Source organism: Talpa europaea, assembly GCF_964194135.1.
Source record: "Talpa europaea genome assembly, chromosome: 13".
NCBI lineage: Eukaryota > Metazoa > Chordata > Mammalia > Eulipotyphla > Talpidae > Talpa > Talpa europaea.
This window is the reverse complement of record NC_140080.1, coordinates 29,964,195-30,036,283: the sequence shown is the minus strand read 5'-3', so window position 1 is coordinate 30,036,283 and position 72,089 is coordinate 29,964,195. Positions and strand designations below refer to the sequence as shown.

General features: G+C 39.6%; 2 protein-coding genes across 2 annotated transcripts; one reads left to right on the top strand and one right to left on the bottom strand.

Moving 5' to 3' along the window:
* Positions 1-47,456: 47,456 nt before the first annotated feature.
* LECT2 (leukocyte cell derived chemotaxin 2) lies at positions 47,457-55,162 on the top strand (the record flags this gene model as incomplete). Its single annotated transcript, XM_084252875.1, has 4 exons — positions 47,457-47,502; positions 48,936-49,032; positions 50,465-50,610; positions 54,996-55,162. 4 exons carry the CDS (start codon positions 47,457-47,459, stop codon positions 55,160-55,162), a joined length of 456 nt encoding a protein of 151 aa, XP_084109001.1.
* Positions 55,163-60,645: 5,483 nt separating this feature from the next.
* Positions 60,646-67,399, bottom strand: LOC311183198 (F-box/LRR-repeat protein 21; the record flags this gene model as incomplete). Its single annotated transcript, XM_084252510.1, has 5 exons — positions 67,383-67,399; positions 65,949-66,315; positions 65,385-65,507; positions 61,954-62,125; positions 60,646-61,289 (listed from the first exon to the last, which is right to left on the bottom strand). Exons 2-5 carry the CDS (start codon positions 66,312-66,314, stop codon positions 60,646-60,648), a joined length of 1,305 nt encoding a protein of 434 aa, XP_084108636.1. The 5' UTR covers position 66,315; positions 67,383-67,399.
* Positions 67,400-72,089: the final 4,690 nt, after the last annotated feature.

Below are 72,089 nucleotides of genomic sequence, written 5' to 3'. Positions count from 1 at the left end.
TTTTATATTCCCCCATACAACTGCACATGCCCCATTCTGACCCCAATCCCTCCCCTCCCGGCCCCCACCCCCCAAAAAGTGTCTCTGGTTCATAGTTTTTTGTTGATTTTGATTTTCACTTTCTTATAGTTATTCTTTTTCCTGATCCCTTATTTAAGTTTTCTAGATTCCTGCTATGAGTGAGACCATCCGGTATTTTTCTTTTTCTTTTTGGCTTATTTCGCTGAGCATGATCCCTTCCAGCGCCATCCATGTTGCTGCAAATTGCATGTGTTTATCTTTTTTGAATGCTGAGTAATATTCCATGGTATATATGTACCACATCTTCTTGATCCAGTCATCTATTTTTGGGCATTTGGGCTGTTTCCAAAGCTTAGCTATTGTAAACAGTGCTGCTATAAACATAGGGGTGCAGGTGTTCTTTGGAATTGATGTTTCTGTGTCCTCTGGGTAAATACCTAGGAGTGGAATTGCTGGATCATATGGAAGCTCTATGTTTAGTAGGTCAAGAAATCTCCACACAGCTCTCCATAGTGGTTGGACCAGTTTGCACTCCCACCAACAGTGCAGGAGAGTTCCTTTTTCTCCACAACCTCGCCAACATTTGTTGTTGCTAGTTTTTTTAATATGTGCCATTCTCACTGGTGTAAGATGGTATCTCATGGTAGTTTTGATTTGCATTTCCCTGATTACAAGTGATGTTGAACATTTTTTCATATGTCTGTTGGCCATTTGCATTTCCTCTTCAGAGAAGTTTCTTTTTAGCTCTTCTGCCCATTTTTTGACTGGGTTATTTTCTTTGTTGTTGTTGAGTCTCATCAGCTCTTTGCAGATTTTTGTGATCAGTCCTTTATCATTAGTGTTGGGTGCAAAAATGTTCTCCCAGTCGGTGGGGTTTCTCTTTGCTTTTGCTATTGTCTCTTTTGCTGTGCAGAAGCTCTTTAATTTGATATAGTCTCAGCTGCTGATCTTTGCCTTCACTATCACTGCTTTGGGTGATGTGTCTGTAAAGATGTCTTTGATGTGCATATCACGTAGTGTTTCGCCTATATTTCCTTCTATGTATTTTATGGTTTCAGGTCTTATGTCTAGTTCTTTAATCCATTTTGAGTTGATTTTTGTGTATGGTGTGAGGTAGTGGTCAAGCTTCATTCTTTTGCATGTAGCAACCCAGTTTTCCCAGCACCATTTATTGAACAAACTTTCTTTGCTCCAATGCATAGTCTTTGCTCTAAAGGACATCTTTCTTGACCCCAATCATTCTCTAACATCCTATTTTAATTTCTTTAACAAACTGCTATATTTGATATGTTTTGTTGGCTGTCATTATCGTGTGGGTAGGAATCTTATTTGTCTTTTCCACTGTTTCATCTCCAGTATCTAGAAATATATTTGGTATACAGTAGGGACTCACAACATACTTGGTGATATAAACTGAATGTACACAGGCTGTTTGGTTGACAGATACAGGTTGTCTTCTGGGGATTGTCATCCTCTTCGCTCTTTGGCAAATTCTAGAGCTGATGTATTTACTTGGCTGAACAAATCATCACTGAACATGTCCTCTGCATAGGTTCTGGCTGAGGTGGTAACTGTATATGGTTTTTCCCTCCAAGAGTGCAGGCCATGAGAGAGGCAGCAGCATAGACCAATATAAGACAATGTGGAAGATGCTGTGATCAAGCTGGGGAAACAGAGGTGAGCATGATGTTTCTCTTGGGCACAAGATATTCAGGCAGTGAAGTCATGGGAAGGCACAGAGAAAGTTCCTTCAGGATGTGTACATTTTCTCCTCTTGTAACATCTAACAGGTATATATTATAAAAGCAATTCCTCCTTACTCTCGTCTCTCCTGAAAGCATGGGTATATGTGAAAGGCACATGTATGAGTATTTTGTCTTGAGAAAAGGGAGAGCTGGAACATGAAGTACTTGGACTCAGGATGATATATTCTGTTTGCATGTCAACAGCTAATTAGATTATTTATGTCCCTCAAGTGGATTTTGCATTAACCTGAATATCTGGTTTTGGCAGTGTCTTACAATCTGCTAAATAAGTTAACCGCCCCTCCCATCTTGGCTTGGGATAAGCAGATGTCACATGAGACAGAGCAGAGGGTAGCAGGGCCTCCTGCTATTCAGTGTTCAGGAGGCATCAGCCAGCAGCACAGGAAGGACAGAGCACAGAAGTCCCTGAGTCTTGGATCTCTAGCCCATTGGCCCTGTGGGTTTCACAGCTCATCAGACACAGCAGGGTACCACCCAGCTCTTCATCGCAGTGCTTACTCACCTTTGCCCCAGATACTCAGACAGAATATGGAATTCTGAATAAAGACAAAACCCACCTGGAGCACAGGAGGGTCCAGGCCAGGTCCATAGATCTTTGCACACCTTGATGTATCAGAAGTTACTCACTTGTGCTTTAAACTCCTTGTCTAAACTTGGTCCAACAAAAAGATCATGGCTCATCATCAGAATGAAGTAATGTCCAAATCCTTATGGCTAAATAATGAATCATACATGAAAGAGAGAACGGATTTCTCACTTTTACAAGGAAGCCTGAAATCCATTTTTTGCTACATGATACACAAATGCACATGAGCAAAACGATTCAAATAGGTGAGACCATTGTAAACTGCAAGCTCATATGATTTATAGGACTTTCGTCTACAGCAATCTAGCAGACAAAGAGATGAGTTGGAAAGGTTGGAGTCAGCATGAGAAACAGTGGCCCTTGGCATGACAGACAGTGGCCCTTGGCACGAGAGACAGCAGCCCTTGGCAGGACACAGGGCACTTCTTGGCACTGAGGTCAATACAAAGAAGTACCTACTTTTCTCTCTGTTCCCTGGAGGTGATGCACTAGCCTATTACCAGATGATCGCTCCTTTCTACAGTATTCCCACTGAAACACAGCAGCCAAAAATCATGATGAATGCCTGAGCTCACAGGAAATCTCTAAACCAATCTCCTCATTTGTAAACAAGGCAAGAGAGTTCCAGAAGGGAGTCCTGCCTTGTCCAAGGTCACACAGCAAGTCCATGCTAGAGCGGGGATGGGAAGCTCGAGTCCCTGAATCGCAGCCCAGAGCATTCCCAGCACACCCGTCATAATACTCTGGTGGTGTAAGTTATTTTCCACGTGTATCTGTCTTAGCTCCTTAATGAGACTCTAATCTCCGTTGGTTACTTACAGTGCTTTATTCTTTGCAATCCCCTAGAGTTGCTTAATTAGAAGGTGCCTTAAAAATAATGCTTGCTTAATAGCCCCCTACCGGGCTGCTCCCACCCTCTCATGAAAATACCTAAAACCACATTGAAAAAATTAAAAACCTCAGTCTGTGAACTAAGATCAATAATCAGCCAAATGCCAGACAAAACACTGGATGAAAAATGCCATTTAATAGACCACCCACTTGGTGGGCCGAGAAGCCTATTCCTGAAACCAGAAACGCAGAGGCTGAGCTGTCCTCAACAACAGGACACTCTCCCTTCTCCTCATGTGGACATGGAGGAACTGTACCCCACAGCAGCCTGGAAGGGGAGTTCCCACAGGCATGGCATGATAGCTAGCTTCAACCTACAAACTGCAGAGTCTGAAGGCAGGAATCCCAAGCACCATTCTATGTTCTCCATTTCTTTAATGCATCAGAAAGAGCAGGAGAAGGATTTCAGTTGAATGACTACCTGCTGGTCACAAGAAATAAGGCCAGAAAATGGCACCATGATCTGTTACTCAACCACTGAACGGGCATTGGGGAGACTTTCAGAATGACAGAGACAGCAACAAGCATAAGCCTCCACACTTCTCTACTGGAAAGCAATAGTTTTTGATAGCTCTCTCACTGTTTGAGGATGATAAGAGAAGAAAAAAATCAGCAATAAAATTATCATGGATCATCTGAAAGCAGCACTCAAGCTTGCAATTTAAATGTTTTTAATGCAATACAAGAAGAAAAAAACAACACTTATAGTAGGTCCATGGGAAACTGAGCTGATACCACAAAAGTGTGAATCAGTAACATGGATGGCATGGCAAGCATGAAAATCATGGAGACAGAAGAGAAGGGCAAAATGATGAAAATGATGAAAAAGAAAAGGAGAAGTTGCCAACCAAAATGAAGAGATGAGCTACCAGTTTCTACGGGATGCAGCAAAAGTGGTATTAAGAAGGAAGTTCACCTCATACCAGTGAGAATGGCACATGTTTAAAAACTGGCAAAAACAGATGTTGGCAAGGATGTGGAGAAAAAGGAGCTCTCCTTCTCTGCTGGTGGGAATGCAAACTGGTCCAGCCACTATGGAAAGCTGTGTGGAGGTTCCCCAATCTACTAAAAATGGAGCTACCATATAACCCAGCAATTCCACTCCTTGGAATCTACCCAAAGAACACAAAAACATTAATTCAAAAGGATACTTGCACCCCTATGCTTATTGCAGCACTATTTACAATAGGTAAGCTCTGGAAACAACCCAATGCCCCAAAACAAATGACTGGATCAAGAAGATGTAGCATAGATACACAATGAAATATCACTCGGCAATCAAAAAGTGATAAACTGATGCCATTCACAGCAACATGGTTAGAGCTGGAAGGGATTATGCTCAGTGAAATAAGTCAGAAGGAAAAAAAAAATCAGATGGTTTCACTTACAGGAGGAATACAGGGGAACCAAATAAGGGATCAGGAAAAAAATAAATAAAAAACAAAACTAGCAAGTAACTATAAATCAAAGACATTCTGCAGGGGAGTGGGCTAGGGAGAAGGGTCAAAACAGGGGACAGGGGAAGCACAAGCCACTATGATGATGGTTTACAGGTGAATTGGTAGTGGGAGTTTTACAAGGACCACACTAGAGAGGAGAAAGCAAATATTGTACAAAAATGAACAATGATGTAATTAATATATATTAAAAAAGAAGGAAATTCATAGCAATATAGGTCTATAACAAGAAACAAGAAAGATCTCAATCTAATCTCACATCTGAAGAAACTAGAAAAAGAATAAACAAAACCAAAGTCAGTATAAGGAAAGAGATAATAAAAATAAAAGCAGAAACCAGAACGATACAAAAGATCAAATAAACCAAGAGATATTTCTTTGAAAGGATAAACAAAACTGACTCTTTAACTAGATTATAATTTAGCTAGCCATGCTCCCTAGGAAAAAGAGAGAAAAAACCATAACAAAAAGAAGCAGAAATGAAAGAGATTGGCAATCTTATAACAGATAACGTAGAAATATAAAGGATCATTAAAATTTACTACGAGGACCTCCCCTGGTGATGCAGGAGGTTGAGCGCAGTGCTGTGAAGCTGTCCGCAGCGCCGGTTCGTTCCCAGCCGGCCTGCAAGGGTCCCACATGTGTCCTGTCTCACCTGCTGCTTCCTTCAGCAGTGTATTTCAGTCAGTCCACCTGTTCTGTTCCCTGCTCTGTCTCTGGTGAATCCTCTCACTCTTCCATGCATCTGGCCTATACCCCAGTTCTTGTATGCATGAATAAATAAATCTAAAAAAAAATCTTCAAAAAAAAATTACTACGAGCATCTACATGCCAGGAAATTGGAAAACTCAAAGGAAATGGGAAAATTCTAAGAGTCACACAACCTTCCAAAGCTGAACCAGGACACAATAGACAGCCTGAACAGACCAATTACAAGCACAGAAATTAAGAGTAACCAAAAAAACTCCCTAAGAACAAAAGCCCAGGGCCAGATGGCTCTGATAGTAAATTCTACCAAAGTTTCAATGACTATCTAATACCTATCCTTCTAAAATTGTTCAAAAATAGGGGGACTCCCCGATGGCACAGCGGTTGAGTGCTGGGTTGCGAAGCTGCCCTCTGCAGCGCCGGTTCAATCCCCGGTCGCCAGGTGAGGGTCCCACATGGCGCTCAGACCTCTCCTGCTGCGCCTGCTGCTAACCTCAGCATTGTATCGTCAGTCTGCCTGTTCTTTTTCCCGCTCTGTCTCTGGTGAATTCTCTCACCCTCCCGTGCTTCTGACTGTACCTAGTGCTTGTATAAATAAATAAATAAATAAATAAATAAATAAATCTTTAAAAAAAAATTGTTCAAAAATATTGAAGATGGGGGGACTGTTTCCAAACACATTTTATGAGGCCAATGTTACCGTGACCCACAAACCAGACAAGAACAGTACAAAAAGAGAAAACTATAGACCAATCTCTTTGATGAATACAGATGCAAAAATACTCAAAATCTTGGTAAATCAAATACAGTAATTAGTTAGAGACTCATCCATCATGACTATCATACCAAGTCAATCAATGCCATTCACCACATTAAAAAAAATAAAGATAACAATCATGTGATCACATCAACAGATGCTGAAAAGGCATATGATAAAATTCAACACCAATTTATGATCAAAATCTCTTAATAAATTGGAAATAAAGGATCATATCTCAATATAATAAAGGTCACACATGACAAGCCCATCATGCTCAATGGTGAAAAACTGAAATAATTTCCCCTAAAATCGGGAACAAGACAAGGAAGTCCACTCTCACCACTACTGCTCAACATATTACTGACAGTCTTAGCCAGAGAATTAGGCAAGAAAAAAGACATAAAAGGACTCCAAATTGGAAAAGAAGCAAAACTATCACCATTCACAAATAACACTATGATATACATAGTAAATCCAAAGGTTCCACAAAAGCTACTAGAAAAAATAAACCAGTACTGTGAGGTTGCAGCTTACCAAATAAATACACAAAAATTGGTTGCATTCCTATAAACAAACAACAAACCACAAAAGAAAGAAATTAAGAAAACAATCCCATTTAAAATTGCACCAAAACAGAGAAAATACCTGGACTTACTTAACAAAAGGAAGTGAAGAACCTGTACAACAAAAATTATAAAAGGACTCCAAATTGTCAAAAGAAACAAAAGAAGACATAAAAAATGGGAAAATATCCCATGTTCATGTATTATAACAATAAACATTGTAAAATGGCCCTATTACTTAAAGCAATTTACAGATTCAACGCAATATCTATATCAAAATTCCAGTGACATTTTTCCAGGAAACAGAACAAACAATTGTAAAATTTTGTGAGATTCCACAAAAGACCCTGAATAGCCAAGGCAATTTCTAGAGAAAAGAAGAAAAATAGAAGCATCACACTCCCTGATTTCAAACTACATACTACAAAGGTATAGTATCAAAATATGATGGTATTGGATGAGAAACAGAAACACAGATCCATGGAAAAGAATAGAGAATCCAAAATTATACACACACAAATATGGACAATTAATCTATGACACTGGAACCAAGACCACATAATGGAGAGAGGAAACACTCTTTGACAAATGGTGTTGGGAAACTTGGACAGCCACATAAAAAAAAAAAAAAAGAAACTAGATTATTATTATTTAATGATACACAAAAATTAATTCAAAATGGACTTGGATATAACAAGACCTTAGATATAACAAGTTCTATGTATAAAATACCCAGAAAAAAACAGACTGAATAGTCCTGGGCAACTTGAGAGATGTTTTTGGGAACTCAACTCCAATGTTAAAAGAGTCAAAGGGAAACAAAATCCAAAATAAACAAATGGACCACATTAAACTAAAATGCTTTTGTACAGCCAAAGAAAATTACCAGAAAACCCAAAAGGTGACCTATGAATGTGCAAAGATATTTGCACATCATACAATGACAAAGCATTAATTTCTAAATATATAAAGAATGTAAAGAACTAAATAGCAGAACAACCAACCAACCTAATCAGAAAATGGACCAAAAAAAATCTAACCGTACACTTCTCTAGATGACATACATAAGGCCCACGGGCACATGAAAAAATGCCCAATACCACATATTATAAGGAAAATGCAAGTCAAAACAACAATGAGTTACTACCTGACCCGTGTGAGAATGGCTTGTATCAAAGAATGGAAAGAACAAGTGTTGGCGAGGGTGTGGAGGAAAAGGAACACTTACTCATTGTTGGTGGGGAATATAAATCAGTGCAGCCTCTATGGGAAATGATGGTGCCTCCCCGCTGGTGCAGTGGGTTGAACGCAGCATTGTGAAGCTGTCCGAAGCTTCTGCAGTGCCAGTTTGATCCCAGACAGCTGGCGAGGGTCCCACATGGCGCGGTGGACCTCTCCTGCCTCACCCACTGCTACCCTCAGCAGTGTTTTTCAGTCAGTCTGCCTGTTCTGTTCCCCACTCTGTCTCTGGTGGATCCTTTCACCCCCCACACCTCTGGCCTGTACCCCAGTTCTTGTATGCATAAATAAATCTTTAAAAAGGGTGGGGGATAGAGAGAGAGAGAGTAGTATTTTCATTCTCTATCCTACCATATTCAAGAATTATATATATAAAAAAAACCCTGCCAATTAGAATAAAAGCAATACTGAAAGATATAATTAAAGACAACCTGATTTGGTATGCAATGGAAAGGGCTCACAGTAGCCAAAGTAAACATACATTTTAAGGGGACGTGCAGGAGAGTTTACAAAGGAGGCCTGGAGTTGCTGCCCTTAGAAAGGCTTGCTTGTTGGTATTTGGGAACTTGGCTAGTAAACAGTTCCCTACACTGATATAAAACTTTGCCTAAATGTTAAGAGTGAGCTCACTGTGCCTGAACTGTTTTTACAAACACTGTGGTTTATGTTGAATACCCGCTTTCCTTCTGGGAGTCTGGAATTTCAGTACATGCTAGGTAGAGTATGACAGATTCCAATCAAAAAACTTGAGCACTGAGTCTCTACTGAGCTTCTCTGGACAGACACATCACACATACATTGTTCCGTCTTTGTTGTGGGGTAGACAGAGCTCTGTGCGACCCCTAAGGGGATGGAGAACATGAGGAAGCCGGTAATTGTATTCCTCCAGACTCTGCTTTTCTCCCTGATAAACTGTTTGTATATCCTTATTAAGTTGCTGTGATAAATCTTAACCACAGAAGACTTTATGCAGAGTTCTGTGAGTCATTTGGTGAATTTACAAACATAGTGATGGCCTTGACTCAAGGGTTTCACTTAAAACATTCTAGCAAAGCATTTGAATTATAAGAATAACTTACAATTATAAACATCAAGGAGAAAAAAACCCAACTTATTTACAAAGAAAATAAAAATTGGTGGGCTTCAGACTTTCACTTTGTTATCCTACTGGGAGCAGCCTTTAGAGGGTTTTGAAGGGAGAAAGTTGGGAACCAATAGTTTTATAGCTTTCAGAGTAAAGGCAACAGGCAGACATTCTTATATATGCAAAGACTCAAGATAGACTTACACTAGCTGCTGAGATCAAAAACTTTAAGAAACTGAAAATAGTGATTTTTGGATATGCAGTTCTTATTTTACGAAGATGCCAAGTTCAAAAGTCCAAAAGTTTGATTGCTTTATTAAAGAATTTTGTAACTTTAGGCTTAATCCTTTGCCATTCCCCTTAGCTGTTTTTCTGCTTCTGCAGTTTTATGGAGACCAACAAACAAACTTCTCGTGCCATTTTTTCCACCCCACAATTTAGGAGGAGCCTTCTACCATGGTTGACGTCCACTTAAACTAAGCAGCTTAGTTCTATTCTTCATGATCCCTAAGCATTAAGGATACCAACAGGTTTCAATTTGTAAAAGTTGATATACTGAGGAATGTGGTTTTGAATAGAACTGTGAGCCACATCTGAGCTTCACAGGAAAGAATGCAGGAATCAGTGAGTGATGCTTGGTTGGGAAAAATGAACAGCACATGGTTGTGCATGTTACTCATTTGCGATCCTGATCAATACTGAAGATAACATGTTGAAAATAAATAAACAAGGCCTCCCTGGTGGCGTGAGGGGTTAAGCACAGTACTGTGTAGCACGACTTCAATCCCCAGCTGGCCAGGGAGCTACCCACATGACGCAGCAGACCTCTCCTGTCTTGCCCGCTGCTCCCCTCAGCACTGCATTTCAGTCAGTCTGCCTGTTCTGTTCCCCACTCTGTCACTGGTGAATCCCCTCACCCCCCGCAACTCTGGCCTGTACCCCAGTTCTTATATGCATAAATAAATAAATCTTTAAAAAAAAGAAAAAGAAAATGAATAAACAACAACAAAAAAAAAACCCACTTAATTTTGTCCACAAAAGAATAGTCGCTCAATGCAATTTTAAAAAAAGACCATTTACATTTCAAGAAGTTTCAGTAATAGTTTTAAAAAATTAACAATAGGGGAAAATTACCCTCATTGAGTGACTTGGGTCATTTTAAGGAGAGAGTGTGTGTGATTTTGAGTGTTAATGTACTGGGAAAGTTAATAAACCAAACGGGATTTCTATCTGTCATCAAGCCCTTCATTAAACAGTTCTTTATTTGGGTCCCTGGCAGATTCTTGGTGACTGTGTTTTAAAAAGCAATTATGCAGTAAGAGCTCAACTGTGTAAAAGAGACACACATAAAAAAGTCACTGAGGAAGTTCCCCAAATTGCTAATCAAAGTTAATTCTGGTTGGTGGATTTTTGAGGGCTTTTCAATTTTCTTTTATCCTGGCTAGTCTCGGCTTGTACCCCTGCTTTCAGTCAGATGCATCATCTGCTTTTCTTTACTTTCACCCTAAATCTATAACCTCTACTGGCCAAATCTCCCAAGTTTTCTTGCCCTCTTGTTGGGTTTGGCCCATGGGGGGACAGGGGGGTTCTCTGGAAGAGAGCAGAGGGAGGCAGGAGAGAGAGGCCAGGGAAACGTAACACTTGGAGAACAGTGGAGCTGGGCTCAGCAGTGTGGCAGCCACTCCTGCACACATGTTGCTACTTCTTACTGATGTTGGATCTCCTTCTCCATGTGCGTAAGTAAGCTACATTATCTCTAAAGGTGATCTCTAAAGGTAAATTAGAATCTACCCCGAACTGGCCACCGGTAGGATTTCTATGTCCTCCCCCCAACATTGAGAAGGCAGGAAGGGGTCCAAGACTAAGCATTGGAGGTGAGGTAAGGATGACACCCCTTGATTCTGAATTCTGTGGCAGAACACAGATCACATCTTTGAACACATAGAAGCAAGGCACAGATCTATGCTGTCAATGTTTAAAGTGATAAAATGTCAGTTTTATAATTCTAAAGAAAATTAAGCAACACTTTCTGATATTAAATATATATATATATAAAGTCAAAATGAATTAAACAGTGAAATCTTCCTTACAAACTTGAAAAAAATCAGACCAAAAAATGAACATAAATAAATTTCTTTCTCTTATACTCTTATACTCGTGCTATACTCTCTTATACTCGTGTCAATCGAATCTTGATTTCACAGTTGCTGAGCTTCTCAGTTTTGTTTTCCTGGGCAATCAACTGATATGATTCTTTCCATTCATTCTTTTTAGTCCTTGAGTTACCCGTGTCTACATTTTGGTTCTTTAGTCCATTATTGTGACAAGCTCAATTTTAAGTCTAGGATAAAACTCTAGGTTCCATACTAATGTTTCTATGACATTGTAGAGAATATTGAAAGTTTTTAAAAAATAAAACAGTAAAGGAAGAAGGGACAAAGAAAAGGATTGATAGGTCAATTACATAAAGATTCAAACATATCTGACCAAAATACAAATACATCATCGGTAAGAAAAAAGGGCAAATGATAGATTGAGATATGTATTTGCAACACAGGCATCTAAGGATAAATATCCCTAATGGAGTAAGTATTTGTGACTCAACATAAAATGAATTACACAATAGGAAGCTGTGTAAAGAATATGAGTAACTTTACAAAAGAATTAAAATTGACAATGAATGAATAAGTTCACCGATCACTTAAAAAATGAGTTAAAAGTTTGAAAAGTCATTCATATATTAAAAAAATTCCTTGCCAATTTGACAGGTGAAAGATTGTGATGCCCACAAGTATAACTTCTCTTAAAGGCAGCTTGCCTTTGAATATATACGCCAATTCACACAGGAATTCTACTACTACCAGATCATGGGAGACAGACTTAAATACAGGTATCTGTATTGAGTGGTCTTCTCAGGATTATAATGGGAAAATGTGAAATCAGGATTGGCTAAATAAGGTTAAGTCTGTGTGATGGGGTATATGCCCTGTCAACACACAGAGCACCCAGATTGAACAGCCTATTGATTAGAGAAAAAGAGGACACAAACTGGCTGGCAAAAGATGTGTATTGTGGGGTGGTTTTGAGTTGTAGGGTCTGGTGTACTCAGCCTGGAATCCTGATCTCCCCTCCTCCCCAAGGACTCCTGGGTTGGTTTCCTATCCCCCCTAAACTGCAAAGACTTCATTTGAACAAACGGTGTTAATGCAAGCATTTACCATATAGGTGTACCTACGTGGCCAGAAATCATCCAGGTCAAGTTCACATTATACTATCTAACTCAGAAGAGCCTGTTAGGTCACTAGTGCTTTTAACAATAATGCTAAAAAATATACGCACAGAAAAATATTTAAGGGCAGAATACATTCTAAAATGCTTGGTGGTGAGGCGGTCACTGGTTTTTGCTGCTTTTCACTCGTCTAGGTTTTCTGTAGCTAAGTAAACTATATTGATCATGTTAATGCAGCACACAACATATGCTGCTTCACACACATGATAAACACTCCTTTACAGGAAGGTTACCAATAGTCTTGGGGAAACAGCTGAAACCTATCTTTCTAGGAAGAAAACAAAGAAGAAATGGCCAAATGAGGGGGAACCACCCCCACACTCTAGGAAACAAGTTCCCAGCCTCTGGGCTATGAGGTGGAGGAAGGCCGCTCCCCAGCTGCCAGGCAGCAAGCCCGGGGTCACCATGCGGCTGCTCGGGTGTAGGCTGCACACTGCCCCATTGTCTGACCACAGCTCTCCTGGCTCTGCCGGTCAATGAGAAGCAGATGGCCACGACGCCCTTCGCACACTAAGCTTCCCTCACACACCTCACAGACAGAGCTGTGCCTCGAAGGCGAGGCAATCTGCTTTTCATTTTATAGGCAGAGAAAAGCTGCATAGGAAGAAGGCAACAAGGCCGTAGTCTTCAGGGTGTTGGGGGAGCTGATGTAAGAATAATTCAATTCTCCCCTACTCTGAAAGGCAGGGCAGTTCAAGCCCTCAGTTTGCCTGCAGCGCAGGGTCTCATCTCAAGCTCACCCCACACTACGTCAGGTCCGGTGGAGGCAAGCCAGGCCTGGAAACTGTGACCAGGACCCTAAGGCTCCAGGCTCTTGGGAGCAGCAGGGAAGAACATTCAAACTAGAGCTTCTTCAGTTTTCATCATGTGGACCAGGTAGGAAGGCCCACGATGGGGCTAGGGAGCAGCAGACCTCACAATCTTGCTGCCATCACAGTAGGAAACAGGTCCTGGCTAGGTAGGCTGGGAAGGGCGTAGGCTGGGGGCCTCGTCCCAAGGGAATCATCATAAACAAGGGGAGAGGGATCTAGCATGGTGTGGGGGTCCTCCATCCCATTGCCTTGAGGTGCAATCGTTTCCTGGGTAGGACCATGGGCTTTAGACTGACTGTCCAGTCCAGGATCTAATCTGCTCTCAGCTCACTGGCTGCGTTACCTTAGTTGAGCTACTTGAACTCTCTGAGCCTCTGTTTCCTCGTCAGACAGATGGGCATGAGACTCCTGTTACCTCATCAGAAATAGGCCAACTACAGGAGACAACCCACAGGAAGTGTCCAAACAGTGCTTGGCACAGAGTAGGTGCCCACTAGCTGTTGGCAACTATCATTCTTCAAATTGCCAGATTCTCTCTGGTTCTCAGTTCCCGCTTCACACTGTGACACACTCTTGAACAGTTTCTTCTGGCAGCAGCAACGGTTTTCAGTCTTTGCTCAAGGGTGGCCTCTGCCTGTGCCCCAGATGGGCGCCCCACCTGCACTCACCGATGACTCCTGTTGGCTTTGGGATGAGTCCAGATGGCTGAAGGTGACCCCTGTGTGGTGGCCCAACAGTCTCGAGAGGCTGAGAATGGCTCGTACACACTCCGAGTGGAGAAGGGCCACCCCGAAGCCCTAAGGTAGGAGAAAGAAAACAGAGCCCGGAGGGTTGCAGAGTAAGGCCTATGGGGAAAGTGTGGAAGGGCCCCCAGAGGAAGGGGAGCAAACGGCGAGCAGCTGAACAGAAGACATCAAAGAAGAAAGGAGTTTCCAGGTGCTCAGGAGGGAGAAATGGTCCTGTGGCCTTTCGGAGGGGGTGGTAGAAAAGAAAGACCCAGAGAGAAAGATCTCATCACCATGAAACATGGAACAACAAGAACAAGTCCATCATGACTGCATGATGGACAAACAAATTATAGGTGTAGAGGGAGAAAAAAAAAAAGTAGGATTCTGTGCAGGCTGCATGGTAATGAGATTTTCAGAAAGAGACAAGTAAACTGCATCAAGGCATGTCCACATCAGGTGAGGATGTGTTTGACTGGCAGCTTTCCCTGAATGTGCTAATTACACTTGTTTGTTCTCAAACAAAAATAGCTTGTTTGTCATGAGGGCTGTGGGCCTAAGGTGTGAGAGAGCGTCTTCTATCTGTGAGCAGGTGGGTAGTTCTGTTTGCATGAGAGAATACATGATTGTATTCTCTTTTGCAATCCTTTTTCGCAGAGATTTCTGGGTTGGGTCCTGCAGCTATGTCTCACAAAAATAACTGAGTAGGGGCCTGGTTTAGATGAAAGTTCCCAGAGGAAGAGAGAGAGATATGTAGATTGACAGGGAAACTATCTTTGGTACCAGCCAGGATAAGATGGGTTTTGCTGCAGTAACAAACAATCGAAAATCTTGGGGTGGGGGCTGGGCTTTAAAAAGGTTTCTTCCTCACTTATGCCACAAGTCCACTGTGGGGTTGTCAGGGGTCTTCTCTGCATCCCCCTCACTCAGAGACCCAGGATGATGGAGGAGCCAGCATTTCAAATCCTGCCAGTCAATGTAGCAGAGGAAAACAGCAATGAAACACACATACACTGGCTCTTACAACTTCTGATATGTATCATACCAGCTCACATTTTATGGGCCAAAGCAAGTCACACGGTCACAAAGGGCACAAGGAGGTGCACTTCCTCCACATGCCACTCAGAGGAAACAGAATGTGTGAACAACCCTAAGCCAACACCAGCCATCCTTTCTAAATGTGCCCACCTGCTGTCACTTGACATCTCTGCCCACATGGTCACCACGATCTTCATCACATTTTGGGTGACATGACCCATAACAGAGCTTTCAACTTGACACCGCTGTTATAAAATAAGGGAAAACACAGCAGAAGCTGAGGGGATCTTTCCCAAAGCCCCTCTCTTGACAAGTGGAGCGCCAAAGGAGAAAGCACATGGAGTAGGGACAATATTAAGATAGTCCCCGAGATTCCTGCCCCTGGTGTACACTGGTGTGCATGATCTCCCTGCGAGGTGGGGCCTGGAAATACAATGGCTATCACTCCAATGACTATATTACTTATATGGCAAAGGGATTTTATAGATGTGAGTAGGGTTCCTTTGAGCTAACCATAAGGGCTTGGGGTGAACCTGACTTAATCAGGTGAGCCTTTAAAGACGAGCAGCAGCAGGCACACCCCTGCTGGCCTGGAAGGAAGCAAACTCTTCACTTGGGATTGGGAACTGTCTGTGGAGGGGACCGTTTGGCTAGGAGCTGGGGGCAGACGCTGGATCAGCAAGGAAAAAGGGATCTCAGCTCTCTAACTGCAAGAACTGGATTCTGCCAACAAATCTAATGAGCTCGATTTCATCCTGGTGAGACTCGAAGCTGAGAAGCCAGCCACCCTATGCCAGTTCCCGACCCATAGAAACTGAGATTAAGAAAGAATGTGCTAGCCCCAGGCTTCTCTGCTAAACTCCATCCTAGGGCATGTCTTTGCGCTCAGGGAGGCCAACCAGACTATATCCGTGAAACCAGCAGGAAATCAAGCCCAAAGGAACACCCGCCATTTTCTCTTTTCTTGCATTCTTTGCTCTGTTCAAACAACCTTACACAACAACCAGAGGGGACACTTTCAGACACAATGCCTTCCCCCGTGTCCTCCCCCGGCTCAGAAACCTGCAGCAACTCCATTCTCCTTCCTGGGACATCAGGTCTGGGCTTCTAATCCCAGAATCCAACCTTTCCAATCCTTTCTCTCCCCTACTGAACACAGACTCCCTATTCTGGGTCTGATGGGATTGGTGTGGCCCTCCCACCTGCCAGGAGGCGCTCTCCCAGTCTGCTCCCAGGAGACTGGCCCCTGCTCCCTGGTCCCCAAGGCTTTAACATGTACCTCCCTCCCCCAGAACACAAAATCCCCAGCAGTGATTCCAGCCCACTGTACTCTCTCATTCTGACTGTTCCACCGCACCTGGCACCACTACTGAGCATTCCTGCAGCTGATTAGATCCAATAATAAACTTCTATGAGTCCCACATCATTTAAGTCTTCTCTTCCTGCCAAGATCTCAGGCTCTCTAAGGACAACAACCATGGTTACTCCAGGTGCTACATCTAGAACCAGAAAAGGCATATGGAGTCATAATACCCCAAACTGGAAACCACCCAAATGTCTATCATCAGGAGAAAAGGTAAACAAACTGTGTTTTTCCCATACAATGGGATAGAGTGCAGCTAAAAAAAGGGACTAAATAACATATTACTAATGGATGAATTTCAAAGACATATGCTGAGCATGAGACACAAAAGTGTACATATTGGATGATTCCTTTACATAAAAACCTAGAAAAAGCAAAAGAAATCTACACTAGCAGAAAGCAGATATTGTTGTCTGGGACTGGAGTGAGGGGGATAATGGCAAAGGGATACAAGGGAAATTTTTGGGGGGTGATGGAAATGCTCTGTATCTTGACTGTGGCGGTGGCTACACAGATGTACACATTTGTCAAACTATATACTTAAAATGGATGCATTTTATTATATATAAATTATGCCATAATAGAATTGACTTAAAATGAAAACCAGTCTCTGTATACTCTGAGTCAACCAAAAAGTTGGAACTATCAAGGACACACCTTTCTGAAATGGAGAAACGCATGTATTTGTAAGGGGTGAGCCCAGGAAAGCAACTACAGACTGATATTCGGGCAGCTAGGCCCTAGGAAGCCCGCAGAGCCATCTCCCCCAGACAGATGAGCTCCCAGACTGGAAGCAAAGATGTGGTTTAAGGATGAGTTGACTGACTTAAAGAGGAAAAGGGGAGACAGGACAAAATAGGGCCATGTGTTCAGGAAGATTTAGAGGTTCAAAGATGGTGGGGCCAGCTATGGGCTCTCCCCAGGCTGTGCAGTGGGGTGCTTCCAGAAGCAGCCACACCACCACCTTTCTCTGAACCCACCCCACAGTAACAGTCTGTTCGTAGTCTGACTTCCAAAGAAGCTGGTCTTGGGAATGGGGGAGGGGGAGAGGATGAAGTTTCTCACCAAAGAAAGGTGGTTAAGTGTCATGCTGCCTCATGTGGCCTTTGGGTAGTCAGCCACGACCCCCTGTCCCTGCTGTCACTAGGACCCTGCCTGAAGTCCAGCAAAGGCGGCAGCTAGAACAGGAGGAGAAAGCAGGAGGGCTCCAGACAGGGAGAATCAGATCAAAAAAATCCCCTTCTTTGGTGGAAAGGAGGTCTGGCTTGAGCAATTAGTACACCTTTCTGTAAAGAAGGTAAACCAAGTTCTGAGACAGGAAAAGAGAGTGTGCCCACCAGCTACCGCTTTGTAGAAAGCAGAGAGGCTTGGGAGCGAATGAGAAAAGAGGCAGGAAGAGGCAGGAAGCTCAGCTCTGGCCAAGGGCAGCAGCAGAGGCTGAAAGAGGAAGAGAGGAGGTAAACAGGAAGGGCCAGTGGGGAACAACTCTCTGGCCTGGTGGGGACACTGGGCCTCTACATACAAAAGGCTGCCACGCAGCCCCTCCAGGTGACCAAATCCCAAATGATCCTCTTTGCAAATGAATTTCTAAAGATAATCAACAGAACTCTTCGGCTCACACTAGGCACCACCTGACCTACTGGCTGTAAGGCCCACAGTTTGGACATACCCACTGTCCAGGGGAGATGGCGGAATTCACCTCTTGCCCCCAACTTGCATCGACACTCAGACAAGGAGAAAGGAACCAACACGTAGTAGGTGCTCATGACCCTAGACATTCTAAGTACAATTCGCACAATCACACTAGTGGGGAGGTAATACCATCTCCATTTTGCTGACAAGGAACTTGGGACTCAGAGGATTTGGTTCCTTTGCCAAAATACAAATAACTGGCAAGGAGCTAGCCAGCATTCAAACCCCCTTCCATCTCCTTTCTCCTGAATCCAGGTAGACCTTAACGACATGGCCATTTAATTAATTTCCCTCATGAAATGCTTCTGTGACTCCCACCGCTCACAGCAGTGTTTTTCAGTAGTTTTTGTGGTTCTTAGAGACATTTTCTCCAAAAAATATTTACACGGAAGCCTAACCTAACAACAGAGAAGACTCAGTGTGAAGGGGGGTGAGGCCCAGCTGTCTGCATGCTTTCTTAGATGATAATCACCATTTGAGGTTCACTAACAAGTGAGTTTACTTAACTACTAAATTCTTGATATGACTCCTGCTCTCTTGCTGAATTTTTTTACCTTCATGAATGAAGACCATCCGCTCAGGAACTTGGGAGTCATCTTCCTTACCATCTTCTCCCTCATCTTCCATAAGCCATGCATCAACAAGAACATTTGTTTGCTTTTTCCATCTTGCTTAGACATCTTCTAGACTCCCTCTTAGTCTGGCGTTCTGCTCTTCATTTGCGTTGTCTATATCCAAGCACTCAAGTCCAAGCTATTATACTCTCTTAACTGGCATGATGACACAGCCTTCCACTTCCACCCTTGCACTCACCAGCAGATCCTACTCACGGCTGCCAGAACGAGCTACACAAAATCCCAAGTCCAGGAAGAGACCAATTCTGTGGGAAATTCCCCACATTTAAGGGACATCATCGCTCCCCTCTGCCCTCAATCAGATGTGACCATAATGTCCTTTTTGATTTTTTTAACAACAAAAAAAATCTTTCATAACCTTGAGATGAGACCATCAACCAAAAAATAAGTTGAAAGCCAAAAGAATGGGGTACTAGTTACTTAATCTGTTGTGTGATCACTGAGCTTCCCAAGACATGGAACAGAGTTCAGAGAATCTGTTCTTCCTGTCTTGCAAAAAGTTGTTATGGGACTAACTTAAGTGAAATATTCAGAATTAATTATAAGGAACATATATATCTAAAGCAGCCTGTGTTCCACTGACATGAGATAATAAATGTGGACATCTGGACATCTGGTTGGCAATATGATGTTCTAAGATCTAAAACAAATTTGATGATGTAATTAAATACCTATCTTTCCACTTCTACTTATATTTAGAATAAGATCCCTCTCAGGATCAATCTATATTTATACATGAAGTTGGCGATGTGGTCATATAAATCATGTGCAAATCTGCAGCAGATGTTATTGGGTAGCTGGAATTCTGTTAGAACGGTAATTTAATGGAAAGACGACATAAAGCCGACTTCCTAAATGCTTCACCGATAGAGTAATATAGCTACTTGAAAGGAATATTTATATTCTAGATAGGTTGATCTTTAATCAAGAAACGTGACTGCTTATTGTCTGGCCTTGGATGAGTCAGATGTAGGAGTGTGTAGGCATTTCCTGGAGGGAGGGGAGTAGGCCACTGGGGAAAAGACTTTACAGTACCTTCTCTGTCCATGCGGTCTTTCTCTCCTCTTGCTGGCCAATGGAGGCCTTTTCACAGTAGCCTCCTGTGGGCCTGCAGCCTCAGAAACTATTCAAGAGGGAAATGGTAAACGTGTGCTAACCCTAAAGCCTCACCAATTATAGAAAACAACTTGGGCCGTGTACATTTCAAAGCTTTTAGAAATCCTCTTTTTTTGCTGGCGTATACTCCTTTGAATCTGTTTCATCTGAAATCTTTGTTTTGAACTTTGTTTAGAATAACTTTGCAGACATGGTTTTCTAGGGAGGCAGAATGTCCATGTAAAGACAAACACTTGTGCTTCTGAGATAAAGGAGGTGATGTTCGGTGTCATGGGGCCGCTGGCTCCCCAGCTCTCATCCCTCCCTCTCAAGTTACTGAGGGAAGCATCACAGAGCCCTCATGCAGATTTTCCTCCTTTTTTTTTTTTTTTTTGGTAACTCGGAGAATGAAGAAGTAAAGCTAAAACATTCAACGTGGGAGGTCTGGTGAATAAACGGATTGGAAAATAACTGAAACCAAACAATGACTCAATTAGATTTTCTGACATGGAACAAGGATGTTTAACTCTGCTGGGGTTCTGAATAATTGAAAATACCACCTTCTGTTGGGTGACTGTGATTTTAGAGAAATGATGAAGTGAGAGGGCAGAAGAGGAACTATATTGAATGCCCCTGAGTGCACGTTGGTATTGATGATGGGGGGATGCTGGGTCCACTTCTCTCCCTGTGCTGAGCATCTGGGTGCAGAAGCCCCCACTATTGATTTTCTTCTGCAGGAAATACCTGGGGTTGGAACAGCAGCCACAGGCCCAGCACTTGGCTCATACCAGATCAGTGTAGCCTGGGTTTAGTCTGGCAGATTGAGTGATACACAAAGAAGTATGATAAGGATATCATAAATCTGAAAATCACTCTTAGGATTGAGGTTACCACAAGGATCACTGAATACAGAACAGATGTTATCTCTTTTATAAAGAGAGACACATGCATGACTACTAAGATTCAAAGCTAGAGCTAGAGCCTGCTACTCTTGTTATTTATTGCTTCAAATAAATATTTGAGCACTTACTATGTATGAGGCACCATGCTTAGTTCAGTGACAGCATGACATGCCAATAAGCAATTCTCCATGTTGTTCTCTTCAGCATCAAGTATTATACATAATATGCTGCTAGATGGGAAAAAAGAAACTTGAATCACAAGAAAAGACTGGCCTGCAAGAACACAACACAAAATATTAGCTATGAATATTAGCTATGGCTGTCTGGGTCACTGGATTATGGGCCATTTTTATGTTTATACAATATATATACGCAACGACCCAGGATATGTCTGACTCAGGCTACTAAGAAAAAGCCCTCCCAACAATGAATCATCTACAATTAGCAAAGGCAGCGTGTTATTTGCTGCTGTAACTGCACAAATCTTCACTGACTGGTCATTTATCTGCAGTTGCCGGCTTGGGGACTGTTAGAACATGATTTCTGTTTCTTAGGAAGCCCCCAGACTTAGATTCTCCTAGATTTCTTCATAGCTTTGCATTGCACACTTCCTAGGCTGACAAGTTTGGTTCAAGTCCCAGGGAGCCCATACGTCAATGCCTTATTTGTTTTGACATTTCACATGTAAGGAAATGGAATTTATGTCCATTTCAAAGCCAACACAAAAACCAGTACTTGCATTTTCACCCAGAAGACAACACCATACTGTTGTTATTAATCCTTTTTCTTGGGCCATGTTTAGACAAGAGACATAAATTCCAGTGATCCTGAGGTAGGCAGAGATACCTGCTGCCGGACTCCAAGCAGCACAGGGGACGCACCGCCAGGGAGCGATGGCCAAGGACGGACATAACTTCTTATAAATACCGACTGCGTTGAGTTCACATTTTTGGAATTCATGTAAATGTTCCTATTTTAACACATTTATAGGCTTTTTTTTAACACATTTAAGGCGGGAGGCCTTACAGTTTAAAGTTATACTTGGCCACAAAGATAATTATTTTAAAGAGCCCTAACTGTTATCAATTCACAAGAAGCAATTCCAGAGGATGTCAGCTTAGAACCTGTCTAACAGACAAGCACATTGGAAGAGCAGATATATCTGTCCAGGACTGGCTACAGTGAATATGGTAGACTTCATTTATTTACTCACAAAGCACTGGGGGATGAGGGGTGAGTCAGGAAAAACAACAATAAAAATGAAACACTTGGCAAAGGAGGGATGATCAAAGGTCATCTTACTGCAGGGGAAAGGTGTATGGACTTGTCCTAAATGAAATTCGAGGTTGCTGTGAGTCATGGATACACCCCAAAGTCACATGGCACTTTGATAATCATCCAGTCTGAGAAAATCTGCCTGACTACTGCTATAAAGTTCAAGGCACAAAGTGTATATTATTTTTGCTTTGCAGTCAACCAGTGGAAAATACCAGTTTTGAATTTGGACCTGCCAAAGTGTACCTCTAAGTTTTGCTTTGATTATTTCAGCATAAATTTTCTTAATATGTTTTCTAAACAGGGTAGCATTGCCATGGATACTTTCCACTGCCCTATAACTTCCTTTACACATTCTGGCACTTTCTTTCAAAGCTACCACGTATGACACCAATTGAACACAATTGCATGTCATTTGTTCTTAGCATGGATAGGAAATCCAAAGAAAAACTGCACAAAAAATATGACAGAGAGAGAGGAAACATAAAATAGAGGAGGAAGAGAGGGGTGGAGACCCACAACCTGACTTAGAACATGTACTGAGGAGTTTAACCCTTTCCAACCTCATGCAGCTTCCATGTTTAGACTAATCAAAGTCACTTCCTGTGTGATGGGATGGAACAGCTGAAGTAATCTATTTAGTTGAGCTAGCTGATGACAGGGGGAAGACAGTGAGGATGGAGGAGGGCTAGAGCACACAGAGAAGTGGGAAGTGCTTTCTCACACAGTGAAGTGGGAGCTAAGCACCAGCAACTCCCTGGACCTCTAAGGGACAACATGCAAGGGGACCTGTGCTCAGATTTCAGCTTCTTCACACCCCTGAGCTGTTTTGATTGGAAATGTCTTCCTTGCAGATGCTTTGGAAGACCTGTCTGGGAACGACTCATTCTGAACTGTATGTTGGGCTAATTGTAGAGGCTGTCAGGACTACAGACATCCATCCATATACCTTCTGCTGAGCTGTGACAAAGAGATTGCAAGTAAGGACAGCATGGTAAAGGTAAGGACTACTGTGATTTTTTTTGCCAGTATTCCCTCCTAAATATCTGCAATCTGTCTATTTCTTTCCACCTCCATTGCCAGGTAAGGTCCGGCCACTACTATTGTGGTGTGATATTTACTGTCCTCCTGGGTCCTCGTTTGCCATTTCTCCTCACTGAAACCACAATCCTCTTCTCAAAGCACAAAATACAATCATGGCTTTACTCTGCCAAAACACCATCAGTGATTTCCCATTTTATTCTAATACAGAATCCAAAGTCTCTTGGTGGGCTTTCTGCTTCTCCCTACTGCCCCCCCAACTTCCGAGTGACTAGCCGCACACCACATTGCTCACTTTCTCCTCAGGACACACTGGTTGTCTTCATGCCAGCACTTCTGCCCCAGGCCCAGTCCCCTGCCCTGCCCTTCTTTCAGCTCTTGGCTCAGGCACTACTTTTCCAGTGAAAATTTCCCTGCCCCTTAGTCAAGCCCAGGCTCCCTTGTTAGTCACTATGGTAGAACCATGTTCTTTCCTTCATGGCACTAACTTACATTTTGAATGAGACATTAAGCAAATAATCACAGTGCTGGGAGATGACTTTTCCTCTGGACTAGAAGCTCCATAAGAGCAGGAACTGCTTGAAAGTCACTACTTCATCCTTAGCTACTAGGTCAGGGCCTAGCACTCAGGAAGTGCTAGCTATTTGTATGACCTCAACTTAAGCCCACTCACGCAGCCACCCATCAACCTTTCAACCATCAACTCCATGGCCAGCAGTGAGGAGCAGAGAGGTATCCTCTCCCTTCTCCTTTGACGTTTCACCTCCAAAGAGCCCACAAAGTCAACAACTAAGATAAGTGGCTTTTTTTTTTTTTTTAAAGATTTGTCTCTCTTCAAGGAGAACTCATGTTTAGAAGAAGAAACACAAAGAAGCAATGTGGTTTTACTTATCTCTACTTGCCATCTTGAATTGACATCAATTTCTGGCTGCTCTGATGGACAGGTTGAGATCTTGTAACAGATAATAGGTGAGAAATCACAACCAGTCAACTGAGCAACCTCTTCCAAGAAAGCCACCACTCTCTGCATGGACTGAATCCACTCTCTGCATGGACAGTTAGAGGTGTTCACAGAACTGCAAACCATGTATAACCAAACAGACCCTCAGACATTCCCTTCTCAGGAACCATGGTGGTGGGGCAATGCAGATGCTATTAATAATTGCGGGAGGCCTTACAGTTTAAAGTTATACTTGGCCACAAAGATAATTATTTTAAAGAGCCCTAACTGTTATCAATTCACAAGAAGCAATTCCAGAGGATGTCAGCTTAGAACCTGTCTAACAGACAAGCACATTGAAAGAGCAGATATATCTGTCCAGGACTGGCTACAGTGAATATGGTAGACTTCATTTATTTACTCACAAAGCACTGGGGGATGAGGGGTGAGTCAGGAACCCATCTCTTGATTGATTAATTGCAAAGTCAGAGACCCACAGTGAATCTCTAAGTTCTCAGCCCAAGCCAGAGGCAGAAACAAGTTAAAGGACTTGCTCTGATTACAGCCAGCTCAGGGTTCCTTTGTTTGGGTCACAATTCAAAAGGGCTTTAGAAGGTGTGGTCCAGGCACAACTATAACTCTAACTAAAAACCTAGGCTGGGATCTACACATATCCCTGGTCACATACTCCCCACAGATTCTGATAGCCGCTGACATTTGAGAATCACATGGCTGGCCTTAAATTTCTGCCTGGAAAGCTCAAAATTTTTCCACTTTTATTTTTCAAGCTGCATTTGTACCTTTTTAGGACAGGGAGGCAGAAGGATATAAGATAAAGCCTGTGGTCTTCAAATCTCCCATTTGAAGTCGCTGAGTAAACTGAGTAAACTTTGAACTTCTACATTATCAGGACTTGGGAGAAGGAATACATGGTTAAAATTAGAGGAATCATTTTGAATGAGGGATGGGCATTTTTCTCAGTGGCCTCTGGTAAACAGTCCAAACCATTACTTAGATTTGGAGTATGAACAGACTTTTAACAGCTTAGGCAATCGAGCAGTGGAATCTGGGGCCTGGCAAATAGAAGATAAAAGTGATTCCTCTTACTTTGGGATACTAAGAGTTGCAGCCAGGATTAAGAGGACAGAGAAATATGTAGGCCTTAGTAGGATCTATAGTTCATCTCAGTCTTGAAAGTTCTTTTGAGCTCACCTGGCTTGTTGGGATATTTAGGGATTTGGCAAATGTAAACCATAAATTCATTCTGGAATTATAACTGCATCTAATTAGTCCTACAAAAAATATAAATACAATGTCCAGATCAAAATTAAAAATAACCAAAACCTCTTGAAGAAAACATGAAAAAAAAAAAGAAAAATAATAATGAGAAGAAACACACCCATAAGGGTTTCAGATGTTAGAGTTACCACATAGACTTGAAAGTAATTTTACTATTTATAGTCAAATAGCTGAAGGAAAAGTTTCTTTTTTTTTTTTAAAGAGGCATGTATTATTTATTTTTATTTATTTATTTATACAAGCACTGGGTACAGTCAGAAGCGCGGGAGGGTGAGAGAATTCACCAGAGCCAGAGCGGGGAGCAGAGCAGGCAGAAGGACCGAAGTACACTGCTGAGGGGAGCAGCGGGCGGCAGGAGAGGTCTGTGCGCCATGTGGGACCCTCCTCCGGTGGCCGGGGAGCAGCCAGGGATCCAACCGGCGCCTCAGAGACCGCGGGCAGTTTCACAACCCAGCGCTCAACGGCTGCGCCACAGGGGAGGCCCTGAAGGAAAAGTTTTGAGAACTAAAAACTGTAACAAAAGATTACTGAATGCAAGTTTTAGAAATTTGAAATAACCCAATGAATGGATTTAATAGTAGATTAGATTTAACTGAACAGAAAATTGGTATCTTGGATGATAGGATTGATTTAAATTGTGATTTGAAGACCAGCAGCTTTTAAAACTACATATAATTTTAATTTTAGAATAGCTTTAGGTTTACAGAAAAGTTGAGAAGATAGTACAGAGTTCTTATGTAACCCACACCCAACTTCCCCTACTGGTAGCATCTAACATTAATATAGTCATCTGTTATAATTAGTGAGCTGATACTGATAGATATATTAGTAACTAAAGCCTATTATTTATTTGCAATTCCTTATATCACACACTTGTGTGTGTGTGTATTTGTTTATTTATTAACTTATTTCATGATTTCATATCTGAGAGCTATTTATTTATTTATTTATTTATTTATTTATTTATTTATTTATTTATATAAGCACTGGGTACAGTCAGAAGCACAGGAGGGTGAGAGAATTCACCAGAGCCAGAGCGGGGAACAGAACAGGCAGACTGACAAAATACACTGCTGAGGGGAGCAGTGGGAGAGACAGGAGACATCTGCCGCGCCATGTGGGACCCTCACCGGCAGCCAGGGATCGAACCGGCGCTGCAGAGGCTGCGGGCAGCTTTGCAACCCAGTGCTCCACCGCTGACCCACCAGGGGAGGCCCTCATGTCTGAGAGCTTTTTGCAAATGCAGAAACATAGGCCCCACTACCAATGGAGTGAACCAGAATTTGTGTTTTGATAAGCTTTGCAGGTGATGTTAAAGATATTACAATGTATTGAATAGACAAAGGAAATTTTTCAGAATGAGGAACAAGGAGAAACAATAATGAAAAAAGAGAAGAGAATATAAGAGGCGGAGCACAATTAGATGCAGGTCTTACACATACATAATTGCAGTCCCCAAGAGATTAGAGAATGGATTAGAAACTATATTTTAAGACACGTTGGTTGAGATGTTTTCAAAATGATAAAAGACATCAAGTCACAGATTCTAGAAGCTCTAGAACCCTATGCAGCAATAAGACTATCCACACCTATCTATATCATAGTAAACCTGTTGAACCCCAAAGATAAAAACAAACAAAAATTATAGGAACAGTTAAAAAAAAAACAAATCCAAACAACTAAAACTAGATCACCTCCAAAAGAGTAACTATTGTACTTAAAACTGACTTCTAAACTGAAATAATGGGAGCCAACGACACTGGAATATGGTCCAAAGACTGAAAAAATAAACTGCCAACCTAGAATTCTATATTCACAAAAACCACATTATAAATTACATGCTCAAAGAAATGGCAACATGATAACATTCAGGCAAGTAAAAAAATAAGAGAATTTTTCTCCAGCAGGTTTTCACCAAGGGAAATATTAAGAAGTATCTTTTGGGTAGAAGGAAAATAATCCCAGATGCAAGTTTGTAGATACAGGAAAAAAAAAAAAAAAAAAAAAGAAAAATATGTGGGTAAATCTAAATGACTCTCAACTGTGTTAAATGATAATATATTATGGCTTTAAGAGATATAAACATTCAAATACAAATAATGTGGCAGAGAGTTAAAGTATTAAATAAAATCATTGCCTTGTCCAGAAAGGAGCAGAAATAGCAATTAAATTTTGGTAAGTAAGCCATTTCTGGCCTGCTTGGGAAACAGTATATTTTTCTTTTATTCACATCACTGTTTTGGTACTCTTTTCCATAATAATCTGGAGGTTCTCTGTCTAGAATTAAGTTCTTCTACAGACTTAAAGAGCCAGGCTCTCTCACTGTTCCACTGTATATTTGTTCCATTTTAAAGGTTATCCCAGGTCTACAATGGCTGCTGTAACTCCAGCCATAGTCTCCACATTTCAAACAGAACAGAGAAAAGAAGAGGGATTTTACAAACTCCTTTAAATGGCACTTTCTAGAATTTGCAAGTACTATTTTTTGCTTATATTCCATTGGCTAGAACTTAGTTACTTTCACATCCAATTCCATTGAAAATTGGGAACAGTCTTTATTTTGGTTGGCCATGCACTTAGCAAAAAAAGAAAAAAAGAAAAAAAATTGAGGGTTTCATTGCTCCACTGGGAAAATTAAAATGATAGCCAGATATGGAAATTACAAGGGAGAAAGAAAAAGATCCACATTTTGATCTTTAATGACATTTTCTCTAGCCCTAGCCTATCACTACCCACAATAAAAAAAAAAAAAAACAAACAACCCAAAAACTTTGCTCCCTAGCAAAGGAATCCTCTTTGGCTGTATGGCTTTGGTAGAGTATAAGGTGAGATTGGATAGACCAGGGAGGAACAGGCAGACAAGCAATTATTAAATCAAATGAGCTTTGCATCCATACACTAAACACAGTAGGTTTAATGACAAGGCTGTGGAGGTCCTGCTTTTCACGTTAAAATGAGCAAACTGCACGGAAACTGAAGTCATTAATAAATACAGCCTCTATTTCATGAAGGATGTCCAAGTCTAAATGAAATGCAACTGTTAAAAGGCCAGATGTTATTCCCATTGCTACATTTCAGTGTTTTCCTGGAAGTGATCTCACCCTGATGGTAATGCCGTTGTCCAACTGTGTATACTATTTATATCTAGAACGCTAGCTTTCCTATTAAAATGCACCCAAATGCAAACAACTATTGCCTTGAATGCTGAGACCGTCACAGGGAATTCAGGCAGAAACCCAGGTTGACTCTGATGGCTAACAAGAAGGCAAGGGCTTATGTAACTTGTAAACATGTGGGTATTTTGTCACCGAGCCTAATGTACTGTTCAGAGGAACCTCTCTACATTAACCAGTGTGGGGAATCAAGATCTTCACTGTCCCCTTCTGTGAAGAAAAATGAACCACAAATAATTATCTCCTACAGATTAAGTAGTGTAAAGAATTCAAAGCCGAAAGGCACATTTGGCCTAAGCCATAAACAGAGTGCCAATCCTTAAAAGAAAAGAAAAACGACTTTCAGGAAGAAGTGTGATGCTGCCTTTTATCTGGAATATTTTGCTTTGATCTTTTTAAAGTTGAGGGTAGCGAAGCATCAGGAGAAAATAAACTATTTATGAAGACTAACATAGAAATTTTTTATAATTATATCATTTCAGTTTATGAGCATCTCACAAAAACATTATTGTATAATTTATGATGCAAGAACAATAGTGATTAACACACTGAGAGCTATAATACACTTTTTTTTTTTAAAGACAGGATTTTTTTTTTTTTTAAATAGAGGCTTTTTTTAAAAATTTATTTTTATTTGTTTGTTTGTTTTTGTTTATACATGCACTGGGTACAGTCAGAAACGCGGGAGGGTGAGAGAATTCACCAGAGCCAGAGTAGGGAGCAGAGCAGGCAGAAGGACCGAAGCACACTGCTGAGGGGAGCAGCGGGTGGCAGGAGAGGTCTGCGCGCCATGTGGGACCCTCCTCCTGTGGCCGGGAAGCAGCCAGGGATCGAACCGGTGCTGCGGAGGCTGCGGGCAGCTTCGCAAGCCAGCGCTCAACCGCTGCGCCACCGGGGAGGCCCTATAATACACTTTTAATAGTTCATTCACATTGTAATTGTGAAAATAGAACATTTAGATGGTTCTTACGCTGAATAACAGTATGAAGACAACTAACGACTAAGACTGACAAAAAACAATAGCTAACATTTCTGGGGTGCTTCCCATGGGCCAGCTCCTGAGCTAAGTGGCTTGTATACTTTACTCATTGAATGAAAAAGGTTCTGTTATTGTTCCCGGTTTAGCAGAGGAAAGTGAGGAAGAGAGAGGGTATATCACTTGTCCCCTCCCAGGTGGTTCTTGAAAAATGGAGCTGGGACTTAAGTCCAGGGTGCTGGCCCAGACTCCACTCCTGGAAGCCTGAATTGCAGGCTTGGAATGACATGAGACGCAATGTGTTATGGGGGTTAGCTCAGCACTTGACCATAATGAGCAGCCAATAAAGGCAAAATGAAGGATGCTGACACAAAAAGAGACTAAAGCAAGCTGCAACTCACATGCCTTCCACATTGCCTATGGCGTCAGAGGAAAGTGAAAGGAATGAAAGGCACTGGAACCCACTTTGCTGAGGGTTCCTTTTTAGTTCTACCTCTGCCTCACAATTACTCTGGGGGTCTGGCCCTACTTCCTGAGGGGCCGAGTGGCTTTGGGCCAATCACTTTTCCTCTATGCACCTGTTTCTGTAAAAACAAGATAATTTGACTAGAATGATTCCTAAGCTTTCCCTCTGCTCTAGACATTTGCACTTTAAGCCATCTCTAAGATCTGCCTGTGAAAATGATTCCAGGAGCCAAGGCAGGCTCATAGATAGATTAACTGCCCTATTGAAAAAGAGAGCAATGTAGGGGCCTCCCTGGTGGCGCAGTGGATTGAGCGCAGCGCTGTGCAGCCTCTGCAGCGCGGGTTTGATCCTGGCCGGCCAGGGAGATACGCACGTGGCAAGGCAGATTTCTTGTCTCGCCAGCCGCTCCCCTCAGCAGTGCTTTTGGTTCGTTTGCCTGTTCTGCTCCCCGCACTGTCTCTGGTGAATCCTCTCACCCTCCTGCACCTCTGGGCCTGTACCCCAGCTCTTGTATAAATAAAAAAATAAAATAAAAAAAGAGAGCAATGTATTTAAAGGTCAGCATCTTCCACAAAAGATGAATTCTGTTTGGATAGCAACGGGCTGTGATGGCAAGGCTTCAAGCTTCTAGTACAGGCATGATTCAAAACCAGAGGGTCAGGAAAGACCTTTAGAACAGCTGTTGGAACCATGATACCACCAACTTTCACAATTCTTTACCAATTCAGACTGAAATATATCAGTCTGGATGAGGAATGCATCCTGGCTTCTCTGGAGGGCAGAGCAGAGGTGCTGAAAGCTGCTCAATGGTGCCCACTAGTGGAAAGCCACAAACACAGTCATGCAGATGTGCTGATCACAGGGGTTCCAACAGCTCCCTGGTGCTTAACCCCAAAGTTCACCACTGTGTCTAGTGGCTGGGGAACTAGGCAGAAAGAGCAAGTGCTTTGCCCAAGGCCACCAGCTAGACAGAGGCAGGCCTGATATTTTGGTGGTCACTTTGGTCCATGCAGAGGAGTTATCTTCTCTCTGTACAATCTGCTAATTGTCCCCCATTGTAAGCTATTGTGCAATATTTACTTGTTGCAAGGTGCTAGTTACCACATTAAAAGGGAGTACAAACTTGCTCTATCCTTGGTCCAAGAAAATAGAAAATGTCTGGAAAGATTCTTACTTCTTTTTATTTTGTCATAACTTAGTAACTGTGCAAATCAATGCTTGGCATCGCCTCTCCCATGAATATTTTATTAGAATCAAACAGTTCATAGAGACAAACACTACTGGAAATAAGAATTATTTGACAGATATTTTGAGCTTTTCATGACTGGCTAGGACACCATATTGCCAATTCTCAAATATAAAACTATCTGACACAATGTGCCAAAATAAGGGTATCACAGTAATGCTGCTTATTTACTAGATATTCAAACTATACTTTAAAAATTAAACATATTTTTGTTCCACTAGTGCTTTGCTATGTTAGGGAAATAAAAGCAGGATATGATTTTATCCTTCTCACCCTCTGAGAAGCTGCCCATTCTCCCAAGGAATTGAGATATGTACCATTTACAAGTATAATTCTGAAATCATTTAAGTGCCCCAGATAAAAGTTCCAAGAATGTTTGGAGAAGGGTCACTGGAAAATCTAGAAACAGCTAGAATTTCACGGAGCATGAAGAGTATGAGCTGAAGCTTAAAGGACGGCAAAGACGGGGCCTCCCTAGTGGCACAAGGGGTTAAGACACAGTACTATGAAACTATCCACAGCCAGCCACTGCAGCACGAGTTGGATCCCCAGAGTTGGATCCCCAGCTGGCCAGGGAGCTACCCACATGGCACAGCAGACCTCTCCTGACTCGCCCACTGCTCCCTCAGCAGTGTATTTCAGTAGATCAGCCTGCTCTGCTCCCCACTCTTGTCTCTGGTGATTCCTCTCACCCCCCGCACCTCTGGGCTGTACCCCAGTTCTTGGATGCATAAATATATAAATCTTTTTTAAAAATAAAAAGGATGGCAAAGATGAGCAAAAGGAAAGGAAGACGTGAACAGTGTTAGGGAAAGTCAAAACCAAGGTGCTTGGTGGTGTGGCAGCAAGGCTCTCCGTGGGGAGAAGTCTCGTCACAGCTCATTTATCATCCTGATTGTAGCTCCTCAGCCCCCTCCCACATTCCTTGCGGGCTTCTTTCTTGCCTCTCCTGTGTCGGGTTTTGGACTCAATCAGCCCTTCCATCAAGTCTGTTGGCGCAGGATTTAGTTACCTTGCCGCCCCCTCACTTGTCATGTCCTTGGCTCCCTCTCCTGGACAGCTGGAGAGTCACAGGGGTTGACTTCCAACCTCTTTACTTAATTTCCTCTTTCATTTCTTTTCTTTATTTTTTAAATGAAGTAGTTTTTTTCTTACATCATTGTTAATTTTTGGACAATATTTGATTTCTCCCCTCAGGTGTAGTCCCTGTAGTTCTCTTACCACCACAGCCCCCATGATCTACATAGTCCCTTGTGCTCCTCCCTCCCCTGTTTTGATCCCTCTGTATACCTCTCCACCCCCTGCAAAGTTTGTCTTTTCCTGACCCTTTGTTTGGTTTCTCTATATTCCACATATACGTGAAACCACCTGATATTTATCTTTTTCCTTCTGACCTATGTCACTGAGCATAATCCCTTTCAGCTTCATCCATGTTGCTGCAAATGGAATGAGTTTATCATTTTTGATTGCTGAATAGTAGTCCATTTTGGTTATTGTAAATAGTGCTATAGTGAACTTATTATTTTCCTTTCTAATTAGTGTTTTGTGTTCTTTTTTAGATACATTTCTAGGCCTGCAGTTGCCAGTCTCAGCCATGCTGAATCTCAAGTTCATGGTGATTTTCTCATCACCTTCACATTTTCTATTTATCCCATCTCAGGAGATTGAGACTATACACCAAAAACTCACCAACATACCCTGCCACACTTGAAAATGTTTCTTTAGTGTAACTTGTTCTCCATCCATGTTCCAGATCACCTCTCATTTCACATATCACCCCCTCAGGCAACATGACAATTAGTGCCTCTTACTGGCACTTTGTCTCTCACAGAAGCATTATCTTTGCCTTGGGCATTCTGTGCTTTAGGTGAATGTGAAAATCTCTATGCTACATATACAGACCTGGAGCTCTGAGGGTCTTGATGGTGGACGCAGGAGGTCACATGGAGGGGAGAGCCCCCCAGGAGTCAAGGTCAGACAGTTATCATTAAACTGTGTGAGCTTCAGTTTTGGCACCAACAAGGAGTAGGAACAAATGAGGAAGTAAGTGCAAAAACAAAAAGGTGCTTTGTTCTCTTGAAAAGAACTACACCAAAGAATGAAGTCCCCTGAATTGTGAAACAGAGACTGATGTGTAATCCTTCTAATTTTGGCAAAGCAATGTTCTCAAGTTTTTGTTTTTTGGTTTTTTGTTTTTTTTTTTACAACAAGGTTTTAGGAAAGGACAAACTGTAACTTTTGAGAAAGAGAGATATTTCAAAATATTTGGTACTGATCAAGGAAAATACTAAGTCATTTAATAGGTGACTTTTTGTTTCAAAAGCCATGGGTACGAAATCCCTCTTACAGTTAATATTGCTCTTAAATGACACGTTGGCACAGCCTCTACCATTTACTATGGAAAATGTGGGAGTCCCTGGGCTGAGCCGAATGCATATTCCCCAGTGGGATTTGCTCTGCTTGCTTAGTAAACCACCACTCTTTGCTCTTCTCTGATAGCCCTGCTGTTTCTGTATGGCTGGCACTGGTAAAATACAGAATACTCACGAAGATGCAGCATTCTAATGAAATGTAGAACTAGGGATGGTTCCCTGGTTCGACCATTTTCATTTTGTCTTAGTTCTCTCCTCTAACTCCTCATCAAGTTTTAATTTGAACAGACCATAAGGATTTCAATCAGATTGTAATTAGATGTACAAGGTTTCCATAAATTAACCAACAAAATGAAATCTCCTTCACTCCCCTGAAGGTCCCCACAGCCTGCCATGCTTTGCTCCTGTCTTACTTCAACCCTTGATGTCAAAGCACATAGCTACCTTTTATTTCTGAAGCGCAGATGCTTAATTTTACGTATCAACGTGGTGAGGCATGGTTAGGTTATCCATATTATTTTGTCAAAAAAAATGTCTCTGTGAAGGTATTTTTATATCAACATTTAAATCAGTAGACTTTACCCTTTATAATGCAGGTAGGCCTCACTCAATCAATTGAAGTTCTTAAGAGAAAGTAACAGAAGTTTCCTGAGGAAGAGTGAAGCCTCCTGTAGACCCCAAGCTCTAACATCAATTCTCCCCTGGGTCTCCATCCCGTTTGCCCTGAAGATTCTAGACGTGTCAGTTTCCACAACTGCATGCACCAATTCTTTAAAATGACCTCTCTCTCCCCCCACCCTCAATGGTATGTAAAAGATTGCTTTATGTACATATATTTTACAGATAGAAAATATATTGCTATTTTGCGCACACACACAGAGTCGACTGGTTCTGTTTCTCTGGAGAATGTTGTCTAATACAGATGGGTATTATTTTGTTCACTGCAGAGAAAAATATCTCCAGCACAAAGAAGTTACCTAAATTTGGAATTATGAAAAATACTTCCAAGGCTAAGGTGGCTACATTTTCCCTGAAAACTTCTGTTTACCCTGTTGTCTGGCTAAGCTTCAGTTTAGGTGGGGTGCTCCAAGATGAAGGTCACATTCCCTCTGTCTTTTACATCCAACAGGTCTCACTAAGTTCCTTTTCTTGCTATTTAGTAATAACAGAAAAGGTGTTTTATATCTAATATATACTTTCTCATGAAACTATTTGAAAGTAAACTTTGAAAAGGGGTAAGAACACAAATGTATCTAGTGCCTGCACAAATGTATTTAAATAATTACTTTTCTATCCTCTCTCAAAGCATCCAACACAAATTTTCCTGGGGCAGTTCCAGATCTCCCCAGAGTCAAATGAAATTCAAAAATTCCATCTTTATTGTTGGAAACAAGCAAACGTGGGATTAGGCTTGATCTACAAGACCCTCTGGAATACTTCATGGACACAGTCAGCTACAAGACAACTAGCCTCCTCCACCTGTCTCATTCCTCCTGGACCCACACTCACCCTCACTCTCAGGTCTGGGGTTGATCCCTCCCAGGTTTTCAGTATTTCCTGGCTTGCTTGTCTCCCTGATTATCTTCACATTCTCACAGCACTTAGTTCAGCGCCTGGCCACACAATGCCCATCGAATGTGTGAAGGCCAATGCCGTTGAGCAGTGAAGTGGTATTTTAACTCTGAAAGTTACCCATGTGGACAGTTTCTTTTTTAAGAGGTATCGGTAGCTAAAGAGACAATTTAATCCCTGAACAGGAGAGCACCACTTCTTCCATTGTCACTATTCATTTATCACTCAGTTTAAGATGTTCAGCTGCTCTGAGTCAATTCGAACAATGGTGCCAAGAATGTGGGTGTTGTAACCTCTGGCAATGCTCTGAACATGTCTGTGTGTGGTGTGATTTCAGGGTTCAACGCTCAGTGGGCCAATACATCTGTTTACCACAGTTTGGGGTAAGCTCAGTCTGTGTTTCCCTAGGTGGCTCTGGGCTGTTTGCTTTCCGTTGGTTTGCTTTCTGTTTGCTTTCTGATGGTCAAAGTACTAGCAGATGGTGAAACTAGGTGAGGAAGCATGCCCAATGTGAATGTATTACTGTTTGATAGAGTGAGAGTTGTCTACTAACTAGGGCTTAGTACATTCTGGAATCTTATAACCAAATCTCAGACAAAATTCTCAGGCAGGATTTCAAAATCAAGACTCACATCTGAAGAATGGACTTATATAAGGAATAGGTGTAGAGTCTTCATTGATTGAATATTTTCACACAATGGGACGAAGAAAACCTTTACTGGGAAATGTTCGTGTCTAATTTAAATTTCATTGGATAACAGGATCTTGTTTCATTTTGTGAGAAGGCCACGATTGTCTTTTAGCAACAACGGTTTGCCAGAGACCAAGAGTTGATTGGTTTATAAGTGTTCTCAAGAGCACCTTAGATATAATATTAGTGGTTGTAAGTTGTGAAAGTAGACACTATAATTTAATGAGTTATGAGGAGTAGCTTCCCATTTTTGATCCTCAGTCCTTTGCACACAGTAGACAGAAAGAGAGGAGGCATTTACATTTATATTTCTCTGGGCCCATGACTCTGATATCCAATACAGTCATACAACTTCATGTAAGGACTGAGGACAGAGGCCAATCCAGAGATGCTATAAGTAGGAAAACCAAATGCTGCATATATTAGACAAAGCCTATATATCAGCTACTTTATATAAGTCCAAACAACCAAAGGAAATCATGTGAAAACTACAGGAAATTTTGAGAATGTCTCATCAGAAAGATTTATCCAGTCTGAGGAACAGAAATAAAAATAAATGTATAAAAATAAACAGAGGCTCAGAGACCTGTGGGGTATCCTCAATAACACCAATATATACATAATGGGAGTTCTAGAAGGACAGGGGAGAAAGAAAGGGATAGAAAGAAAAAAGGAATGATAGCTAACAAATACTCACATTTGATGTAAAACATTAATTCATATAACCAAAGCACTCAACAAAAACCAGGTAAAAGTCCAGTTGAAATGAAAGGACCCAGGACAGTAATTTGAATCAACATGAAAAAGAAAAGGGCAACTATAAGGCTAAAATACATAGATAAGTAAAGCAATAATTACAAATTTGTATGTTGATGAGCACACACTGTATAAAGGTGTAATTTGTATGACAAGATACAAAAGAGGAATGAATGGAGTTATATAGGGACAAAGTTTTTCTATTATTGCAACTAAATTGCTATTAACTTAAATTAGATTGTTATTAAATTACAATCTTTGGAGTAACCACTGAGAAAATAACTGAAAATTAATAAAGTAAGCTACAAGGAAATGAAGAGATAGACTAGCAAATATTTATTGAACACAAAAAAGGCAGTATTAGAGGAAGGAAAGAATAAAAATGTGAATTGGCAGATGACATTACCTTGTATATAAAAATTCTAAACAATTCATCAAATAAAAATAACCACAGGACTAATAAACTGATTTCACAAGACTGCTGAATGCAAGATACATATAGATATATATACACAAAAAAGTAGTTGTATTTTTATACATTAGGAATGAACAATTTGAAAATGAAATTATGGAAACAATCCATTAATTATCATTGCACCAAAAAATAGTAATACATTTAACAAATTAGGTGCAATCCTTGTACCATAAAAATGATAAAACTATTTTGAAAGAAATTAAAGAGGCTCTAATAAATGGAAAGATAGCAATAGGACTGGAAGAGTTAATATAGGTAAGATGGCAATAACTCTCAAATTGATCTACAAATGCTACCTAATCTAATAGCCACCTTTTAGTTTATTTTCCAGAAACTGACAAGCTGATTCTAATATTCATGAAGAAATGCAAGGGACCCAGAAAAAGAAAAAAGAAAGTTGGAAATACATTTCTTTTTATTAAATGTTACCATCTGTACAGCAATCAATTCTGTGCAGTATTGGCACAGCATGGACATCTAGATCAATGGGACAGAATGAGAGTCAAATTCTAGACATAGCGCCAAGAAAATTAAATGTGGGAAATAACAGTCTTAAACAAATGATGCTGGGAGAGCTGCAAAAAAAATGAATTTGAACTCTACTTCACATTATAAAAAATTAACTCAAAATGAATCAAAGAATAAATGCAAGAGATAAAGTTATAGCACACTAGCAATAAACACAGGCATAAATTGATGATCTTGGTTTAGATAAAAGTATGTTTAGATGATACCTAAAGCACAAGCATAGGGTAAAAACAATAAGCCTTATTAAAATTAATAACCTCTATGCTTTAAAAGACAATGTCAAGAAAGTAAAAAGACAAACTATTTAGTGGCACAAAAATTGTAAACCATATATCTGACAAAGATCTGTACCTAGCAAATGTAAAGAACTCTTACAACAAAATAATAAGAAGTTAATAATTATAATCTGAAGAATCTGGACATTTCTCCAAAGGAGATAGCAAATGTGCAGTAAGTAAATAAAAAAGATGTTCAACCTCATTACTTAGGAGAAAATTCAAATCAAAACCATGATGAGGTACCACTTCAGCCACACTAGGATAGTTATAATTAAAAAGACAAATAATAACAAGTTTTGGTGAGGATGTGGAGAAACTGGAATTCTCATATATTGCTGGTGGAATATAAATTGATGCAGCTACTTTGGAAAAACGAACAGTTCTTCAACCATATGGCCCAGCAATTCCACTTGCTGGGATATATCCAAAAGAACTGAAAATGCAAGTCCACACAAAAACTTGTAGGTGAATGTTCATAGGAAAATTATTCTTAATAGCACAAAGTGGAGACAAACCAAATGTCCATCAACAGATGGATGGGTAAACAATGGGGTATTTATTCAATGGTATAAGGAATGGAATATCCAACCACTCATAAGAGGAATAAAGTACTGCTGCATGTTACAACGTGGATGGACTATGAAAATATTCTGCTAAGTGAAAGGAGTCACCACAAAAGGCTGCATGGTGTATTACTTCATTTACATGAAATGACCTGAACAGACAAATTCATAGAAAAGTGATTAGTGGTTGCCAGCAGTTGGGGTTAGCAGGAAATGGGGAGTGACTGCTAATGCATGGTTTTTCTTTTTCTTTTTAATATTTTATTTTATATAATTCTTACATCATTTTTCATCTTTGCACAATGTATGCATTTTTATTATGGTTATATTCCCCATACAATTGCACCCCCCCTTATTTTGACTCTAGTCCTTCCTTTCCCCTCCCCTCTCCCTCCCTCCCCCCCACAGTGTGTCTCTGGTTTATAGTTGCTTGTTGATTTTGATTTTTGCTTTGTATCGATTAGTCTTTTTCCTGGTCTCTTATTTAGGTTCTCTAAATTCCTGCTATGAGTGAGACCATCCGGTATTCTTCTTTTTCTTTCTGGCTGATTTCGCTGAGCATGATCCCTTCTAGCTCCATCCATGTTGCTGCAAACTGCATGTGTTTATCTTTTTTGATTGCTGAGTAATATTCCATTGTGTATATGTACCACATCTTCTTGAGCCAGTCATCTATTTTTGGGCATTTGGCTTGTTTCCATAGTTTAGCTATTGTAAATAGTGCTGCTATAAATATAGGGGTGCAGGTGCCCTTTGGAATTAATGTTTCTGTGTCATTTGGGTAAATACCTAGGAGTGGAATTGCTGGATCATATGGAAGCTCTATGTTTAGTAGGTCAAGAAATCTCCAATTGTGTGATTTTTCAATGGGGGAGGTGAAAGTGCTCTGAATAGTGGTAATGGCTGCATGATTTTGTGAACATACTAAAAATCACAGAGCCATATTCCTTAAAAGAGTAAACTTATGGTAGATGAGTTAAATTGCAAAAACATATAATATGTTAGCAGGTATTAAAAAAATAAACAAACATATACTTTATATAGTGGTTATTTCTCTTCCCTTTGCCTCATTCCAAAATCCTAAAGGAACACTGACTCCCAGTGTCACCATATTTATCCTGCAGCTTCTTGTGTTACTGGCCCACATCTAGCTACTCCCAGTTGAAAAACGTGGACCTGGGGACCCAGAAAGGGAACCAAGGAGCCAAAATCATGGCCCCATTTGGTGTCACCCAAGGGAGAAAAAATTTTACCATGGGAAAGGAAAGTGACTTCAGACCAAGCTATACAATAGGTTGAAGTCCTCAATATCCATTGTCTCTTTTCATATACATCAAACCACTTTTCCAAGAGTTCTAACACCAAAAAGATAGCATATCTCCTAGGAGAGAGGAATCACATCTACTGAAAATCTTCTCTATACATCTCCCCTCTACCCATTCCCACCCCTTCCCCCCCAACCCTTCTTTTCATCCCCTTCAATTATTTTGCTTACAGTAACTTGATAAACTTTAATGACTCTCTCTGCCTCTGGAACACAGAAAAAAATAAAGGCCAGATTTTGGATTAAGGTAGATTCTCCTCAATCATGGATGACAAGTAGAATTTAATCTGTATGCTAACGTCAAAATATTAATAGTTGGGAAAGATTCTGTGATGAGCAAGATCATGAGGACATGTCCGAGTGCAGTTTGACAGAATATCATGCTTGATTAGTTGTGTCTGCACTGAAACAGGCGGGAAGTAATCATGTATGTACTACACAGTTGCCACCTGACTTAGAAAACACTACGTCAGAGGTCTCTAGCCAGAAACCCCCTACCCCTCTACCCTTGAAGTACTACATTTAAAATAAACACAATGCAAAATTTTATGTTGTGCCTGCATTTCATAAAATGAGTTTTTCACCCTTAGTAGTTTACAACTCAATTTAAAGGAAACTGATCCTATACTCCATCACAAGGGTCACAGTCTGTCCCATTCATTTTCCCATCAGTGAAAAAAAAATGGTTTATTAGAAAATGGTTCTTTAGTTTCCTGTCTTCTAGGATGCCAACCACCCACAGACTAGAAAACTTAGAAACAATTCTCCATATTAAAACTTAGGTTTGGAATCAAATTCTATTATTTGCTTATTTTGTCTCCCAAAGCATCGTTAACTAATATCTCATACTTATCATTATTGCCATTCTCTGTGAGCACAGAGGAGCTGTGTGTGTGTGTGTATGAGTGAGTGAGTGTAAGGACAAAAGGGGCTGGGGCAGGTAGAATGGATGATGTAAATGTTTACTTAGCTTTTTCAAATCAGAGATGGAAGATATCAGATAGGACTCATCATTAACCTAAGGCTACCACTGGCCAAAACGTATGTAAAACATTCTTCACGTTAATCATGATAAGGCAGCCTTTAGTAGAGAAGCTCTGGACATATTTCAGGTTTCTGAATATACTTAGTTAATAAATCAGTATCTTGGGCCTCCTTGGTGGTGCAAAGGGTTAAGCACTGCACTATGAAACAATCCACAGCCTCTGCAGTGCGAGTTTGATCCCCAGCCAGCTGGGGAGCAATCCACATGGCGCAGCAGACCTCTCCTGTCTTGCCCGCCGCTCCCCTCAGCAGTGTATTTCAGTCAGTCTGCCTGTTCTGTTCCCCACTCTGTCTCTGGTGAATCCTCTCACCCCCCCACATCTCTGGTCTGTACCCCAGCTCTTATATGCATAAATAAATAAATTTTTAAAAAAATTAATAAAGGGCCTCCCTGGTGATGCAGGCGGTTGAGCGCAGAGCTGTGCAGCTGTCTGCAGCCTCTGCAGTGCTGGTTCGATACCCACCGGCCTCGGAACAACCCACATGGCGAGCAGACCTCTCTGTCCCTCCTGCTGCTCCCCTCAGCAGTGTATTTCATTGGTCTGCCTGTTCTGTTCCCCAGTCTGTCTCTGGTGAATCCTCTCACCCTCCCACGCATTTGACCTGTACCCCAGCTCCTGTACATAAATTAAAATTTTTTTTTAAATTTAAAAAAATCAGTATCTTAAGACAGATTGATGTTTCTGGGCAGGTTTGTTCCAGTGATACAGAATGAGAGAAGGAGAGAGCCAGGATGTATAATCAGGCCACCCAGGCCAACAGCCCTTCACAAAGCACATCGGCCCCATCCCTTTCACAAAGATCAAATGAAAAATCAAAGGTACTAAAGAAATGATTGCCACGTCCTCTCACCCAATATTCCCACAGCTAAGTAAAACCAAAATGGGTTTATGTAAATTTTATACAAATGGAAGAAGTCGGACATACCTGACACTTTAACTCTTCTGTTATTTACTGTTCTATTAAAATTCTTAGTCTTTGCTTGCATTTAACTTTCAATGCTATGCTGAGTTGAAGATGATACAGATCTAATAAGACACTGATTATTTCCCTGACTGGAGAGGCTAGATAAGAAAGAGAAACACATACACCTAAAATGTTAGTAGGGAACTCGTTTTATATTTCTTTGAAAATTTTGGGTAATTTTTGCAATAAGAATGTACTACTTATATAATCAGAATAGTAAAATACAGCTACTTCTTTTAAAAACAAAAAAGAAATTACCAACAAAAGGATACAATTAGCTTGAAGAGAAGAAAATCAAGAGTTTTCTTTGATTAATGGTTCATCAGACAGAAGACAATAAAAGAGGCAATTGGCAAGGAAAAATGCCTGCCTTCCAATACCACATAACCATCTTCAACGTTTATTATCAACAACAGAGTAAGGGTCTTGGAATCATAACATGGACCTCAGAGACCTTTTGAAGTACAATCCCACAAACAAGCATGCTATATAAACTACCAGAATTTGCCAAAGAATAATAAGGTCATCTTATTATACTATCATCTCAGAGCTTTGCTTAACTTCCAGTCACAGGACATTGGAAACAATCTGAGATACACAACCAATTCCACTTGCAAGCAGACTGAAAGGTAAAAATATCAGTCATTAGTAAGGACACATGTTCTGATTCCTTCATGTGTTCGAGTTCATCCCCTCTGTGGACAATCCCAAGTCATCTGTGAGATGCTGACCAGGGTGAATGCCTGGGATCCTGGGACAAGAAGGATTGAACCACACAGAGATCACCTTTATGACAATGGCCTCATCAGCCCAGTGCCTCACCAAAAAAAAAAAAAAAAAAAAAAAAAGGTCCAAGAAAACAAACAATAGCTTTGATTTTAACTGGAGAAACACTGCAAATGACTGACTTTCAGGAAGGGTTTCTCCATGTTGTGCTTATAGATAGTAGCAACTAAAATTACCAGAAGTCTCCGGGAATCCCCTAGTCCTTTTCATTGCAATACATGCTAAGTATTTGGAATTGATCAATTGCTATTAAAGTAGAAGGCAAAATGGTTATTTCTACATGACGGGAATATGGTACGGTTCAAATGAATTCCATGAACATTTACCGAGGCTTTATATTAGGGGTTGGCAGCAAAAACTTTCCCATGGTCCTTGTATTGAGGCTGATTTAAAAAGAAAAATCCTAACTCCCTTACACCTAGGACATTTGCTTACACTTACAACACATAAGTGGAAGTAATTTGGTTTTTTTTTTTTTTAAAGATTTATTTATTTATGTGTACAAGAGCTGGGGTACAGGCCAGAGATGCAGGGGATGAGAGGATTCACCAGAGACAGAGTGGGGAGCAGAACAGGAAGACTGACTGAAATACACTGCTGATGGGAGCAGTGGGCGAGACAGAAGAGGTCTGCTGCGCCATGTGGGTTGCTCCCTGGCTGGCCGAGGATCGAACTCGTGCCACACAGGCTGCGGATTGCTTCATAGTGCAGTGCTTAACCCCTTGTGCCACCAGGAAGGCCTTAATTTGGCTTATTTTATATTTGTTTTATACCCGTTTCTAGATTTGATAAAAGCCCCAAATGATATACTGCATTCCATGTATGTAGGTAGTGGTGTGTGTGGGTACTGGGCCCCAGGCTTTTCTTCTTCCAGTTAAGTTGTTCCAATTTTTATTATATCTCTAAAACTTTTCTCCCATAGTTTCGTGTTTTTAAATTGAGGGGGAAAGTATTCTATGATGGGAGTTCACCTTCAAATTTATAACTTTGCCATCTGTATCAAATAGTTTGTTTCTGTTGTTTTCTGTTAATGATTTTATATCAACCAACATGACTATGATCTGAATGCTGTATCTCCCCCAAACTCTTGAGTTGAAATCCTAACGTCAGTGTGATGATTTTAGTATGTAGGGCCTCTCGGGGTGCTTAGTCACCAGGGTGGAGCCCCTTAAGAATGGGATCAGTACTCTTATAAAAAAGATCCACTTGGGGCCTCCCTGGGGGCACAAGGAGTTAAGACGTAACCTATGAAGCTGTCCACAGCCTCTGCAGCATGAGTTCAATCCCCAGCCAGCCAGGGAGATACCCACATGGTGCAGCAGACCTCTCCTGACTCGCCCACTGCTCTCCTCAGCAGTGTACTTCGGTCGATCTGCCTGTTCTGTTCCCCACTCTGTCTCTGGTGAATCTTCTCACTCCCCCTCCCACATCTCTGGGCTGTACCCCAGTTCTTGTATGCATAAATAAATAAATCTTTAAAAAAGAAAAAAAAAGACCCACAGAAATCTGTTGTGCATTCTGCCAAATTGAGAAGCTGACTTCTGCAAACAGGAAGAGGACTTTCACCAGAACCTGACCATGCTGGCACCCTGACCTTAGACTTCTAGGCTCAAGAACTGTGAAAAATACATTGCTGTTGTTTATAAACCACACAGCAGCCTGAACTGATTAAGATAAAACACAATATTAACATATGACCATTAACATCTGCTTAAGATGAACTTACAATATTAACATATGGCCAACCTTTTCATTTTGATATTTCACTACCAGTTTAGTCCTTGCCTCCCTGGAAGCAAAAGACAGAGTTAGCAAGAAGCAGTGACAAGATAGGAAGAAACAAGAGATCACTGTACTTAATTGACCTCTATTACACTACTTTATCTCAAGCTTTTTTAACAGAAGGTGAGAATGATGCACTGAAAGAGACAAGTGACTTTCAGTTTCTAATCAAAAGACCTCTAATATGTACGAATGCACCACAAATATATGAAAAATAATTTTTATCACCACTAACCTGAAGCTTGAATTAAAGTCTGTTTGCTTTTTTCTCCTCCTTGTTCTCTCTATCTTTAATAAAAGTGCTAAGAAAAAGAAAATGGGCAAGGAATGAGGCATGAGGGAAAAATGAGAGGTTAACGTATAATGCTGACAGCTAACTGTATCTTGCCAAAGTTAAATGCTCTTTGGTTTTTGGAGCCCAGCAAAAACATGTACTTCCACATGTATTTCTTTATGAGGAAGTATGGCTCAGAGAGGATAAAGTTCTCATTCAAAACTGTCAGTGAACAAACCAATGTTTCTAATCAAAAGATCTGTTCTGTAGTAATCATCTGAACATTCTTCACAATCACTGATTACACACCAAGAACCATAACAATGACTTCTGGCCCTGGGAGATCACTTCAAAATGGACACTGGGCAATTTCATTTAGAACAAATGTTTAGTTAGCAACCTTATGTTTGCTTTAATTCCAGTTCCTTAAATACAGTGGCGCTTAACCACTGTGTTCAATAATTAAGGAATATGGTCCAAGTAATTTGTTGTGCTCATGTCCCCTGTGAAGTTTTTAAACTGGTCAGTTAATTCTAGACAATTTAATTCAATGTGTTTTTCATTCTAGTTACAAACTAAATATTGGATATACTCTAGATCAGGGGTTCTCAATCTTGACATGATTAACACGGGTCCAGATAATTGCTTGCTGTGGGGTCTGGTCTGGGTATGAGAGGAAGTCTAGCAGCACCCCTGACCTCTACATACTAGGTGCCAACCCTGAAGCTCAGCACCCCTGAAGCGCTGACAAATGAAAACGTCTCCAGACACTGCCATATGTTCCCTAAATGACAAAATCAGAGCCACTGTCTGGATAAATGTCAGCTTCCATAGAGAGAACTGGTTTGGATGATTCTAAGAGCGAAACTATCCCTTCCTCTTATGTTTAATTTTCAGACTGGCTACTTCCTCCCAGTCTGATGTCCAGTGAATTTATTTAATCAAGTCATGCCTTTGTTTTCTCCTCTGGAAAACGGGATTGATAATTATTTCCACAACTCCTGAAGACTAAATAAAATGAGCCATGCAAAATGCTTAGCAGAGCAATTAACAAATAGCAAGCACTCAGTAAGCATGGGCTGCCATTATTGCTACTCTAAACTGAAATTTAGTTTAGAAGTCATTCAAAGCTGAGGATGAACCAATCAGTGTTTCTAATCAAAAGATCTCTGTCATGTAGCAATCATCTGAACATCTTAGTTTAGAGGTCCTCCCTATGCAATCAGTGAGCTAGGGCTCTTTGTGTATTCAGCTAGCAAAAGAAAGATTTTGATTGAGGGACAGTTGTTCTTTTGAGTAAACAACATGATGGAAGGGGTGAGATAAGGATTTTGGAGAGAGAAATTTGGGGTATAATTTACATTTCCTTGGGCAAATTCCAAATGTGCTACCTTCATCATCATTACATGCAAGTTAGCAGTGGAAGTAATATCATCAACAATGTGTTTGAAATATAAAGACATGAACTATAATTTTTAAAAGCACCATGAAAATGACTGCAATGCACAGGAGATGCCAGGATCTCTTCTAGAGAGCGTAATTGACTGAACCCTCCAATTTCTGTGCTTTGAAATCCATCACCTCACCTGCTCCAAACACCATGCCTTCCTCTGGCTACTCCCCACCAATGACCAAGTAGGAGAGAGGGTACTAAGGCAGATACCACGGAGACACAGCACTCTGTCTTTTGGCTCCAGCAAGAATGAAATAATAAATTAACATTTTACACATTTGCTTCTGATATTTTCTTTTTATAAAATGCTTAACAGTTTAATTATGCTGCATATCCCTCCACAATTCTACTTCTTTCCCACCTCAGAGGTGGCTAGTATTCTAATCTATGCATATTTTCCCATTTTCACTATCTGTGCCATGATACACACACACACAAAATACATTTTTTGTTTTCAAATTTTAATAAGTGGTATAATATTGTGTATATCATTCTAAAAGAAACTTTTTTTGTTCAACAGTTATTTGTAGATGTAGTTGTTATGCTAATTATATCTAAATGCCTTCATTTGAATTGTTACGTTACACTGTCTACTATACTCCATTGTATGACTATCATAATACATCTTTTCTCCTGATGGATGTTGTCAATATTATCATTAGTACAAAAATGCAAACATTCAAAATCACTTTTTGAAGTTTATTTAAAGAAAATAAATATAATTTTACAAAATATGAAACCTGCAGGCAAATATACAGATGAAACTAAACTAATAATCCAAATAAACCTAAGGGATACACTAAAGAATACTTTTTAGAGTGTTATGCATTTTTTTTATATATTTATTTTTTTATACAAGAGCTGGGGTATAGGCCAGAGGCACGGGAGGGTAAGAGGTTTCACCAGAGACAGAGCAGGGAGCAGAACAGGCAGACGACTGAAATACACTGCTAAGGGAAGCAGGAGAGGTCTGCCACACCATGTGGGAATCTCCCTGGCCAGCCAGGAATCGAACCTGCGCTACAGAGGCTGCAGACAGCTTCACAGCGCTGCACTCAACCTGCTGCGCCACTGGGGAAGCCCGTGTTATGCATTATTAGCAGTCAATTCCTTTCTGAGATATGTGCTACTTGACAGGAAGGATAGCTCTACTAGCAGACAGTAACCAATACACAATTTTTCACATTGCTATTCTCTCATCAGCCATAGCCCAGAGGGCAGTCACTCTAGTGCCTAACCTTATCATTTTCTGTTAATATTTAGTGAACATTTCAAATACAATTAGCTGCTTCTTCAGATCAAAGGCTTTTACATCTGCCCCACATGCAAACCAGAGCTATACATGGAACATTGTGCTCAGTGGAACACTAGAAGCTGAATTGCTCCATTCTTGTATTTTTGTGTGACTCACACTGAAATATAGAAATGAGAGATGGAATTCTAGGGCTAAACAGCTAGAAAATATCAATTCAAACTTGAATATTCTTCAAAGAGACTGTGGGGGCAATACTATCTTCACAGGAAGAAATATAAGGGAAGCAAGTGACAAAATGTTTTCTACAGGACTCTTCTTTTTGGCTGTTTTGATTTCACCTGGTAAGTCCAAAATATATTTTTAGAATCTTGTTTAATTTTTAAAAACTCATTTCAAAGATAGATTTAAAAGTCATTAATAGCACACTTAAAACCCAAATTTTCATTATTAAAAATGGAAGAGGAAGACTACATGGTCCTTAATCACTACTGGTTCTGTAGTGAAGGAAATATAACCATGGAATGAGGTGATTTTATGAAAATTTGCTCAGTTTTGGTCTGGGACTTAAATGGAACATACTTAGAAGGTAAGAAGTTTGTGTAAAAATGTAATTTAGAAAATTCCTGAATCTGAGACAGGTGAGGATTAGGATGAGGGGTATGCCCCTTAGTAATCACAGTGGGTGAGAAAAATAAATTAATAAATTGACTAATATATAACTCAATCCCTTAGGACACATATTAGTTGCCAAGTGACAGTACTATATCTTGATCAAGGTATCAAATTGAAGTTTGGCTCCAAGGTATAAGACTTTTGAAACCCCTCTTAAAAATACATTTAAAAAAAAAATTTCTATAGCTTCTCTTCAGAGAAGTAAACAGCAAACTATTTTCTAAAAAAAAAAAAAATCAACAGTCAAATTAACAAGTTCTTGTTTTTGCTAGCTTTGAAGAGAAATGATGAGTTTGCTAACTAAAGCTTTTCACGAATGTTAACATTGGAAGTCCAGGAAATTCAGTTCAATTGAACATTTGTCAAATGGCTACTAAATTAGAGAGGATTTAAAACAAAGTTTACATAAAATACACTGAGAGCCAGCCCCTTCCTCTAAGTCTTAACTGCTCAATCGTGTTTCATGTAATAGTTTCTACTCCCTTCCCAACTTATCTTCTCACTCCACACTAGGTTAAATGGGTTTAACATGTTCTTACTTCTAAGAATTTCCCTTTTCCATGTTTGCAAATGAGAGAGATATATTTACTATACAATAAACTTGGCCAGTTCAATTTGTTACTCCTTTAATTCAAACACTTTCTTGGATTTGATTAGAAAGGCTAACATTCAAGGACCATTTCAAAGTTAATTTAGAAATTCTAGAATTATTTCTGTGAATCATGCTGTTTGATTATTTTGCTTACCCTAATCACAGGTTTATGTCAGGCCAAGTAATAAACAAAGAAAATTTGAAAAGTACTATTTATGCCATTAATCAATAAATAAGCTGAAATAAACTGTCATAATGGAAGTTAATTATTATAAACAAACACATTTATAAATACTCTATATGACATGAAACAGAATTTTGTGAAGGGAAAGGCTAATTTTATATCTACATCAGGAGTTAGAGGAAGATCTTCCCTGATTTGAACTACAGAAAGTTAGGGAAAAACTATAATGAAAGCAGAATTTTCAGAATCCACTGGGAGACATAAAGCTAATGGATACCAGAATTATATGAGGTTAGAAATCTGCTTCTCTTTTTTCTCCTTCTTAGCACTGGCTGGACCGTGGGCTAACATATGTGCAGGCAAGTCTTCCAATGAGATCAGGACATGCGACAGCCATGGCTGTGGCCAATATGCTGCTCAAAGGTATGGGCTATCCAGATAATCATCAGACTCTTTTGGCTCTAAACCTCTTTGCTTGATGTCCTTGCCTAACATTTCCCTGAGTGATCATAATCATCCCCCTGAGATGGCAGGGAGCTCAGAGAGAAACCAATTACATTATTACCTTTGGAGTAACTTTCAAGAACTCTGCTTCAACTGTGGGCTCTAAAGTAGGAACAGAGCATGGGATAAGGAAAAAAGAGGGGGGACGCTGTGTTTTCCCTCTCAAAGACTTCATACTTGGATTATCTCATCAGGCTTTTCCAAAGTGAAGATCCAACATTACTATCCCATTTTGTACATGACGAATTTGAACTGAGGCACCAAAGGGCTAACAGACAAGCCAAACATAGTTGGAGATACTGAAGGTTGGGCTTAGATTCAGTCTTTGGGGTTCACGTTGCATCACAACATATTATACTGACCCAGGCTCTGAGAGTCAAACATCAGAGGCTGCCCTAAGTAGGTCATTTCCTCCAGACAAAGTGAATTTTGTGAATTTTCAGTAACACAGCACCATCCCGGGATGTCATTCTCTGATGAAACAGCCATGTGTAAAATTTTATCACTGATCTCCATCCTAATTGTAGTGGAACTTTCACTTACACAAATACTACTTACAAAGCAATCCGAGTATCTGGAATGGAGCTAAGAAACAAGAAATATGGAAAAATGGTCTCTGAGTTGCCAAATTTAATAATCAATTAGTTCATACCCACTGGACTTATACAATATCTCACTGGCTATTCACTTGGGAGCTGCTGGACATTGCTTAACATGTATTCCTAACAATCCTGGTGAGTCTGACTTTCCAGGTAAAGACTATAAGAAGGAAGAACAGGTGGTCAGAGCAGGGAGTGACAGCAGTGAGGATTATTAGATAATTATATTTTGTTCTGTACACTTTCACAAACCCAGAAGTATCGCTTACTGCATTAAAATACCATATGCAATGCAGTACATGATGTTTATAAGGACTTCTGGATCGCTAAGAGAAAAACAAGACTAGGGTAACAGGTGATTATTTTATGATAGATAGATTTCATTAAATGACAACACTTTTCTAAGTATCTTGATGGGGGTCAAGGTATCTATAAAATTTACTTACAAAGATTGCCTCATTTCCCCAAAATGCCACATAATAGTATATAATATTTTCAAAGGGGTTTTTGTACCAAGAGCTATTTTAAATGCCTTAATCTTCACAACATGGTTATTTCTACCTGCAGGGAAGGAGGATAAAACTGGGCTAAACGGAGTCAAGAAACCTCAACATGGATTGGAAATCCTAACACGTTCTGGCAGCTTAAATTTTTGAAATTCTAGTCTGAGAATAATATGCTAATATCACATTCCTGTGCAATAAAGCACCCAGGGCAGTGACTCAATTTGTTCAATCTTATTTACATCCTAGAAATCATATGCTTCACCAGGGTGTGGATGTCCTGTGCTCTGATGGAGCTACTGTGTATGCACCTTTCACCGGAAGGATTGTGGGCCAAGAGAAACCTTACACAAATAAAAATGCTATCAATAATGGTGTTCGGATATCTGGAGGAGGTAAGAGTAGAAATACCTGGGAGAGGTCTGATCCTTGTTTAATGCATATTCCATGCATTAATGGACTTTCACAAAAGTCCCTACTTTCTTCAGAATAATAAAACCTAGAACACAGAGGATATAGGGCACCAAACAAAAATAGCTACTGTATTTTCAAAGATGTTCTACCACTTCTCCTAAATCAACAAAACTCTATAACCAACTGAATCACAAACCCAACAAAACTCTATAACCAACTGAATAACTTTCTTTCTGCGGCCCATGTGGTTTTGCTTAACAATCTATAAACAAAATCACTTTTAGCAATATTAACTGTAATAGATATGTCCGTTTATCCAAATCCCACAATTTGAAAACAATGATACTTGATTTTCAAAGGCCTCTATGTTCCAAACATAGCTGGGTCTCCTGGTACTCTAGACATTGGGTTTTTTTTTTTTTATTTCTTTAATTCTACTGAGGTATAACATACCTCAGAGCATGTGTGCAAAGACTAAGTGTACAGCTCCATGAATTTTTGAAGGGAATGTAACTGTGTAACCAGCATGCTGATCAAGAAAGAGGATAACATCCTGGAGACCCCTTTTGCTACCTTTAAGTATTTTTCCCAGCAAGACAGTTGCTATCCCAACTCCTAACATCATATACTAGTTTCACCTGCTTTTAAAACGATACAAGCAGCATGCAGTGGTTTTTGTGTAGCTTTCACTCCACATTATGTTTGTGAGAGTCATCCTTGTAGTTTTAGCTCCTTCATCCTTCCATTATGGGTATAGATTATCAATTTAATCATTTGTCTCTAGGTGGGCACTGGAGTAGTATCCATATTTAAGTGATTATGAAAAAACTACAAACTTTCCTGTATACGTCTTGTAATGAATATGTATGTGCATTCCCATTGGGAATGGATCTGGGGGACACCCCCATGCCATATCAGTGAGAAGAACTTTGTGAAGCAGCCCACATCCTTGAGGATGTGGAAGGTGGCTATCCTCTTTAGGCCTAAAATCACAAGAGAAACCACTGCCAATGATCAGGATCCACTTAACAGCCAAGGTCAAGGTTAGCATGGTTACCTAACAGGCAGCAGAGCTGAAGCAGTAATCAGAGTCATCAGAATCAGAGATGTGTAGCATTCGCTAGTTAATCATGGTGTCCCTAGAAATGAAGAGCTGGGTAGCTTATGAAAGCCTTAATATTTAAATAGAAATGTTGTAGGTCTGATGAACAAAATTCTGTCTTCAGTAATCACAACAATGGGTCACAAATATCACCCCCACAACAAACTTCCAGTCTTGAGCCAGTTCGCAATGCCAGGGCCCCTGAGTGATGGGAAGGCCAAGTCCATTTAAGGAAAGGGCTCTGTCACAGGCAAAAATTTTTACTCTGGTCATCCCCAAAGGGATGTGCAGCCACTTAGCAGGATAACTGCACTTTGGGGAATAAGAATTAAGTTCTTTGGCAATTATTGGATACTCACTCAAAACTGAAACTAATTCCTGGATACTCAAAAGGTTACTGTGGTTCACCAATGAGACCAGGGTATACTACAGCAGGTGAGCAATGTAGTTTTTCATCAGAGTCAACCTTACAACCCGCCCACTGCATTCACAAGTTTACCCTGTGGTCATTTCCCCAGTTTTAGAATGTATAATTAAATCAATGTACCTATTCGGCAGTTAGCAAATGCTATAGGAGTGGAACTGCTGGGCTACTTGGTAATAGCATCAATCTATACTCCTGCCAGGAGTGTGTGGAAGTTCTGGTTGTTCCACACATAGGGCCTGCTGTTATCTCTATCATTTTCCTTTCAGCCATTCTGAGGAGTGTGTAGTGGCATCTTATTTCAGTTTAATTTGTATTTACCTGATAACTAATGAAATTGAGTGCTTTTTCATATTTTTTGATAACATTGGTATTATCTTCTGTGAAATACCTACTAAGTAGTTCACAGTCTATTCTTGCTTTTTTTCTCTTACTTTTTTTCTCTTATGTAGAAGCCTTTTCCATATTCTGGATATGAGTACTTTGTCAGCTCTATGTAAATATCTTCTATTCTATTGGCTGCCTTTTCACCCACTGTTGCCATTTAATAAACAGAAGTTCTTTTTAATGCAGGCCAATGTAGTACTATTTATTTTATTAACACATTTTAACCTGCTTTAGACACATTTGTCCACCCTGACGTCATGAAGATAATCCTATATATTTTTGTCTACAAACTTTATTGTTTCATCTTTCCTATTTAAATCTATAAGCCACCTAGAACTGACTTATATGTAAGGAATGACATAGGGATAAAAACTTTTAACCCATTTTATTTCTAATTGACTCAGCACCATTAATTTGACAAGACCCCTTTTTCCCTACTGCACTGCAGTATTTTTGTCATAAATCAGGGTCTGAATAAATGTGGTCCTATTTCTGGTTTTCCTATTTTATTTTTTCTATTGTGTTTCGGTCAATTTGTTAATATTGCACAAATACCACACCATCTGAATTACTATAGCTTTAATATGTATCTTGATAACTGGTAGTAAAACCTTCTAACTTTGCTCTTCTTCCAGATTGCCTTGGCAATTCTTGGTAGTTTAAATTCCAAACAAATTGTAGAATCAGTTTGTCAAGTTCCACCATTCTCTACTGGGACTTTGATTGGCTTTGCATTGAATATATAGAGCAATTTGAGAAACAAAAACATTTTAAAAGCAGTCAATGAGGGCCTCCCTGGTGGCACAAGGGGTTAAGCACTGCCCTGTGATGCAATCCACAGCCTCTGCAGCATGAGTTCTATCCCCGGCCGGCCAGAGAGAAACCCACATAAGCAAAGCAGACCTCTCCTGTTTCATCTGTTGCTCCCCTCAGCAATGTGTTTCAGTCAGTTTGCCTGTTCTGTTCCCCACTCTGTCTCTGGTGAGTCCTCTCACCCCCGTTCATCTCTGGCCTGAACCCCAGCTCTTATATAAATAAATAAATCTTTAAAAAAAATAAAAGCAGTCAATGAACACATTATATCCCTCCATTTATTTAGGTCTTCTCTTTCATTGTTACATTAGTTGTAGAGTTCTTATACATCTTTTATATGTACCCAAGAAACACCTTATTGATTTTGTTTAAATCATCTACAGCAGTACAATACAAAGGAAATATAGTAAAAATATTTCTAGTACCCACATTAAGTAAAAATTTTCTAGTAATCACATTAAGTAAAAAGAAACAGGTGAAATTAATTGTAATAAATATTTCTAAAATATTATTTCAACATATAATATAAAAACTATTAATAAGGTTTTTGTACTAAGTCTTTAAAATCCAGTACGTATCTTAGAGCACATTAACTCAGATTAGCTACATTTCAAGTGCTGAAGGGCTGCATGTGGCTGGTGGCTACCACACTGGAGAGCATAACTGATACCCCTTCCTTGTTTTATGTTCAGTTGATCTGTTTGCACTTAAAGAAGTGTGTTAAAGTCTCTTCTTTATATAGATGACTTCTGTGTTATTTAATGCACAGGTAGTTTAAACTATTGTCTCCTCATGCCTTTAGCACTATAAATTGACTTCTGTTTTGGTTCAAAGCCAGAGTTCCACTTTTTGGTAGCAGAATCATAGGCCTTGATTTCCTGATTGCTACCATTTGCTTTGCAAATCTTTGTCCAGCCCCCTAATTGTAAGCCTTTTTTGATTACTTTGTTTTATAGACACATATAGAAGTGGGTTTTTCTTTCCAAGCCAACAGAAAAATCTCCTTAACAGCCAACATTTGCAGATATAACCTGTATTATCTCAACACTGTCATTTTTTTTTATAATTATGGTATTATAATAAGTCTCTATTTCTCTGTTTGGTGGGTCCTTTGCTTTTAAAACTGTTTTCTTCTGGTATTTAAGATGATTTATATTCTTGTGCCAGTTATTTCCATTTTTCTTTTGTCCTTAATGTATAATAATTTTATTAAGTATACCTTGGAGCTGACATTGCTTTGGGTCAATTTTCTCAGCAACCTAGTATTTTTTCTGTTATTCTTCAAAGACTAATATATTTTCACTTGAATCTATACTTCCTTGGGCATCTTGTAATTTTAATCTTCATTTCTGATAAGATTTTGTCATTTTATTCTTTACTGAGTTCAATTAATACTCATTTGTCTTTTTATCCATTCTCAGCAACCTAGTATTTTCTCTTATTCGTCAAAGACTTTATTAAATTTTATTTGAATCTGTTCTCCCTTGGGCATCTTATAATTTTAGTCTTCATTTCTTCTTCCTCATTGAGTTCAATTAATACTCATTTCCTTTGTCCTTTTATCCACTTTGGCTTTTATTTTGTGAACTTTGATTCAAAAACCCAGATAGTGAATAATTTTATTTCTTCTTTTCTTTCAGGTTTCTGTATTAAAATGTTCTACATTAGGCCAATTAAATATAAAGGTTCTATCAAAAAGGGAGAAAAACTGGGAATGCTACTACCCTTGCAGAAAGTTCATCCTGGCATACAATCCCACATACATATTGAAAACTGTGATTTGAGTGATCCTACTAGGTACCTATAAGTGGAAGATGAATGATCAGATCTTCTAAATAGAAAGTCATCTTTTAAAAGCCTGGATACTGGGTCTCCCTGGTGGCGCAGCAGCTGAGCGCTGGGTTGAGAAGCTGCCCGCAGCTTCTGCAGCGCCGGTTTGATCCCTGGCCGCCAGGAGAGGATCCCACATGGCACACAGACCTCTCCTGCCGCACCTGCTGCTCCCTTTAGCAGTGTACTTTGTCACTCAGCCTGTTTTACTCTCTGCTCTGGCTCTGGTGAATTCTCTCACCCTCCCATGCCTCTGACTGTACCTAGTGCTTGTTTAAATAAATAAATAAATCCTTAAAAAATAAGTAAGTAAGTAAATAAATAAATAAAAGCCTGGATACTATAGCCTGGTTCTCAAGAAATGTGTGTTCAAACAGAAATACGAGGGATGATATTTTGATTTGAAGTCATTGCCACTTTGATGTTTGAATGTCAACTAATTTCCCGGTACTCCCTGATTTTTCTGTCACCTGTGGGATCTGGGGTGTTTTAAGATTTCTCACTCCTGAATACACCAGATAAAAAGCACATGAATTCAAGCTGATCCAGAGTGCATTTTTGACCCTTCTAAAATTAGCTACTTTTTACTTGAAAGAAAAAATAAGAAAAAGCCTGATGCATATTTTATGGTATAAGAACAGAGTGTTGTACAATGGTAGATACTCATATACAAATATTAAATACATATTAAATACCCATACACAAATATTAAATAAATTGCAAGTTTCTTTTGAGTTAAGGTAGTCAGAATTTCAGCCATTATCATTAGGTTTGTAAAGTTGGTTGGAGGGTGAGCTGCTTGTATGGATAATACAGAATATTCTGGTCTTTATAGCCATACTTTCCTATACTTTTTATGAAGAGAATTTCTAGGTATTGAATGATGGTAGTCCAAGGAAATATGTAATATTCTAGAATTCAATAAGATTGCAATACAGAGAGTACCAGAAAGAGAAAGAGGTGAATCTCAACCACAAGTATCTCCTAGAACAGAGTCAGTTAACCTCATCTGGTCAAACACATGCCATAGACACTTATTTCTACACATCATTGTTTATATTATTCTGGTCCTAGATATGTTGACAATAGGTACTAAGAAGAAACAAGATCATGCAAATGTTCAAAAAAACCCAAAAATGAGTTCTACTCTTTGGTAGTAGGATCATATGCCTAGAGATTTTAGTTAGTCAATAAGGAATAAGTAAGTTGAAATCATTATTCTGGAAACTTTCTTCATGAATTTTTGCTTAATAAGTTTTAGAATACACAAAACTCCAAAAGAATGATTCTATTCTTAGTATAGACATATGAGAGGAAAATGGAACTATCGGACTTGAGAAATGGCTGGACAAATAAATTGAGCTTAGCTATAAGGTGGAATATTATACAGCAATCACAAACAGCTTGCTATTCTTTTTATAAAGTTAAAACTATTAAAATCAAAGCACAACTTTTAGGAACACATAGATATGTTATAAGAAGGAAATCAAACAAACAATGAACACTAAATACCTCAGGACCAGATAGAGGACAATTCAGAAAAATTTAAATCACTATCAGTGCTGTAGTTTTATAGTTGGGAGGTGATTTCATGAGCATTTAATATTATAAATAACACTTCACGGAAACTTCTATAACACTTCATAGAAACAACAGGACTTACGTGTGTGACAAGGAAGAAGAGTTAATGATGACTCTCAGATAGTTTAAATCTACTGCCACATAATTAATACTTTTTCAGATCCAGTTAGATGCTATTCTCTACTGTGTCATAACATTTTATACAAGGCTAACAAATCAAGAATTTCATTTTTGGTTTAAAAAAATGAAAACGATAATCAGCACTGTCTGGTTTTATCATGTACCTTATTTATCTCCTTAGCATCATTAACTAGAGGTTGTTTCCAGAAATTAAATTTGTTTTCAAAGGACAAAGGCTGTACTCTAATTGAGAAAACCAGAAAGGAAACACAGAGATTTTTAAAGGCAATTTTGTAAAGAGCTCCAAAATGCTAGAACAATGAAATATATACTTAACCTTTGAAATAACCAACCTTTGGATATGTATGGGTATTATCTTAAAAGCCAGATTCATTACCTGGAATGAAGAGCTTCCCCAAGGTAGAGCAAGAACGTTGCCTTCTATTTGAATGCCTAGCATTGGACAAGCACTCTCATATCTGTTGAATGGAAATGCAAACTTTAGACTAAAGGACTTCTTCCTTAGGAAGAACTAGAATATAGCGCCCTCTGGTGCATTATAACAGTTTTGTTTTTTAATTTCTTTTAGATTTTGAGTATCAAAATATTCAGCTTAAAGTATTGTAAATATATAAAATGAATTTTTATTTAAAAATTGTTTTGAGTTTTCTATAGGAAAGACATTGAAGAACAAGATAAGTGGCAAATTTAAGAGGCCACGGCTTACAGAGGAAAGAATTCTTACATCCTTATGAAAACATTTCTGACTTTTATGGTATATTAATAGAAATACATAACTTCAAAATCTACCCATCTCCCTAATACTTAGCAAGGCTCATAAGGTTGGGAAAACAAGAATTTGAGAATACTATTTTTCTGTCTCTCAATATAATCGTAAATAGGAATTTCCCTCCCATTTCCTCCATTTACATTTTACACATAAAATTATCCTAAATATTCTAGAGCCCTCTAACAAATGCAAAGAAAATTTTAACATGAACAAGTATAGAACTAAAATATTTTTCATAGAAGCTTGAAATCCATCCAATATCAAACTCATTCATTTAACTAGAATCTTCTAATGTTTAGGCAAACGGTACTTAAAAGATTTCCAAAACAAACAAAGACTTTTTTATTGCTGAACCATCAAAATTACTCTCTATTTTCTTGTCTTGTTTTGGCTGGCCTAAAAATGTTTGCTTTTTATTTTATCCACCCAGTAAGTCAGACCAACCAGGGTCATTTATTGGAGCTAATCAATTTTACTCTTAGTTTTGCTCTGAGAGTCATTATAATGTTTATTCCCTGGGGCCAATGGCTGGGCCACAAAATAGTACCATGCAGAGCACAACTTTTCATTCCATGTGAAAGAGGCCACTGACACACATTCTCTCTCCAAGTGAGTAGGCTGTGGGGACAAACACCCACTAGGTCTCCTTCTATAATCCCTCTGTTTGGCTTTGCTATCCTCCATAGAAGAGATGAGCAAACACCTCTGACATCCTATCACCTTACTGTCCACATGTATATACTCCAACTCCCTCCTGCAGATTACGAGGGTAATAAATGATACCAAGTGAGGCCAGAGGTTTATCTCTTCAGTATCACCATTACTTTGATGCCCAACCAGCCTGACCCCTCCTCTTAGCTAAGCCATTTTCTTTATTTGTTGTCCTATTATTCTAATCAGATTTACAGTTCCCCACTATATCCTGATTCTTTACTCTCCTGAAATCTTAAGGTATAAATTACATGATCTGTAATAGTAATAACAGTAATAGTAATAAATGTCTCTAAGAAATTGGTTTTATTTTTTCAGCCAGGAATATCAGCTCCACTATCACTTTTGGAGTGTGAACTAAAGTATCACATGCTGTTCAGAGCATTTGGAACACAAGGGGGAATGTAATGAGAAGTCTGCTCTTAGAGAGCTCATCGTGAGATAGACTGTGGTGCAGTGGGGAGTCTGTATGCACAGTATGTCCTAAATAATGGGATATTGCTCTATATAAAGGGATAGAAACAAGTTATTTTTTAAAAATTACCACTTACAAATCATAATGTATTCCAATTTCTTACCAGGTGAGAATATTTTCTTTTTCTTTTTTTTTAAAGATTGATTTATTTATACAAAAGCTGGGGTAACAGCTGGGGTAACAGACCAGAGGTGCCGGGTAGGGGGAGGTATGGGCGGGAGCAAGAGGATTCACCAGAGACAGAGTGGGGAACAAAACAGGCAGATTCAATGAAATACACTGTTGAGGGGAGCAGCGGGTGAGTCAGGAGAGGTCTGCTGCGCCACATGGGTTGCTCCCTGGCCGCCCGGGGATAGAACTCGTGCTACAGAGGCTGCGGATTGCTTCATAGTGCTGTGCTTAACCCCTTGTACCACCAGGGAGGCCCGGTGAGAATATTTTCAATGTTTCTTCTAATTAGAAGATTTTCACACATGGAAAAGGACGATATTTCTGAATTCTTTTCAATTTAATTTCATAGAAAGAAATCAAAGATACTGGGGGAGGACTTAGGGGAACAAGTTTGAAAAAGGCAATGCTCAAGTGCCTACAATATGCTAAATATTATGCTAAGGTTCTGGGGACTCAACAGTGAGCAAAATCCAACAGTGCTCTTGCAATAATGGAGCTTACAGTGCAATAGAATTGCAGATAAAGATGTTACAGGTAAATGGCAAATTACAATAGTGGTAAGCATCACAAAGGGAAGTCTCAGAGTACTGAGGGACTTGAAGGCTTCCCTGAGGAAATGACATCTACAGGAGAGCTGTGAAGGTACAAAGAGTGTAATCAAAGTGGAAAGAAGAGTATGTACAATGTCTATGACCTGAGTCTTAAGGAACTGAGAGCCCTGTAGAAGGGCTAGAGACAGATCATTGGGAAATGAGAGCAAAGAAGGAGAGAAGACAGATCTTGTGGAGTAGTCTGGGTTACTTTACTTTTAGGATATATCTTCATTCGAAAGGCAACAGATATCCACTACTGAAGAATTTTAGCTGTGTTACTATTTAAATACAGGATCACTTGGGCATAGTTCCAGGTACAAAATAGTAGATCAGTAAATGTTGAACCCCTCTTAAACACTGCAAAATTTACTTTTTATTGCAGTAGTGTACTTAATCAGTTAACAATCACAGAATTTTTATAAAATGAATTAGCATTATTTAATTTTAATTTAATGTCCATCTTCTCCCAAGTTAATAAAGTAAAATTCAAATTGCAGTGGAAAGTAGAAGTTGTTTATTGAATCATAATATTATCTTGGATATTGTTAAAAATTAAGTACAACTAAGTGAGACTCATTTTGTATTTGATTTTGTTTAGTTTTAAGTACTATATATTTTGTAAAATATATTCATACCAAGATGAAACAGAAGCAATAAAACAATATAAAGTTGTAAATGACAATTTAAGGCATCAGAAGTTCAATATTATAAATTTATGCAGCAAGATATGCCTTCAAGGAAGGTTGAGGAACTTATCTAGAAACCTTCTGAAGTTTTTAGCATATCAAGAATCCAATCCATAATACAGTGTTTATGCACTATTTACAAAGATATCTGGCTATTCAAATTTCTTCTATTTCTTTCAAATGTTTTTGCTAAAATTCATTAAGATGGTTTGCAAACAATAAAATAATTTTACCTAATGTATTTCAGCAATGCAGCTTTACATTTGCATAGAGAGAAAGAAGCTATTCTTACTGACTGAAAAAAAGTTAAGAATCTTTGGTAGATTACCAGAGCTACCAGACAGGCATGACATCCGGGAACCACATTCTCCCCAGGTATCTGGAGACTTCAGTGTGGATTTCATCTAAGCTATACTCATCATCAGGGATCAAAACTTCCTCCATTATAGAAAGATGGGTCAGCCTTCTCCCACATAGCCTTACAAACTCAATGAATGCACTGCAGCTAACTTCACATTCACTGAGGCCCAAAGCTGTTAACTTTTTACAGTGTTCAGCAATACAAATAAGTTCATTATCAAGAATTTGAAGACCATTAGCAGATATTACCAACTCTATTAGTCGTGGACAGTTAAGACCTATCCTCCCTAGGATTGCTTTGCTTATTGAACGACCAAAATAAAGGTGAGTGACAGGAGTTTCTTCTTTGAAGAATGTTTCAAATTCCTCTTCTAATAAAAAGAAGTACATAACAATATTAACTCCAGGAGAATGTTTAACAAGTGCATCCCAACTTTGTTTGTGAATAGTATGAAATTCAATTTGTCCAGGGTTTTCATTCACAACATCAATTCGAAGATGTTCAAGGTTAACGTGAGTCTTACTTGAAAGTGCTAGGAGAAGTTCATCGCTTAAAATGTAGTAATTCAATGTCAGTTCTCTAAGGCCTTGACAATGATCAGCTACACAAAGGATTCCTGTGAAAAATGGGGAAAGATTCCTAAGAACAAAGAATTATAGTTACACTAATATATCAAGTTAATTTAAAAAGCGCTATCAGTTATTATTTGCTAAAATAGACATTTAATGTCTTTTGAGGATATGAATGCCAAGATACAGAAAATCATGTACATGTAATAATAAAATATATAATAAATAATATATATAATAAAATATTCTCAAGAGAAACAATTTAAACTATATTTACCTTGCAGATTAAGACTTCTTTTGAAAAAAGATTACTTTGATAAATTATGTTTCATAATCACATAATTATCAATAAAAACTTGCTACTATTACTATAAAAAACATAATTCAAGCTACCGGATGCTATCACTTATATGTGGACTATAAAGAAACTAGCCAAAGGGTCAGGTAAAGCCAAACTCAAAAACTAGCCCTCAAAAGTTGACCAGAGAACTGAGGCATCCAAAGAGGGAGTGTGAGGAGGCCGGGTAAGAACAAAGTGGGGAGGAAGCAAAATGGATTAAAGTGATGGACTAAGGGTCCTTTGGGACTGGGGGTGGTAGGATAACTACATCTGAAGGGGGGACCCTATACTTCCAAAATACCAACAACAATGTGTACTGTTACCAATTAAAAAAATTAAAATGTATATACACATATATATATAAAACCTACCATCAGATGAAACATGAGGACAGCTACTCATTTTTAGGAGTCGGAGAGTGTCACTATTATTTGCCACAAGAATTTTCAATGAAAGATCATCCACTGGTGTGTCTTCAATTTTGACTGATGATAACGACTTTGAGTTGTCAAAAACAACTCTAAGTGCTGACACAAAATGAGACTTGCAAGTAAAAAGAAAGAATTATGAAAACATTACTGAAAAATCTATAGCTCCAATCAAATAATTAAAATAATTTATGTCACCCTATACATATAACATAGTAAAAGCAATCAACATATTTCTTTTATAGTATAATTAGCCAAGCAGAAGATATTTTTATGACAAAGTATAGTTTTATACTTTTACAACTGATAAATAGAATGCTGAGAAAGACATTTCAAAGATTTGTGAACATGTCTTCCAATTATTTTCAATGTTAAGGATTTGGTTTTCAACATAAAAAGGACATAATTAACCTATTTCTTAGAATAGGGCTTGGTACATTATAGTCTGCAGACCATATCCAGTCCATGAGTTAAGAATGGGTTTTACAATTGTAAATGATTGAAAAAAATTCAATAGTATTTTGTGACTTGTGAACATTATATGAAACTCTTCCAATGTTCATAATTAAGTCAGACTAGAACACAAACAAGTGCCTTCATTCACGTACTATCCGGAGAACTGACATGCAAAAGTCTAAAATATTTATTATCTGCACCTTTTCAATCTCTATCCTAAGAATAAACAGAATTGTTATTCATTGTATTCACTCTTGTACTTCCTGCACTTAAAATAGCATATGGCACAGAGGCCAGTATTTGTTGATAAAGAAATGAATGAATGATATCATATTCTTCAGGGGCATACTTTTGGTGGCAAATTATCTAAACAAAGATGTTTTGAAAACTTAATACAGTTTGAAGACGGAAAAACCAGTGATTATTTACAGCTTGACCTCAAAATGGGTAGAATTTCACAAGTTTTCAGATCTGGTAGTTTTTGACAAAGAAAGTCTAGACTCCAAATTCAAGCATGATAATTTTTTCCTTTACAAAATCAATTTGGACTCTACCAACGCTTGTACCATACCTATCAGAATGACCAAATTGGTAACAAGTCTTAACTCATTTTAAAAAAAATCTTACTGGTTTTTACTAATTGTAAACTGATTGATACAAAATTTTAAATGGCAGACAGCTAGACATCTTTACTAAGTTTTATGGTGTCAGCATTTATTGGAGAAATGTTTTACTCTTTCCTTAAGAAATATACTGTTTATGTGCCCATTAACCAATTCTGAATAATCTTTCAGTCCTAAAGGACACATTAGAGAACACAATATATTTCATTATAGTATCAACATAATTGCTTAGCACTTTTTATTGCCTTGTGAAATGCTGTACTTTTATCTTTTTTTCCTTATTTTACAAATGAGGCTATGAGAGATCCATGGCTTTGCCAGAAACCACAGAGCTCATTTAGCTATGGAGGAAGAGCCTGGAATGAAGACTGCTCACTGCTGGTGCCTCGCTGTGGTTAGCACCAACTAATCTAGAAGCTGACCTTGGAAGCCCGTGTGCAACATTAAAGACAGCTTAGAATCTAAGAATTTCAGGCTAATTTGATTCCATAGTTCATAAACAAGGAAATAAATACTTAGAAGGAGTAAGCTTTCATCTGATTATATTACTTTAATCCCCAAATGACCCACTTTTCTTCAGTGTATGTCTTAAAAAGATAAACAGGCTAGCAAAAATGTTTGCTGAAAGAGAGCCACGACCCAGTTTAATAGAAGATGCTACTATTCCTCTATGATCATCTGCAGGAAAGTTTCCATTAGCCAGTTTTACTGACAACCATAACTTAGTTGCTTATTATCTATCAGGTATTATTCTAAATCTAGGTTTATAGTGGTAAAAAAACAAAATCGAATCCCTGCCTTCAAGCAGTGTATGCTTTGGTCTAGAAAGAGAATAACCATGTTAAATAAATAAGGTAACTTCAAGTACTGATGAAAAATATAAGGAGAATGTAATATGATAGACAGGAAATAGAGGGGGGTGCTATTTTTGCAAAAGTGGTCAAGGAAAGCATTTCTGAAGAGATGGCACTCAGGTTGAGGTCTTAATAAAGAGAGGACAGTTACTCTATTCTGTGGCAGAGACTGCTAGTATATTCCTAACAACTATTCATTCTTTCTTCATTGGTAACTCAGTCCTAAGTTTAGCTGGGCACATTGCCACTGACCTAGCCTGCCAGAGCTAAGTTCTGGGTAATGAATATATATGCATTATGTGGCACCCATGGCTCATCTCCTTGAAAAGAAGAAGACATACCCTTCTTTCCCCAATTCTTCCACTCAGTGGCCGAGAACAAGAATGTGATGGTTAGATCTTAGAAAGCCATCTTGGACAAAGAAGACACCTTGGAGAGAATGGATAGACTAGAGGCTGGGTTCCTAACACCTTTATATCTAATAACTTCATATATACGGTCTTACAAATGAATTTAATGAAAGAGAAACTTATTATTTCTTTATTTTATTTCACTGTAGTTAAGAAATTTCTACTATGTGGACTCCACTAATTAGTAAATTTAATTAAATTTTATGTTGTTTCAACTCCAATAGAGAGATTATAGAATTATAAGAATTACAGGAAAAATATTTATTTATGCATACAAGAGCTGGGATACAGGCCAGAGGTGTAGGGGGTAAGAGGATTCACCAGAGACAGAGTGGGGAGCAGAACAGGCAAACTGACCTAAGTACACTGCTGAGGGGAGCAGCAGGTGAGTCAGCGGAGGTCTGCTGCGCCATGTGGGTAGCTCCCTGGCTAGCTGGGGATAGAATTTGTGCTGTGTACAGCTTCATAGGTGGCATCTTAACCCCTTGCGCCACCAGGGAGGCCCATATCTAAATTTACCTGAAAAGGCCTCCCTGATGGCTCAGGGGTTAAAAACAGCACTGTCAAGCTATCCGTAGCCACTGCAGTGCAAGTTAGATCCTTGCCTGGCCAGGGAGCAACCCACACAGCGCAGCAGTCCTCTCCTGACTCGCCTGCTGCTCCCCTCAGCAGTGTATTTCAGTGGATCCTCCTGTTCCGCTCCCCACTCTCTCTGGTGAATCCTCTCAACCTGTCCCCAACACCTCTGGCTTACACCTCAGTTCTTGTATGCTTAAATAAATAAATCTTTAAGAAAAAAATTAATAAACTTTATCTGAATGACAGCTAATGTAGAAACAATTACTAAAATTATAAAGAATAAAACATGTACAAGGTAGTTTAGCACAAGTGTTAGTCAACAGAAAACTATTCTAACTAATATTCCGAATACAAGCAGGGTAAGGTCCATTTTAGGAAAATGACCTTTTTTGACTAGTTTGACAAAATTGAAGAATTTTAGTATATCTCAAAAAAATGTCTAGCATCTTTACCTTTAACATATTCATAAAACTTGGCTTGGCTGTTGAAATCAAGCCCAAGGTCTGGATAGAACAATTTACCAGCTGAGAAAGTATATCACAGGCAGCTTCTGCTGATTCAGTACTACTATCAACCTACAAAAACAAATTAAAATCTTAATTTCCTGAGAGTAACTTATAAAGATACTGGCAATATAATTATTAAATAGAATTCAATTACTAAATTTTAGTTATCACTTAAAGTTATAAAGTAAATCAGTGGTTTTTATATAAAATGTCTGAAAAAAAGCAAGAGACAATAACAAATTAACTTTCTAAGCACTTCCTTCACACTTTGAAATCTTTTGCAATTACCTGGATTTTAACAATAGCATCCGAAAGAAAGGAATTGAAGTTGACATTATTAAATAGCTCAAATTCTATATTTCAATCTACATAAATAAAGATAGAAATACAGGAAATAGTTGGGATTAAAATCCTGTAAAATTCATTAATGGTGTTAATATAAGGATATAGATACACAAAATGTTAACAAATGTACATCACCATCTATTATTTAACGCTTATTTTTCTTACCTTAATGCTGACATACTGGAGATGGGCGGAATGTTTTTTAATGATCTGCTGAATGAGATCAGGATGAGTGGATTTAAAATAGGAAGTAGTTGATTGGTTCAGTTCAAATTCGAACTTTCTCCAAAGATCCGGAATATGAAAAACTTCATTCCATGTCCTACATACAGAAGATGCCCGGGCCCGATCAATTAAAGGAAGATACTGAAAAATGTGTAAGACTACATGATGAGGTAAACTTCCCCAGTCCAGAAGAAGAGAGCACACATGAGTCTGGTTGAGAGAAGAATTGAATCCAAGTTTTGATTGTTTCACTGCTGGTGATGACTGGACAATTTCATTCACCACAGATAAATTGTTCCTCTTCATTCTGTAAACATTAAAAATGTTAAGTGATCATCACTCCCATCGACAGATATTTGTGCTCTAATTGTACAATATTCGGAAATGAAAAACAATTAAATTTTACCAGCAATCTTCAACAGTCATTGCTAAGTACTGCTATATGTTAGGGATACAGAGATAAACGAGAGAGGACGTGTACTCAAACACCTATGGTCAAGTGCTGAAATGCAAGGTAAATGCCATAAATGAAATTATGATAAACTGCAATGACAGAATAAGCTAGTGGTATGTGATTGAGTTTGTGTGCAGGAAGAGATGACTGGAGAAATTTCCAAAAGGAAATATTCTAGGAAACAATGTGTGTGTCCCAAATTTAGTCCTGGTCAATTTCTATCTAATGTTTAGTAAAAACATTAAACTGCTGTAGTGCCAGGAAGGGCACAGAGCAGGTTTTCCATGATTCGGCAGACTGGGTAAAGGAGAGTCCTGGAGCCCTCGGTGGCTTTCTCAGGCTTTTATTGAGCTTTTACATGTAGTGCAGCAACCAGGTACATGGCAGGCAGGGATGCTGGGGTGCAAGCAGGCCTCCAGGCCCCCAGCAACTCTTCACTCTGGGCTTCTCTGGCCTTCTCTCTCCTGCCTCTGTCTTCTGCTTCTGCTTCTCTTGGCAAGTATGTCAATACCGAGCCATGGCCCACAGAAGTAAACAAAACAACTTATAACAGTGTAACAAATGCAGGTGCCCACCATCAGGCATGCAATCCTAATGGTGGGAGGGCAGAAAAGCCTGAAAATCATTTACCCTTCAACCGCCAATTCACTGATAGAATCATCACATAGGATGTGAATACCAATAATTCTATTAAAATAAACACTCTTTTACCTTGTCTATATTGACTTTTAAAGCATAAAACCTGAGAAAACAAAATTCATATGAAATAACTTTATAACAATGAGCAACAGTGAAAACATTTTAGAATGTTTTGATTGATCTTCACTAGCTTGAAAACCTTGATATAAAAACTCCAGCTAAAATATATACAGCCATTTAAAAAACTGGAATATTTCTTTCCGAACTACAAACTTTCTTACCTAAAAAAGGCTTCCAAGTTATAGTCCACTCAGATTAAATGTAATGAACTAACTGCTGCCCATGGGTACTCACCAGTATCCACTAGATTTCACTTTCTAGCTTGGCAAAATACCACAAAAACACATTCATCAGAATGTATTAGTAAAAATACAGTCATTTTTATGCTTTGGATATTTATATATAATTGTATATATTGAAGGACTTAGTTAGGAAATTGATTCCCAAAGTATTTTTTCTACTCAGAAGGAAACCTGTCCATTAAAAAAAAGCACTTGCCAGGAATTACACTTGAAGCTCTACTAAAATAGAAGCTGGGGTGGGGGGAATAGAAGGTTGTGGATCAAAGATCTGAAAATTCACATTTTGATAAAGATATATAGTAAGGTAATTAAAAAAATTTCAGGGAGTACAGGATTACATTTATTTACTTATAGGTTGTGTAAATCTCTCTGTTCGAGTTTTTAGCAACAGATAATGACATTAGAGTAATAATAATTAAGTTAGTAAACTTAACTTTCATTATTTATCATTCCATAGACATAGCTTGTTTGGTCTGCTGGTAACAGAACACATGCTCTGTAGTTTTAAATTTTTTCACTTCTATTGATAGATACAATCAATTCATTCACACTCAGTTGATATTCTCCTTGAAACTGGACCAAATTGAGGCACAGTGACATCAAAGTTAACAGCAGTCTATTGACATGGAAGAAAATAACAGTTCTACACCAAGATAAAACTCAGTGACTTCGCATCTTGACAAAAAACCAACAAATAAAAATACATAATAAATGCATTCTCTCTCTTTTGCAAGGCAAATTCAACTAGACATAAGAGGAGGAGCAACCTATGAATCCAATAAAAACACCTCTTAGGTCTCTACTGCCTAACATCTGCCTGCTCTCAATTTCTCTCTCAACCTTACACCTAAAATAGATTTTTAGAGGACAAACAGGAAGAACGCATTTGAGTTCAATATTCACAATTTTATTTCTCCATTGTCATCTGTTCTATTATCCAAATCACTGTTTTCCAAATGGCAAGGCTGACTCTCCTCCCTCCACATTCTACCCTAAGAGACAGGCAGAAACTATCAGGCACACTTTCAGAGGCACATCATGAATAAGAAAAAGACAAGTCGATGTTTTGTATTCCCTAACTCAGCTGACATACGAGTTTATTCACCACTAAAACTCTTCTACTACGTTATCAATATGGCTAAAGCTGTGTTGGTAGGTCCTGCATTCATTATGCTATAGAATACTCAAGTAATCTGGAAAAGGTATATAAACAGGAAAAGTATATAAAAACACATTAAAAATACAGTGAACAAGTATCTACCTCAGTTTAGTTCATTGGTGTTTTCATGATCAGACTAATTATTTCCTTGGTTTTGAGGGAAATTGACTGCTGTTTCAGAGTCACCATCTGGAATTTTGAGGGTCAACAAGAACACAACCAGAATACAGGACCCCAGTAAGTGACAGCCAATTCTGCAAAGGGAGAGATGAGCAAGCACAACACTGCTCTTTAGCAGAGCGCAAAAGCGGTTTATCAGCATTTGTGAAAGAATGTGATGACTGAGACTCAAAAGTCACTTAGTAGCTTCACTACCCATCCTAACCCAATTTCCTCTTTTGATATGTTTACTAATTTGGTGGGTCAGGTAACCATGTGAATCAGATCCTCTGTATCTAGGAAATCTTCCATGGTATTTCGAGGAAAAGATTATCAAAAGACATTAAAGACTGACCATCCAAACCCAACACAATGGCCAAAATGGAAGGAATTATCTTCTACTCCATCCCCAAATTCACCCAAATGTTTATTAAATGAAAACATAGACTACTTTTAAAAGTTTCAATTTTTTAACTGTCACAAGACCAGAAATATGTATAAATATTACAGATAACAGAAGAGTCCAAACTACCTAACAGGCTAGACAAATCTGTTAGAAGCAGCAAGATGAAAATAACCAGAAATAGGGCCTCCCCGGTGGCGCAGCAGTTGAGCGCTGGGCTGCGAAGCTGCCTGCAGCCTCTGCAGCGCCAGTTAGATCCCCGGCCACCAGCGAGGGACCCACATGGCGCGCAGACCTCTCCTGCTGCGCCCGCTGCTCTCCTCAGCAGTGTATTTCATCAGTCAGCCTGTTCTGTTACCCGCTCTGGCTCTGGTGAAGTCTATCACCCACCCTCCCACGCTCCTGACTGTACCCAGTTCTTGTATAAATAAATAAATAAATAAATAAATAAATAAATAAATAAATAAATCTTTTAAAAAAAAAGAAAAAGAAAATAACCAGAAATACTGACCAGATATCTTTTATTTAAGGTACTTCCTATTTTTTTTAAAGATTTATTTATTTATTTATGCATACAAGAACTGGGGTACAGGTCAGAGATGCTGGGGGTGAGAGGATTCACCAGAGACAGAGTGGGGAGCAGAACAGGCAGACAGACTGAAATCCATACTTTCTAAAGGGGCACAGTGAGAAAGCAGATGGCAGCCACCACAGGCAGATGCTGCTAAGGAATCTGAAATTCCAGTCAATGGTGCTATGACAAAGGAGGTATTATCTAACAGGAGAACTGAAGAAGTGCTCCAAAAATACAGCTTTAAAACACAGTTTTCAAAAAAAAAAAAAAACACAGTTTTCAAATAAAAGCCAATTATGTTAACAATTGATATTGTCCTTGAAACCGGACCAAATTGAGGTACAGTGACATCAGCGTTAATAGCAGGCTATCGACATGGAAGAAAATAACAGTTCTACACTAAGATAAAGTACAACCCAAGAAGAAGACAAAACCTATTTTTTAGGAATGTTATCAAACATATTTATGTTTTTTGCAGCCCATGTGACCTCTAAGTTCTTGCCTAAATTTAAAAGCTACAATTTTTTTAAATATAAGAAAGTCAACATCATCAAAGTTTCAACAAGACAAAAGATAGTAAGTATTCACATCCAATAAATCTTTTCCTAAACAAGTGATTGGAGGTTTTTGGTGTTATAACACTTTAGCAATTGTCTGCACTTGCTCAGAAATCATCCTGTGGTGTTAAGCTGTATTTAAAAAAAAAAAAAAGCTTTTAAATTTGGAAGAGGAGGCTTGCTTTGAAATCACTATGAAACCTGAAGTTTCAAAATACATGCAGAGATGCTGAGATGCTAGGAGAGGGTTACAGAGAAACTTGGTTAGGCAATCTGTTAAAAATCACTGAAAAGGGGGCCTCCCTGGTTGCAAAAGGGGTTAAGCACAGCACTATCAAGCAATCAGCAGCCTCTGCAGCACAAGTTTGATCTCTGCAGGCCACAGAGCTACTCACATGGCTCAGCAGACCTCTCCTGTCTCGCCTGCTGCTCCTGCTGCTCCCCTTAGCAGAGTATTTCAGTCAGTCTGCCTGTTCTGTTCCCCGCTCTGTCTCTGGTGAATCCTCTCAACCCCCCCCCCATCTCTGGCCTGTACCCCAGCTCTTACATGCATAAATAAAATAAATCTTTAAAAAAAAAAAAATCACTGAAAGGCGGAGGGGCACTTTAGGCAGCACTTTCCATTTCCTTCCAGACTCTGAAAGAGAAAGGGGAGGGAGGTCACCAAGCCAGGCCATCTACCTGGAAGCACTTCTGAAGTGGGGAGACTCTTACCTTCGTGGTGGGTACCTGGGGCATAAGAATTAGGTCAAAGAATTCAAGAAAGCGTTTTTGCAAGGCTTTTCTAAAAGAAAATAATTTAGTTTTCTACTTCATCTTTGAGGAAAAGTTTCTGGGCACAAAGACAAAACGGGAACATCTTGATAACTGGACTCACGGGAAAGCTTTGAGACTGCTTTTCTCTGTGGCAATTTCAACTCTTAGCCTGGAAACTTGCAGCAGTCACGCAAAAATCACAGCATTTTGGGCAAGCGCTGCTCCCAAGCTTCCACGCGGGCACACCTGACCGCCCTCCACAGAGGGGCAAAATGACTGCACGCGGGGAACCCCGACCCCGCGCGGGGTCCTGGAGAAAGGCACACCCGGAGATGGTGAACGCAGACAGAAGACCCGACCTCGGGGTGAATCAAATGCCCGGGGCGGGGGGGGGCCCAGGCCTGGGTCTGCGGGTGGCTTCACTCCTCAGGGGGTGCCCCTCACCTCAGCCCCGGGCGGCCCCCGGCTGAGGAGGCCAGGTCACGCCTTCTCGCTCCCGACTAAAACGCCCCAGTGCCGGGGTCACCCTTCGCACACCACCACCCTGAGGCGGCTGGGGCGGGGTCACCCGGTCACCCCTCCCCACATCACCGCCCGCCTGAGGCGGGACCCGGGCTCCAGCGCGCCTCCCTCGCAGCCAGCTGAGGCGACCGCGCTAAGACCACCGCGCCCCCAGAAGGAAACGCTACCTTCAGACAAACCACCGCGTGTTTCCGCGCGTGCCCCGGCGTTCGCAGGCGCTCAGGGGCGGCGGCCCAGGCCAGCCCTTTCCGCGCCGGGAGCGGTTGCCCACAGAGCTCGCAGCGCGCGGCCGGGCGGGTGCGAGGACCTCCAAGAGCGCCGGCATCCCAGGCCCCGCCCCGCGTCGCAGTAGGCCCCGCCCCCGACACGCCCCCGACACGCCCCCAGGCAGCTACGCATGCGTCCTGCTTCACCTCCCGACGGCGCCGTCCGGCTCGCTGGGCTGCAGGCGACCCCGGCGCCCGCCGAAGCGGTGAGTGGGAAGTTTGCTGCCGCT